Source organism: Mytilus edulis, chromosome 2 (assembly GCF_963676685.1).
Source record: "Mytilus edulis chromosome 2, xbMytEdul2.2, whole genome shotgun sequence".
NCBI classification, from domain to species: Eukaryota; Metazoa; Mollusca; class Bivalvia; order Mytilida; family Mytilidae; genus Mytilus; species Mytilus edulis.
In genome coordinates this window covers 22647573-22719661 of record NC_092345.1, presented here as the reverse complement: position 1 = coordinate 22719661, position 72089 = coordinate 22647573, and the positions used below count along the sequence as shown (strand labels likewise).

The 72089-nt window shown below is 31.9% G+C and overlaps 2 protein-coding genes and 1 long non-coding RNA gene across 3 annotated transcripts; 1 reads left to right on the top strand and 2 right to left on the bottom strand.

The window, feature by feature from the left end:
* Positions 1-2464: 2464 nt before the first annotated feature.
* Positions 2465-5062, bottom strand: LOC139510518 (tigger transposable element-derived protein 6-like). Its single transcript, XM_071297089.1, has one exon. The coding sequence runs from the start codon at positions 4384-4386 to the stop codon at positions 2689-2691; it is 1698 nt and encodes a 565-aa protein (XP_071153190.1). The 5' UTR covers positions 4387-5062; the 3' UTR covers positions 2465-2688.
* A 7142-nt stretch (positions 5063-12204) lies between these two features.
* On the top strand, positions 12205-56164 carry LOC139511745 (uncharacterized). The gene is made up of 6 exons (XM_071298790.1): positions 12205-12316; positions 12587-12688; positions 15268-15416; positions 21865-21974; positions 34979-35378; positions 50765-56164. The coding sequence occupies exons 5-6, from the start codon at positions 35024-35026 to the stop codon at positions 51568-51570; spliced, it is 1161 nt and encodes a 386-aa protein (XP_071154891.1). The 5' UTR covers positions 12205-12316; positions 12587-12688; positions 15268-15416; positions 21865-21974; positions 34979-35023; the 3' UTR covers positions 51571-56164.
* LOC139510517 (uncharacterized) lies at positions 44493-46038 on the bottom strand. Its single transcript, XR_011661900.1, has 2 exons — positions 45866-46038; positions 44493-44644 (listed from the first exon to the last, which is right to left on the bottom strand). It is a non-coding gene; the product is annotated as an uncharacterized lncRNA (long non-coding RNA).
* Positions 56165-72089: the final 15925 nt, after the last annotated feature.

The following is a 72089-nucleotide window of genomic DNA, read 5'->3' as shown; positions in this document are numbered from 1 at the left end:
TGCAACCGTACATAATCATAATACGAGAAACTCGTCCCTAATCCCCCCCCCCCCCCTGTTCAAACAAGAACAGCCCTGACAGTGTGTTCAAATTATGATTTACCGGCAACTGTACGTTCATGGAATCTCCTCCCTGAGAATGCTTAGACCAGTACTTCGGTGGGGGCATTCAGGAATTTTGTCCAGTCTCGAGCGATTTAACCTCCAAATTATTTTTACATTGGTAAGCGATTAGTTCGCCACTTTGTTTATTTGATGCTATAGAAACTACAGCGCACTACTTGTTGCACTGCCCCCGTTTTCACATTATGCGTGAACAGCATTTTTATAATATCAATATAATACATTTTTTTGTCGGAAGAAATCTTGCTACATGGTTCAACGGATTTCAGCTACGAACAAAACATTGAAATATTCTTGGCAGTTCAAACATTTATACTCAGTAGCAAAAGATGTGTCATATGATAGCACACATCTTGTTCAACAAGTAATACTTATATCTTAAATAATTGTGTCCGTACAGAAACATACACTTTATTATTGAATTTCCGATGTATATTTTTTCTTCTTTCTTGCCGTGTGTCACAAACTTATATGGTTTTTTTTTCTTCTTTCCATCTAGCGTAACATTGCTATTTTTTTTTAACATTTTACTCCTTGAGTGTTACAATATGAAATGTTCTTATTAGGAAACGGATTAATATAAGCCAACAGCTTGTTTCTGGATCCTATTAGTTATTTCACTTGTATTATTATGTAAATGCCTATTTGTGTACATTACTTTACCTGAATTTAATTAATAAATTTTGTTTACACTAAGACCATCATAAAATCTAATGACTCTGTTACATATTGTTAAAAACTAAAGATAAACTCATCATAGATATCAGGACTGAAATTTTACATTTGCGCCAGACGCGCGTTTCGTCTATAAAAGACTCATCAGTGACGCTCGAATAAGAAAATGTTAAAGGCCAAATAAAGAACGATGTTGAAGAGCTTTTAGGGCCACACATTCCTAAAGATTTTGCCAAATAAGGTTAAGGTAATCTTTCCTGAGAAAGAAAAGCTTTAGTATTTAAAACAAAATACCATGTCACTACATATATACAGCGGCGGACTCTATAAAGTGCCTCAAATGATTTTATATAATCGCTGTGAATGACAAGAACGGTTATGATACTTTTGCATGATACATGAGTTGTCTGTAAACAAATAATGTGCATGGTATTGTCCGCCTCATTTTTTATTAGACAACTGTTATGAAACGATTTTTTATAAAGCGCTTACCTGTCCGCACTGATTCTCTTATTGTATCTCAAATCCTCATATTAATTTGACGCCTTTATTTCTATTCGGTCAATTAGCCATACATGAATATTTTAATCATATTATTAACCATCGATATCAGTACTCAATTCTACTATGACGTAATTCATGAAGATTTGAACTTTGAATACATACTTCCTACGAGTAAGTTTATACTTCCAATTATCTTGTACACCTACAAGTAAAACGAGCACTCCTTTTACACTACTTAGAAATTGTTTGCTTACAACCTTTGACAGCAGTTAGTTAAACCTATCTTACTAAACATTCAATTTAATATTCATTCAATAGAATATGGTATTTCAATTGTTTTATTTGTTTAATCAAATACCAATTTTTAATTAATTTTATGTATGTGTGGGCATAAATAATATACAAATATGTACATTGTTTTTTGGAAAATATTTTCTAGCCTTGATTCCGCTGCACTAACTTATACCTTCATTAACATTCATTATTCAGATACATGCAATTTCCATTATCCCCCTGCTCTAATAGCTTACAGCAAATAAATTAGTAGATTTTTAATTGCTTAATAGTTTTAAAGACATTTTTTTCTGTTTTGAGTGTACGTCTAAATTAAGCTTTGCCACGATGCATACAAAGATATCGCTCTGTATTGTTCCATGAAAAGAAACACAAGCAACAGTCACGTCCTCTGCTAAACTGGTAGAAGAATTTAAACTGAGAACTTTAAAAAAGCGTGTATCTAAGTAACTCGGCTAAGAGTTAATGTTTAAACATGAAGAAATTTTCAAAACGAAATTCTCCAGAGGTACTACACAGTGTCTTATCTAGCCTCGCCGGACACAATTACGAACGATTTTTGAACTCTGATTAATTTTTTTGTTTGTAGAATACTTCACTTGAATTATATGAACCATATAATTAAAGATGTATGAAGGCTTTTCATTTTTAATCATAACCTACATAATTTTATTTACACGTTAGGATACTTTAGTAAGATTTATGTGACCTAATTATACGGGTCAATCAACCCAAATATGGACGCAATTTCGAACAGCACTATATTTGTATATCTGGCGGAAGAAATCAATGACAACAATCTAGATTGATGAAAAATACATTAATCTAATCACAAACAAATATTCAGATGACAACAAGAAGTGTAAGTTGGTATTTTACTGTAAATACATCAGCTGTGTTTGCAGACGAAATAACTGTCAATATCCTGTATGTGTAAAGGAAAGATTTCGAAATTGTTTTGTATTATATGAAAATTCCTCCTTCTTAGGAGCAATGCATTATGGTTAGTGAACATATAATTTTTTTTATCAATATTTCAACATCAACAAATTGTAACTTTGATATAGATATAATGTTATTAAATGTAATATTCTATTCCTCATCACATCTGGTACAGTGCCAGTAAGATCCTGTGACAATACTGAAATCAACCTCTGTTTGTACAGAATGTGGGAGACACTCATAATGGTACCATCTGGTACACATGTCACAACCAACCCATTCTAATCGATCATTTAGCATGCAAACCTCACAAATTCCATCATCTAAATGAACTTCAACATACTGATCCTTATTTTGAACCTTTTTGACTGACTTTGTTCTTGAATTTTCGTTCGATTTACTCTTTTTTGCAGGTTTTGATCTACTACTTGACCTAGTTCTTTTAAGAGGTTGAACAGAAGAAGACGATGGAATTGGCTCTTCAGGTTCTCTGGGATTTGAGGTTGAGGGTTGTAAGGATTCTTCTTGGTCAGTTTGTTTATCTGCAGTAATCAATCGTGCACCTTTACATGTTGATCTTTTGGTCTTCGATTTTTCTGGAATTGCAGGGAAAATGTCTATTAAAGCTTCTGGAATAATTCCAATGTCGACTAATGTCCCAGGATTTTCAATTTCCTGTCGACTCCTTAGTGCCTGCTTACCACTCTCTAAGACTATGGACCTATTTACTGGTCTTATGCCTGCACGACGGAATGCAGTAATATAGTCCTGAGGACACATAGCATTTAGTGCAAATTTAACAACATGTGGTACCTTTTCCCTTGGAATGCTTGTGAATGAGTATCCGAGCTGGTTCATGAGTTTGCTGTATTCCCCTTTAAATTTGTGGAACACTGCCACATCTAATGGCTGGAGTAGATGAGTTGAGTTTGGGGGTAGGCAGAGCAGCTCTATTCTATTTCTTTTTGCAACATCTATAATGTCAGGTGAAAGATGTGAGGCTAAGTTATCCATGATCAAAATAACTGGCCTTTGCCTTCCACAGTGTGGTATAAACAAATCCTTAAACCATGTTAGGAATAGATCTCCGTTCATATAGCCTTTCTTTGAGAGTTCTAGCATCCAGTCTCCAGGTAAACCATCAAGATTACGGGGCATGTGTTTGGCAAATATAAGCATCAATGGCAAACAATTACCTGCTGCAGAAATAGCCATATTAATAGATAGATGACCTCCGCCCCCATTCATAATCTCTTGGTATGGATGCTGTGAACTTTTTACTAGAACCTTTCCTCTTATTACCTCCTTACCACTAATACCTGTCTCATCACAATTAAAAATACATTCTGGTTTGTCTTTAAGTCCAAGGCTGTCTATTGTACTTTCTAATAGGTCATAATACTCCTCAATATCTTCTCTTGTCACTTCCATTCTTGGATTGGATGCTTTGTCTGGTTTTCTAAGTTTTATCTCTGGATGTCTCTTTCTAAATCTCTGGCACCACTTGTCACTGGGTCCTTTGTTCTTGTCTATTTGGGTATCATGTTCTTTCCTCCTCAAAATTGCAGTGGCAAATTTTTTAAGCATTCTGTTCGTGAGAGGTCTCCCTCTATCTGCCATATACTTGATGTAATTAATGAGGGATTGTTCTTCTTCCATAGTGAGGGACAGTTTCCTTCCTGGTCCTGTTGTACACCCTCTTAGGCGGCCTTTACTATGGTCATATAGTGTTGTTTTGGGGACACCGTAGAGTCTTGCTGTGGCTGATAAACTTTTCCCTCTACTCACAGCCCTAACTGCAGCTAATAATTTAGTTTGGTCTTGTTTTGGTCTTTTTTTCTTTGACATCTACAAAAGAACAGAAAATAAGTTTTGCATTTCATACCTTTTCAAGACTCAAATGTTGTTTTTATTTAGTTGTAGGGTACTTAATTTTTCATGGTTGTATATCTAGACACTCAGATAGACTTGACATTTACCACATATATTTTCTAATTTCTCTGTTATCAAAATTGCAAAATCATGTTTTTTTGTTATTTTTAGTTGGTACAGCTTTTTGTAAAGGTACACATTCAAATCTTTCCTTTATTAATCCCCGCAAAGTGACGTATATTATTTTCGGAGTTCTTGGGACTTTTCTATGAAGTTATTTTTTTCTCTTTTGACAATGTTTAGGGTAACCGGAGTCGGGAAAACGTTAATTTTGGGGTTGTTTTGGCAAACTACAGGTCATACAGCATATGAATAGAATCAGGAGATATTTTTCTTTCTAAATATAGACAAAAGAAGGCAAAATACACTTACCTTTATATTCTTTTAATGTAATTTCTAGGAAGTTGTGATTTTCTTTCGATGTTTACAAAATGACTTTGTCGTCGTCTGCAACATTTACCAAGTGCGCATGCATTATATTTCATGATAACACGAGCATTTTAGTGGGGTTTATGGTTAAAGAAATATTTATTTATTATTATGCATACAAATTATTTCAGAGGCCAAACATTCGAAATCGTTCGTAATTGTGTCCAGTCGTAATTGCGTCCGGTGGGGCTAAGAAATGAAAAACAAGGGCAATATTTGTAGCTGCCACATAAACTTGATTGTATTTGTGCAGAAGCTAAACTGTTCCCCTATGCACAAAATAAAAATATTGGTTCAAGCAGTTTTTTAATATCATTAACTTTATACGTTATTTGATGTACTTAGTAATCGCTTAATTTGAAAAAATGTAAAAACACGTAGAATGTAGACGGCCAGTCTATCAGTATAAACGTCTGTCAGGCATATTTTTGTTTTATTCTCAAGGTCACCCTTAAAGATCTCAATGAAGAATTTTTTATATATAACTATGAGACATATAACAACTCGCATGACGTTTAAATGTTAGTAGTTAAACAGTTCTTTTGTTTTAGGCAATTTTTGTTTTGTCCAAATCTGTTATTTGTTTTTCAAGAAATAAATTTCAAAATGGACTCAATTAACCTAACTATAGTATCTTTAATAAAAGAAATTTGTGATAAAAATCAGGATAATTTATGCTTACATAACAATTTTATAGTTAGCAAGTGGTGACGTATTTCTTTGACATATTTGATTAGCTTAATACTTTTAGAACTGGTAATATCAAATCAGACCATGTTTTCTACTTGTTTCAATTGAGAAGTTTATTTATTGAGTAAGTTATTTTAACCATAAATAATTTAAGAATTCGTTTTGCACAAGTTGCTACTTCCTGCTAATCACTTGAAATTATTCCGTTTGGTGATTTTACTTGTTTCTTTTGAGTACCATAAAAAAATCATGTTTTACAATTGGATGAACTCTGACGTAATTTGACGTTGTTTTACGTAACAAGTATGTTGAATCATTTTACTGCAAATACTTAAATGTAGTATAATTTGATTTTGATGTGATTTAGTTTGTCATACGATGTCATCAAACCCACACTTTGTTTAATTAAGAGGTTGATCATTTCACTTTTCACCCTGTATTTATATAACACAAACTTCAGAACTCCCCACATACATGTACTTTTTCGAGACACTAGCTAGACCAGCAGGTAATTTACTTAGTATATATTTTATATGATTGAAAAAATAGGATAATTAAGAAATTATTAGCCTTTAAAATTCTTTAACTGAATGGGTTTTTTTCAAAATAAATACGGTATAGCCGGAATCGGGTATCTTAGCTGATTTGCAATCTTGACGGAATGCTGGAAAATATCATTGAAACATGCATTATCAGGGAATGTTATGTTAATGCAATATTCTATTCTTAATGTACCTAGTTGTATGAAATATGTCGTTGTAGCAAAGAAAAGTGCAATAAAGATATCTTAAGATGAAATAAAAACCATAACAATAGATACCCTTTTCTCGATGGAGACATTTAATTTTTCAAAGGGAAACTCCATACTAAATTTATGACAAAAGAACGATATTTTATTTCCTATTGTTAATTTTCCTTTTTTAACGGCGGTGATGTTCCATTTGATCCATCAAACGGTGTTTATTTATCCCAACTCGTTAATTAACCCTGTGTGTGGGTGTAGTGATGCCATAGATTTTATCGCACGTAATCACTGCATCTCTGGTAATTTATTTTAGAAGTCAAGGATTTTTTTACCATAAATTACTATAAACATTTACTAAATTCTTTTATAGATTTGATAAGTTAATTTAGCTGAACCTGTAGAAAACTTATCAAAGCGGTATTTCACTACCTAAGTTTTACCGTAATATTACATACTACAGGCGCGGAAATCACTATGTGATCCGTGTAAACTCATCGAACCTTTAAAGAGTCTTATCTTGATTGTCAAATTTATGTTTAAAAATTTGAATCAAATACTCATATTTAATTGATAGCATACTAAAACGTATATCCAAATCATTAAGACTTTAAAATAAACAAATTACAAGGCATGGGCTCGATACTTAGTATCATCGTTCCGTATGTATTTTAGTCTAGACGCCATCTAGTTAACTATCGAGTTGACCTCCGAGGAATGACGGTCATATTAAAAAAAATCAAATATGTATTGACGTATTAACTTTAAACATTAAAGTCATATGAAACTTCCAATTAAAATAAAGGGATGCATATGTTTTTATAACTAAATGGCTAGTTTTTATCATAAAATTTATATACATATACTTTTTTCTGAAGAAAATTCTATAATTTGTCAAAATTTAAAAGTAATTTACTTATCTTTTAATTGTTGCTTACAGTAGACAATTCGCCGATATGTTTCCGTATGCAGTTACCTCAGCGTGACTTTTCTCGTAAAATTTCGTTGATCGCAATACGCATAAATCGGTTATTGAAATAAGTGTGTATGCCCCTGTCCTAAGTCATGAGACTTGTTTAATGATTTTCGTTTGTTGGTGTGGATCATAGGTGTTTCTCGTTTTTTTATATATATAGATTAGACCTTTGGTTTTCTTGTTAGAACTGTTTTACACTATTCATAATTTATTTTGGGGTCCGTTATGATAGCTTGCTTGTTCGGAGTAAGCCAAGGCTCCGTATTGAAGGCCTTACTTTGACTTTTTATTGTGACTTGAATAAAGAGCTGTCTCATTGTGACTCAAAACACTGACATCTTTTTATCTATATGAAAGACAGCAACTCGGTTTTTTTTTACTATTCAGCGTAATGTTTATCCACCTATTGCGTAAAATTTAGCGTTAAAAAATGGGAAAAACAAATCAGAATTAATGCGAAATGCAATGATTTATGCTGGTCCTTTAAAATAAACTTATTTTGCTTGTATGTGTTTGTGTATAAATACTTGAGTGATCGTATATTTAACCTCTATCAGGGGCGTAGCTAGGTATCAGATCAACTGTAGGCACAAATCGGCAGGGGGTTATCAGGTCCAGGGCAGAGCCCTGGTAGGGGATTCAGGGTGGCGAAGCCCCCCGACGGAAAACGGTTTGCAGCATTTTAGTTGCATAATTTTGTGTACAAAAATATCATATTTACTGGTTTTTATCATGATATATTCATGAAGAAAAAAATCGAAGAATTATTATGAACACCTGAATTAACGTAGTAGTGTACAATCAAAAATCTGGAAAAAAACATTATTACAATATACCCAGTGTAGATCAAACTAGTTTTAGATTAAGGCCCACAGAGGGTCAAAGGAAAAGATTTTCAACTTTTTTAAACGAATATTTTAACTCAAATTTGGGCAAAAATTGGTTAAACAAATCTAATATTTCTGAACTTTTATGACTGATAACTTTCAGACACAAAGACAATGATACATTTACTCAAAGTCAAGTCGACGTTTTTTTTTGTGTCGATAAAATCAGTTATACTCGCACCAACATCAACATTGAGGTGTCGGTGTATATGAAGAAGGGATAGATTTGAAAGTCGCTCGTCTCCCATTGTCGATCTCAGGTAGGATTTGACGCGTCTCATCGCGCTGAAGGATCTTTCACTTGTTGCCGATGAATTACAATTTTAGCCTCTGTCAAAGATTCAATCAAATCAATATCGGTTTTCTGTAAGTAATTTGTCAAGGCGACTGTTGAGCTTAATATGTGTTCTGCAACAACAAGACTTGTGATAAATTCAAATCGAAGTATCGCATTCATACTCTGTGCTACTTTGTCATCGTTGTCGTCGTTAAGTGAATTGAGGGCAGAGACAACAACTTCAAATGCTGTTCGAAATGTATACAGCGAATCTGCCCGGCTTGACCAACGAGTTTCTCACAGTGTTCTCAACTTTGTTTGACGTTCTAGTTGTTTTTGAACGTTTTCATTTTCTGACAGTTCTTCAGTGAAAGCAGTCAAGCTTTTAGTCGAATAATCAAATTTGAATGCAATTTACTGTACATGTTTCTAATACAAAGTTCCTTACTACTATGAACGAGTGCAAGATTTAGTTGGTGTGCCTTGCAGTGGATGTAGGAAGCTTCTGGTGATTGCTCTAGTATTTTTGCCTGCACACCATTATACTTGCCGGACATATTCGCGGTGCCGTCATAACACTGGGCACGGAGATTCCTTATATCAAGGTTTACATGATAAAAAAACTCAACGATCGTATTAGAAATGGCAACACCTTTTACACTTTTGGCATGTTTAAAACCGATAACCCTAACACTAACCCTAACACTAACCCTTAACCAGGATACTAGTATCGGGATTCGAATACGGGTGGGTCATGTATAAATAATAATACGCATTATAATTAACATTTTTTTTCCAAAGAGAGTATAATCGGCAAAGGAGTAGGTTCAGTAAGACCCATTTTTGGCCCCAAAATATAGCAGTTTTAGAAAATTGTGAATATGTAATCGTTAAGATATTTATTGAAAAGTAGAATGCTTCTGCTACATAAATATGGGCTGTTTTTGACAATACAATGCACATATATCGAGTACTAGCATCATTAAGTCGTGCTAAGTTACTGAAATCTTCACAATTTGATCATTTTAGTTAAATTTTAGACGGTTTCCGTCTGAAATGAAAGTGGCCACATTCGTGTTCATCCATAATATTGAAATGTAAGTTGTATTTTATGATAATACATAATATATATAAAGGTTTTGGATGAACACGGATGCGGCCACATTCATATTTGACAAAAACCATCTGAAAAGTGACGATTTTTGGCATATTTGATAGATTTTTCATATTTAAGCTAGAATCGGAGCTTTTTTAATGACGTAATCAGTTAAAATCTTTCCCATAAACTAATTGAATCAATTGAAATAGACACTTAAGTGTTTAAAAAGCGTCTAAAATTTTTCGTTAGATGAACTTGAAAATTGAGGCCGAAATCAGGCCTTACCGGACTTACTCCTTTATGTATAGGCACGTGCCTAGTCGAGCCTTAGGTATCTAGAGTTCATTTAATTCATATCTCCCAATGAGTCTCCTAATAAAATCGATTAAAAATGTGACCCTTATTTATGATAGTTTTGTATGTGTTATAAAAATCATTTTAGTAATGAAAAAATATATGTTATATAATCTTATCTGTCATCATAACCATGTTTATATTGAACCAACTGAGAGTAGTCAAAGCATGCCTAGCAATGAGTGCCTATCCCGTCAATACGATTGACCTCCCTAGGGTCTTTATTCAATTGAGACTGGGTGTTTTCTTTGATCTTTGTATGTTTGCATTTATCTGAAGTTACCAAATATCCTGTTTGAAATTATTTTGGTACCTTCGCATTTCTTAGAATTGAGTTATAAAACAAATATTCAGAAGAGCTTTGAATAACAGAGACATTGACAGTGGGTTAATTAGTTGATCTTTGTCATCTCAAATTAAAGTTGAGGTAGTTTTGTGTAACATGAGATAACTAGTAGTGACATGCGTTCCATAAAATAAACTAGCCAATTTTTGTTGCATAATGCAAAAATGCATGTAGGACGGAAATTACCTTTTTGATAACAATACCGAATATGTTCATGTAGAAATTGAAAATGAAAATGGTGAATGTGACTAAGAGATAACAACCCGAACAAAGGTCAGGAAAAAATCAAGGCTACAATACAAATTGGTCTTCCAAGCAGTGAGTAATCCCGAAAACAGAGGCGGTTTCTGCTGCCCTATTATGTATACAAGTTCAGCGAAATAAACCACACTTAACTGCGAAAGGCTAAATTATATAATAAAGGTGCCTACTGAAAATCAGAAACTTCGTTAATGATTGTTTACCAAAAATGTAAGTCATACTGCAATGATGTTGGGGTTTGTTTTTTTTTTTTGGTGTTATTTGGGGAGTTTCATCTGTGACAGATTCTGCTTTAATTTATTGACAGTTTTTAAAGATGATTAAAAGCATGACATCTCACTGTGTGGACACTTATCTAATTTTTACGACTGTATGTTTCTTTGAAAAAGCCTTAATCTTTTTTTTGTCGTCTGATTGTTTTCATATTGACAAATTCCATTCCAGCCCTTAAACTTATTACTTTAAAGTATTAATCAGTTTTCGCAAACGTTGTTTTTCAGGAATAAACTTTTACAATTGTTTCAAAAGTTAGTGTTTTATTATGGTATTTTTTGTTATGCATTTGATGTTATTGTATGTAACAACAACTTTATTATAGCTATAGATAAACGAATTTGAATGTGTTAAATCGGTGAATGGTTGATTATTATATTACTTTTGTGAAACTTTAAATGGTTTTCCCAGAATAAAATGTTGACTGGTAGACCTCCACTGGATTTGGTAAAAAGCCCTCATAAGCAAATACGAGTTAAAGCAAATATATAACTGTGTCATGTGAAAAAATAAAATTTGTGTTTATTACTGGATACGAATAAATGTTTAATTACGTATTTAAACTGTAAAAAGTACCTCTATATATAAATAAAATATCTAAAAAGCTTACTGCAATAGTTAATCGGTAATCTTTAAAAAAAAATACTTTTTATTCCAAGGATCAATACGTTAATGTGGATAGTTTCTTAATGCATTACATGTAACTGTAGAAGTCATATTTTAAAATTAGGACAACATACAGCCAAACGTTCAAGTTAAATTCATTTCCACAAATTAACTTCTGATACAAGTGAGAGAGAGAAAATGCACGTTCTTAATGAAATATCTTGCTTTATTATTGATGCGTTTCCTTTTCCTTTTTCTTTCCCTTTTTAAATTCCAATTGTTCTCTATTCCAACGCATGCTGGATTAACATCGTAACGCTTGCGTTTGACTTTTCGGCAAATTTCCACATTTTAGTATATAAGAGTTCCAGTTGACAAAGCAAATCCTTTTTGAAGTCGTAGGACAACATATATATGTTTTTGTTATTCAGAATACAGTTACTCAAGTATAAAATTCCATATATCATTTCATTCATATTCTGTGTACTCCAACATGTTCTACCTCCATTCAAACTTTCATAAAAATTCTCGACATCACCCATTTACGTACTTATTACCTTTAAGTATTTGCAATATATCTAAATTGCGTGCATATTATATATAAACTACTAAATGAGAATCTTAAATTGCATTAAATCTTGATTCAGCATATTTTCAATGAATTATATAAGATAACATATCATTAGCTGCAAAATGCAAATACCATTTAAGTATGAAGAGTGCTATAATGTAATATGAGTGGTAAAATAAATATTTGATAACTGTCAGCAGGAAGATTCTCACCTGTGTTATAATGACAGTGTCGTAAAGGTGTTCAGATATTTGTACTTAAATGTCATAATGTCTTGCAGGCAATATCGAGGTGACATACGGATCAAAGATCATCCGGCCTTTCCATTTCATTAGGTAAGGAATTATTTTTTAGCAGTAGTTTGATTGAAATATTATATCATTTTGTTGTGATTATCTTTTTAACAATCTTTACTTTGAAACTGCGCATGTTTTTTTTGTATATAAAATTTCATGTATGTCATGCCCATGCTGTATATATTTATGTCACCAATGAAATTAAATATATATTTGAAAGTTAACAAACTGTCACTTTAATTGGTATAAGCTTTTGAACGACACCTGTTATAGTCAACCGTTTGATAATGGTTCTGTTTTTTGTTTTAGTGGATTGCACAAGAACATACGTCTAATGTACCAGTTTTTGAGTGTGACCTATCGTAATAAATGGAATGACATTATAACTTCCGTTGTCTAGGCCGTGTCAAGGTAAGTCTATTATCATGCAAATATATGTAAAGAAGACCATTAATACTAGTATTAAAAATATAACTTATATTAATCATTTACATACTGTTTCCTTATCTTTTCCTCGGTCTGTTTTAAAAGATTTGACCACGCTTTTACATAGCGTTTGTGAATGGATATTAAATCATTTATAATGTCGACTCTATGTGTGTCTGTATCTGCCGAAGCTTGTAATTCAGTGGTTGCCTTTTGTTGCTGTATATATCGTATTTGTTTATCGTTCATTATTTGGATATAAATCAGGCCGATATATTTTTCGTTTTAGTTGTTTTACTATCAGTGTCTTTTGTTGTTGGGATGTACAAGTACCCGTCCACGTCCACTCTGTTTTCTTCCTATGTGTATTTCTTTTTGTATCCATCTGATAAGTTTTAAGCCTTTTTCTACTGATTTTAAAGTTTGTTCTTATGTTGTGTCGTAACACTACTGTCCCCTTTAGAGGGTGTATTGGGTGCCAACTAATATGTTTAACCCCGTAATATTCTGTATGTGTCTGTCCCATTTGGTATTTCATTATTATATTTGAACTCTTTATTTGATCCATGTACTATCGATATAGCCGGTTCAGTTATATTTAAAGAATGGTTTTCTTAAAATCATATCTTAGTTTGCCTATAAGGCGTATCCTTTGTCATTGCTAATGATAATCAAGGACTATCGTAATATTTGATTCTTTAAACGTATATGTGTGTTAAGACCGAAGTGCTACAGTATGAAATATAAGAATGAGTTGACTATGATGCTTACACTTTTAACAGTCTTATCGTAAATTTTTCGTGGAGTCATATGCATGCAATTGATGACAGTCACTTATTTGGCAACACTTTTAGGAATATTGGATCTCAATGCTCTTCAACTTTGTACTTTATTTGGCTTTTTTAAAACTTTTTTTGATTCGAGCGTCACTGATGAGTCTTTTGTAGACGAAACGCGCGTCTGGCGTATATACATAATTTAGTCCTGGTATCTATGATGAGTTTATTTATTATACAAGATGACATAAAAACTGCTATAGAAAGTTAACTGAAATCCTACTAGATTACTTTCTTTGTGTATGTTTTGAATATCAAATAAAGATTTATTTGTATAATAATTGACAAAAATCGGTTACTTCAACCTAAAATGGATGCGTTTCAACAGTGCTATTGTTCTTTAAGAATCACAACATCAACAAACATAATGGATTATAAAGAAACCCAAAATAATGTCTAAGAAATTATTACCCCGCCTATGTATAGGGAACATTTTCAAAAGCACCATTCAGGGTAAAAAAAATTGTTCCCTTATTGCCTTTTGAGCTATGTTTATCGATGACGTTAACTTATTTTGTAGTTTATCGTTCAAAATGTCCCGTATTTACAACCCTTGAACAAGTCCGGTATTTAATTCAAGGTTGTATAAAATATTTCCCTTTAGGTGGAAAATTAAAGTAGTTGTTTTTTTCTCTTCACGTGTTCATTTTTATGTTAAACAGATGTCAGAAAAATAACTGTCGCAATATTCAAACACAAACATACGAATTAATTAGCATCATGATAATATATAAATAACTTCAGTCAAATTATAATACACGCCATAAACAATTTTATCTTTCCGTTTTAGTATATGTACCCAATGTCATTTTATGTCCGTTGTTATATTTGTATTATAACTGAATACCTCTGCAGGTTGAGATTCTTATTTTAGAAGATCACGCGATTACATTGCAATTTTTCATATAAAAATCATTGTAAAGTGATTGATTACTCAATACAATTAATGGTCTTTATCTTAAGGAACATGACGCCCTTTTACAGTATGGGTCGCTTTGTATTAATTAAAATTTAATTTATTTAAAAACATTGTAAAAAGGACCAAAGATTTTTAATTTGACTATCAAAATGTAACATTTATATGAAAGTGATTTTCAATACAGTGAATTGATATGTTGACATTATCAACAAAATACTAAATCGGTAGTAATAAATTAAACCCTTTGCTCTGATCAAACCAATCGGGTGTCTTGAGTGCATTTGTGGTGGGGTTTCAACCTAGTTAAATGAAAGATGAGATATAAAGCATCCAGAGGTAGGTAAACTAGATCAAATAATTACTAGAACGGTTATCTATTCTAACTCGAATTAGAGTCAATCGACGTAATAAATTATATTTTTCTTTGAAAAGATGAAAGAGCTTACAGTTTAAAAATTCAAAGACGCTTTAAAAAAAATATCAGCAATCATAAAAAGAAATGGTCTTCGAACAATCGAATTTAATGTTTAACGTGTGTCTTATAGAGATTTACTTAAAATATCTCAAAATTTGAGTAATAAACGGAAAATAACTTGAGTGTATCAGTTCCCGACATTCAGGAAATATGTTTGGAAATATATCCTGTCATTTTCATTTCCCGGATTTTTTAACGTCACGTTTTTCAAGTATTCAGAGAATTCACCTACAAAATGTTTCGTGTTGTCTTGTGTGAAGCTTTATTATAAGTGTAATGTTTTTCAAACTATTCAATGATAGTTATTTGTTCTGAAGATTTGAAGTATTTTCAGAGACTCGCTACTAACGCAATAGACTAGAAGAGTTGTCATGCGACCAAGTTAAGGAAAAATATCAAGACGTCGAACCACACTGAGACAATTAGTTTTGGAATGAAGACTGGTACTCGTACACAATCCGATATTGATTCCAGTAGAACCAGGTAATGTGTATAATCTGGCATATCATGTTCTCTATATATATCCCACATGTTAAAGTCAGGTCTGTTAAAATAACATAAACAGTACCAGTTTTTCTGCACCAGATGCGCATTTCGACAATCAGTGTCTCTTCAGTGATGCTCGAGGCCAAAATATTTCAAAATCTTATTTCAAAACTGAAGAGCTCTAAACCAAATAGGACAAAAGAATAGCAAAAGCTAGGCAAGGAATCAGAGCTATAGATAGATATAGGAAGATGCGGTGTGAGTGCCAATGAAACAACTCTACATCCAAATGACAATTTAAAAAAAATAAAAACATTATAGGTCAATGTACGGCCTTCAACACGGAGCCTTGGCTCACACCGAACAACAAGCTATAAAAGGCCCCAAAATTACTGGTGTAAAACCATTCGAACGGGAAAACCAACGGTCTAATCTATATAAAATTAAAAGAACGAGAAACGAGAAACACGTATAAATTACATAAACAAACGACAACTACTGTACATCAGGTTCCTATGCATGAGGGAGATACATTCCTTGATTTTAATTAATTACCAAAATTTTGTAACAGCAAACTTAAATAACACAAAATCCGTATTTGATGCCATTACTGTAGTATTGACTACTGGGCTGATGAAACCCTTAGGAACTATCAGTCCACCAGCAGAAGCATCGACCCAGTGGTAGTAATAACATAAACGATACCAATTTGTCTGCACCAGATTCGCTTTTCGACAATCGTTGTCCCTTCGGTGATACTCGAATCCAAAATATTTTCAAATCCAAAGCTATTAAAATAGAGGGTTGGTTGTGTAATTCCAGACACCAAACAGGACTAAACGTTCTTTCAGTCATATTAGTAAAATCATAAATGAAGTCATGCTATGTTTTCTCATCCACAATTTCCTACAACGATATCATTTATAGAAAAACAAAAGTTACTAGCCCTTAAGAACCAAGCTTAGATAATTACACTATAAAGTACTTTCGTAAACAGGCTAAAAATCAAAACATTTTTTCAAAAATTATGATTTATTTTCCAAAAATTAAAACATTTATGGATGCACGTGCTCTCCATGACAGCGTAACGAAAAAAAAATAAAACATAATACTAGCTTCTTAATCTTCAGTATATTTATTGTCGAACTGCAACGAATAGAGAAGTATAATTGTTCAAGACATTGTGCATTTTTCCTCTCGTTTCCAAATTTAATTTTTTTGCCATTTACATTTATTTTAAAAAAAAAGTCTGGTTACTTTTTCATGCACATATTATCAAACAATGTGTAGGTGTATGAGATGTCATAATTGTAACTTCGAGCGACGTTTTTATTAATGGTCATATTATCCTGACATTTCCATACACAAGGCTTTAATTATATTCAAATAAAAGGTCAAAAGGATTTTGATGAGGATGTACATTTGACTTAATGAATAACGTAGGACATGGATTTTGTATGTTTGATTAAAGGGTATGTATGTTGTGGTATATGTATATTTATCTTTAAATTTATTTTCGTTTTTTATGCGGTCAATCTCTGTACTTTAAAACTATTTACAAAATGTCAGAACCATTAGCAACACTTAAGTTTTCCGCTCCCAGCTATGAATGACCTAAGCCTTATTTGACATAACTTGTTAGTTTTTAATGCTTTAACTTCTTTATTGATTTGACCATCGAACTATCACAATTCAAAAACACTAATGAGTCTTCTATGGACTCAAAGCACAAATGCCTACGGAATATTTATCCCATGGATACTTTCAGCAGTCAAGTAGTCAGCTACCTTGTTGCTGTCATAAAATATATTGGATTCCATCATTTTCTGGAAATGTAATAATTGAAAAGTGTTAAAATTATTCCAAGCTAGGAAGTTTCTCTCCAACTGGCGTAGTTGACATTAGCCGGCGTTCCAAAATGTAGGGACTTTCTGGTTTTGAATACTCTTCAATTTCTAAAATTGATAAGGACTGCAAACTGTTTTGAATTAATAGCCTTTTTGTAGTAATTTTTCAACGAAAAACACGTCTTGTGCTCCTAATCAAACAAAATCATAAGCCTTGCATAGCTTGTGATTTTTGTAAACTAGATATTAACTTATTAGTAGTACTAGAAAACAACCGCGAAATCAAAAGCATTCTAGAAAGTAAAATCACCAAAAATACCGAACGCCAGGAAAATTCAAAACGTCCCTTAATCTAATGGCAACATCAAAAAGCTCAAACACGTCAAACGAATGGATAACAACTGTCATAATCCTGATTTGTTGAAGGCAATATCATTTATTATTGAGACTAATTGAAACCAATAAAATTGAGAATGGAAATGGGGAATGTGCCAAAGAGACAACAACCCGACCATAGAGCAGACAACAGCAGCAGGTCACAAACAGGTCTTCAATGCAACGAGAAATTCTCGCACCCGGAGGCATCTTTCAACTGGCCCCTAAACAAATATATACTGGTTCAGTGATAATGAACACCATACTAAACTCCAAATTGTACACAAGAAACTAAAATTTAAAAATGCGGCGGGGTTAAACATGTTTGTGGGATCTCAACCCCCCCCTCTATACCTCTAGCCAATGCAGAAAAAAGTAAACGCATAACAATACGCACATTAAAATTCAGTTCAAGAGAAGTCCGAGTCTCATGTCAGAAGATGTAACCAAAGAAAATAAACAAAATGACAATGATACATAAATAACATCAGACTACTAGCAGTTAACTAACATGCCAGCTCCGGACTTCAATTAAACTGATTGAAAAATTATGTCTTCATCATATGAATATCAGGCTGTGAGGGGTATAGTATCATAACATATATGAGAAGAACATAACCCGTATCATGCCAACAACTGGTTCATTAATAATAAATGTGTTTAGTTCAGATGCAACGACCCTATAGGTGAATCAATATTAACGCCAAAATATGCAATCTTTAATGACCTGACAACAGTATCGTAACTATATCCATTCTTAATAAGTCTATTTAAAGGTTTTGTTAGCTTCTGAGGTGAATACTGACATTTTTGTGCTTTATAAAGAATATTTCCATAAAATATTGGATGCGAAATACCTGAACGTATAAGAAGTCTGCATGTTGAGCTATATTTACCAATGATGTCCTTATACCGATGATAAAATTTAGTAAATGTTTTGACTAGTTTGTGATATCGCAAATCCTTGTGTAATAATTTTTCAGTAATACATAAATTTCTCTCGTTAAAATAAAAAACATTGTTACATACACGAGCGAATCGTACAAGTTGAGATATATAAACACCGTAGGATGGTGACAAGGGAACGTCACCATCTAAAAATGAATAATTAACGATAGGAAATGAGAAATCATCTCTTTTATCATAAATTTTAGTATTAAGCTTTCCGTTAATGGTATATATATCAAGATCGAGGAAAGGGCAGTGGTCATTGTTAGTATTAGCTTTATTTAAAGTAAGTTCAACAGGATACATTTCTTTAGTATGCATACTGAAGTCGATATTATTGAGAGCTAAAATATCATCCAAATATCTAAAAGTATTATTGAAATTGTATATCAGATGTTGTATCGATGGGTCTTTGCTGATTTTTGTCATAAATTGTAACTCATAGCAATACAAAAACAGGTCCGCAATAAGTGGTGCACAGTTAGTCCCCATTAGAATTCCGATAACCTAACGCTATACGGAATCTCCAAAGCGAACAAAAATGTTACCTAGTAAAAATTCAAGAGCAGATATAGTATCAAAGCATGTCCAATTAACATAGTTTTTTTGTTTATTGCTACTAAAAAATGACCTAAAAGAGTTTGAACATATATATTCACATTCTGACTTATTAAATGCCCATTTAATTAGGTGTGTGATTTTTTCCTTAATGAGAATGTGAGGCAATGTGGTATATAGGGTAGAAAAATCAAAACTTTGAACAGATTCAAAATCACCAATATAAGGATGCAATTTATCAAGTACTTCCAATGAGTTTTTGATACTCCAAAAGTAATTAAATTTCACTATTTCCGAAGGCCTTATTTGAACAAGCCTTTTACACAAAGATATTTCGATGAAGGTGTGTTATACAAAGATTTGTATATATGTAAAACATGTTAAGGATAAGGACTTTGCTCCTATATAATGTTGTCGTCCAAATCTTTGTGAAAAATGTCACATTCCAGCGTGTTTGATGACGTCAAAATGACATCACAACTTCCATACCTGTACTAAAGGGTCCTGATGAAATGATCCTATTCATTTTATATCACACTTGCTTAACTGTGTATCATATCAAATAATAGTGGTTTTTTTTTGCAAATGCTGGGGTCAGCTGCTGACTCCAATCGTACCTCCTCTTTCCTCTAATTATCTTACCAATAATGAAATGTACAGAGAATAACGCATATATATATATAACAAAAACTTACCATATCAGGACCTCATCATGAAGGACGTGAATGCTTTTTTAATGTTATCTTGGAAATGATATAAATAACAAGTATATCTACTTTGTAAACCTTAATACACATCGAATATTTAACCCAACCTTGATTTAAAAGAACTGATTATGAATGAATTATTACAGGGAGTTATCTATTTGCATGCTATTCAATCAGTGGTAACAAAATAACTTAATGGGGAAGGCAAGAAATTATATTCCATTGTCTATTTAAAACGTTGTCATTCACAGTTTTAATCCCATTGAGTAAAATCCTGAGACGACAAGAAAGACTTCGTGACGAAATGACCTTATCACGAGAAAGAAAATCGTTACAATACACCCCCGTACCCTAGATAAATGTCTCATGCACTTTACAAGAGGCAGTTAACGAAGATAAATCATCATTTCGTGCAGGCATACTGTATTATATTGTCAGCTTTCTGAACGGTCAAATCCCTAGAGAAATGTTGTTATGAAGTTATAAGATTTCAAAATTGTTTATTCGAAATTTAAGATGACTATCCGAAATAGAGTCTTATACAAATAGATATTGATAGGAGACTAAAGTAATCAATTTGCTGTAAGTACAGATGTCTAATATGCCACAATTCAGGTATCTAACCACCTGTAGTTGAAAAAAAATGTATAATATTGAGATATGTGGTGCACCACATCAGTCAGATTGAATGTAATGGTACAAATTTCCCTCCGTTGAAACCACACTCCCCAATGCAAGCTTGTGACAACAGACACATTTCTTTTACTGATATTGTTCAATAGTAATGTAATAAATAAAATTTAAATGAACCTTGGATGCTTTTCTGTAAAATAATAACTGGTAGATATTACAGATGACAAAAAGAATCCTTTATTATTGTTCTAACTCAAATAAAGAATCTTACCCGAGACCCCAGTATTTTGATGGGATTCGTATTGGTGATCAGTCTTTAGAATTATATGTTGTGAACTGTTGTTTGTATTTTAGTCTTTTGTTTTTGCCATGGCACAGTTATCTTTGACCTACGAGTTTGAATGTCCATTTGGTATCTTTTGCCTCTCTTGTACCAGAAATTTTGGCTGGTCAAAATACTCGTTTCAATGTTTTTACCATAAATTTCAACATATTGCTTTTATCAACTATCTTTTAAAAAAAAAGGAGAGGGGCAAAAAATACTACAGGAACATTTAAACTCAAAGTAAATCGAAAATAAACTGACAACGACACGGCTAAAAAAAATGACAAACAGACAAACAATTTTAAACAAAACAAAACATAGAAATAAAAAAAAACATGCAACACTGACCCCACCAAAAACTTGGGGGTTATCTCAGGTGCTCCGGAATGATTAGCAGATCCTGTTTCAATAAATCGCTCATATTTGTCAAAGATTTGCAGATATTCTACGAATAAATACCAATAAACTTTATTTGTTTATGAGAAATCTTGAAAGTCTTTATTCCACTTTCATTACTTAAGACTGTTAGGATAACTTTTAAAGTGCCTTTTTCGCGCTAGTAAGATGCAAAGGTTTTGAACACAATAAAATGAAACTTTGTACATGTGTGATTAAAAGGTGTATGTTTATGACTCGAGCCACTGACAAACACGCATCACACTATTAATCATCTCATTACCACTGTGTATGTCAATTGATGAAACCAATAATTTAGACAAAACCTTGTTTGTTCAAAATTTTGATTTAAATGACAAGACTCGAGTTTTACTACTAGTACAGATCTGTACTAGTACATACCAATAAGGTAAATGTTAAACTTAACTCCATATATTTAACCGCGTTTTTAATCTTTTAATTTTAGTCAGTGAAAATAGTAACAAAGATATTCATACCACTTACACCACTTATGTATATAAATGTTGTGTTTGTTATTGTTATAAGTGATCATGTAAACATGGAAAGTGAAATAAAAAGGTATGTCAGTGCTTTGTTTTTGCATATGTATGCTTTAAATAGTTTGACAGTCATAATATCAAAATTAAATTTTACAGGATTAAATGTTAACCTTCAACCACAAAACATGATACTTCTTGACATGTATTAATTGATGTAAAGAACAATATTTCCAAAACAATAGAAGTCCAAGAGATGTTAAAAAAAGGTAAGCATTCCCTAAATTGTAATGTTTTTTATCATCATAACGTAGAAATATACCTCTGTAAAAATAATGAAATGTGGAGCTAGTGCATTTACCTATATGCATTGACAATAAACAGACATGACTTTCAATTTGCAGAATCAGTTCTTATTTCAGAAAATAAATTACAACCACACATTTTGTTTATTTAATATACGTAGATGCCTTTTTTATATTGTTAAATAAAAGCATCCGTTTGCTCACCCAATGCATACAATATACAATTAGTTCACCTACAGACATATAAAAGTATTATATTTTTTTCTCCAGGACCTGTATTTAATCTATTAAAGTACTTGAAAATGATCCGTTTAGCATTTGTAAATTGGTACTTGCTTGTTTACATTACAAGAGTGTTAACCTTAGTGATTAAAATAGAAAACTTATATCTTTAAAAATGGATTTCTAGAGAAGCTAATCGATCGTGACGTCACTTGTTACAAAAGGGCGTCTTTTATTTAAAAAAAATATATCCGTTGAATGGTTGTTGTTAATTAAAAGCTTCCGCTGTCAAGAGTGCATAAAAGCGAGGAGTTTTTTATTTGGTCAGTTACGTTTGTGCAAACCCTAATCTTACTTTATCAATAAATATATAAACATTTTAACAACGTTTTGAAAATACATTTCAATAGTGTTGGTGGGAAGTTTAACAAGTTCTGTTACTGATACGAATTATCAACTTAAAATATAAAATGTTATCTTAAAATAGTTTTTTTACGCATCTTTATAAGAAAAATACTACAACTTGTCTTTTAAGATGGGAAACAAACACCTTATGTTTTTAGTCTATTTTTATCTTTAAAAAATATTCAATCTCTTTTCCATAATCTAAATAATGTGACGCATAACTGATACATTATATGCACGTTTTATAATAATGTAATCCCAAAGATATAAACTTAAATGACACATATAACTTGTGGAAAGTGTTTACCTCATGTATTTAACTATTTCCGGAAGTGATTTTCGGAAATGAACATATATCATGTATAGGTAAAATACGATCTGCAAGTCCAACCTTATTTGATAAGTAGTTAACATTAAATGCTTCTTTTTGTAACTTCATTGGGGTGTAAAAGCCTTGACCGAAGTACATTTTGTATGAAGCGCTTCATTCTAAAAATGTGCGCATGGTCATCGCTTTTTCATTCCTATGAAGTTACAAAAAGAAGCATTCAATACTTATAATTACATTTTTTATCTAGGATCATGAAAACTCGATTTTATCAAGTATTTGTTTACTCTGTGCACTCTATTGTACGACTATACCCCCCGCAGAGCTATAGAAAAACAGTACATTAACGGGTGTTACACGGACTCTCTTTAGACGATACACGGACTCTTTTTAGTTTTTACACGGACACTTTTTATGAATAGAATCACTCGTGCATGAACAATGAGTTCATGGGGACTTTAACTTTCAATTAGATTTGAACGTTTTGGTTCACCGACATATTTCCTGTCTTTTTTTTTCAATAAAATATTTACGTTATCATCAATATTTTGTTTTAAACATTTTCAGTAAAATACCATTCATAACAGTATACTTAAAGATTGGTACATTTAACTTCAAAAAGGGGGGGTATGTTTTTCTCCTAATAAAAAAAGATATTTTGATCCCAAATTTTATGAGAAAAAAATTACTATGGTCAACCAGATAACAAATTAATGATCTGCATGATTCCTGATTTTCGATATATATATATATATATATATATATATAGATTGAGTGATGGTGTTGAAAAGGTAAATAGTTTATATATTCAGAAAAGTACATACCCCTCCCCCTTTTTATGGAGCATGGACATGAATAGTAATTTTGGATAATGCTGAAAGTGAAGAAATGATGATACCGACGTTTATATTTCAAATAAAAAGGACAGGAAATATGTAAATAAAAATAAAATCTCATCAAAAGATAAAATCCCTATCAACTCACCAATGCACGATTGATCCTATAAATAAAAAGTGTTCGTGTAATACATGTCAAAATGAGCAGCAACTCTTAAAGAAAAACATTCAACTTATGTGAGGCCTCAATTTTTGAGGGTTGGCTGCGATTGGTCATATAGTAACACGTGTTTAATTAATCGCGATCAACACTTGCAGAGACCGAGCATGATTTTATTTTTTTTTAAAGTATTTGTCTTAATATATACAATAACAAACAAAATCCTTTTTTTTCATAACCTTTCACTCACTAATGAAGTAAAAAATTCATTTTTTAATACATTTATATTGTTCTTGAATTTAATTATAATTTGAATTCAAATCTATCAGGGGCGGATCCAGTCATTTTAAGAAAGGGGTTCCCAACCCAGGAAATAAGGGGGTTTCAACTATTTGTCCACATTCAAATGCATTGATCGTCCAAAAAATGGGATTCCAACCCCCGGCACCCCCTCCCCCCACTGAATATTGAATTCATGTATTTGACAGCAAACGTGCAATTTTCACGAAATGTTTAAAGGGGGAATGGGGAAATGAAATGGCACATCCGGCAATTTTTTCATCAAAGTAAAGATCACAGCCTGTTTGTTTCAAATCAATTAAGGCCCCCTATCGCTTTCTGTTTCACCCATAAGATTAAACGTTAGCTTACTTACCACTAAAATATTTCTTTAATATATTACATTTCAACGAAGTTGCATTTTAAAAAAGTCTCAAACTTGATAACATTAATCTTATACTTGAAATGGTTCTTTTGTTTTTATCAAATTATTAGATTCCTAATTTTTTTTCTAGAAAAAAAACTCCCGTTGAAGGAAAATGAAATACAAATGTGTTTATTCTATAACTTACATTTACTGATTTGAGGCCATTTAAGTTTCTCAAATGTTCAGTCTTGCAAAATGTAATACTTCTTCCTTGAAATGTCGTACAAGTCAGATACAAAACAAAAGTAACAAAAAACAGGCCGGAAACAACCTGCCGTATAGTTTTTCTGCACTTGTAGTCAGGTCAAGGTCCTCGGCTAGAGCCTCGAACCTTGACCTGACTACTCGTGCAGAAAAACTATCCGGCAACGGTTGTTACCGGCCTGTTTCTTTGTTACCTTTGTATTGTATCTAATACTTGTGGGACCTTGTGTCATCATGAACGATAAATTTTATTGTGTAATGAAGTTGATTAAGGAATAATGAGAGTGCAGTTAGCCAATCAGAATATTGCATTATAATGAAACATACATCTAATGTAATTATTACAAAATAACATCTCAAAAATCATGAAGATTTTTTGCTGAGTGGTCTTCACCGGTTTTGATTAATATGATTTGATACCCTTCTGATAACAAACCAAAGTATTCTGAATCCAGATTTTGCCAATACTTTAAATTTTTTTTTTTAAATAATTTGATGATAAAATTGAGAATGGAAATGGGGAATGTGTCAAAGAGACCAAAAACTAAAGAATTCGTTGAAGTTAAATGGTACAATATTTAAAAAAAATATGCAGTTGCATGATCTTTACATAAAATTTTCCTGCCAATTTAACTCGGAAATATACGGAAATGGTAATTAATAAAAATGTTTCTGTCACCATCACGAATTAGTTGACCGATGCAATGTGTCTGTTGCAAAATCAGGAATATAGCAGTCAGATAGCGGTTGTTTTTCACTTTTCCGTTGATTGATGGAGTTTGATGGTCAGTTTTTATGGACTTTCCCTTTATTGAATTTGCTTTGAAGTTCGGTATTTTTGTTATACTTATTTGCTTACCTTTAACTCAGAAGCGACATTTTTAACCAGAACGTCATCTGCTCTATTATATTATCGAGTCTGTCCTACTCCAGATTGAGTCATTTTGACATGACGTGTGAGGCATGAATAGCAGGAGGCGCTCACCCTGTTGATGTACCTATTAACTCTCCTTGCTGAGTTCATGCAATTCTCCAACTAGTGTTTATTACTTTTATTACCTTATATTGTCTTATCGGTTTATACAGATTTCCACATCTGTAAACAAATGTTGCAAAGTATGCTTTTGATTCGAGCGTCACTGGTGAGTCTTTTGTAGACAAAACGCGCTTCAAGCGCAAATATAAAATTTCAATCCTGGTATCTATGATGAGCTTATTACCCCTTTTTCAAAAAAAAAACGTTTGCACTTGACTGTCATTTGCTGGGAGACAAAGTTTATGTTGGGTTCATGTTTCTCAATTTTTGTTTATTCCGTTTATTTTTTTATTAGAATTGTTTTTCTTTTTGTCGACAATTTATTATTAATAAGGTTGTTGTCTTTCCTTATCGGACTAATGAAAGATCTACCACATTTTCTTATTAAATCGTTCTTTTTCTACAAAAATGGTAATCGTAGAAAGTATTTAAAAATCATACATGGTACAGAAACCACATATCTTAACAGAAAGAAAACCAAAACCGAAACAATTAGAATGCTTGTATGATCGACAATACTTTTTAGTGTAGTGGATCGTTATTTGGTATTAGTTGTGCATCCATATAGCTACTGGTCGACGTCTGAAAGAGAATTAAGGCCAAACGTTTTCAAAGACAAAAAGAAAGGCCTTTTGCAAAGTTCTACGATATAACTTGCAGATATATTGATAATTTCCTGTCATTCAATAACATGCATATATACATGTGCCTGTTTCTCATATATCCTAGTGAACTTGAAACTAACGACACTACTAAAAAAATTAAGGTCTGTTCTATATCTGGATCCAGGTTTAATCTACCATTTTCTACATAAGAAAATGCCGGTATATAGTCAGTAATATGACAGTTGTTAACAATTTGTTGATGTGTTTGAGCTTTTGATTTGAGACTTTCCGTTTTGAATTTTCCTCGGAGTTTAATACTTTTTGTGATTTTACTTTTTTCTTCATAATTATTTACATAGATGGAAGACTACAAACAAGAATTATTATAAACGTAACAATGTCAGCTTGTCATCTTACAACTTTCCCGTTCCCAGTAGTAACATATCCTCTGCCCTATCGTTAGGCATTAACATTTCTCAATTGATACTTATTTTTGTTTTGTGTGAACGTTCTTGATGGATGTAAACCTAGAAAAGCGTTTCTGACGCACACAATCCTATAAATAGATTTGTTTTCATAGCAGGAGACTCTTGCCTTATCGACACAACCAGTCTCTCTCCGTTTACAATTCATCCAATTCATAAGTTTTGGCTTTGTATCCTTATTTATAAATACTTAAGGATTTCCGATATTTTAACATCGGAGACTACTGCTGCCTATGATTTTTAATTGACATAATTGCATAATTTGACACATATTTGTTATTCGCAAATGTTGAGCACTTGCAAGTAGCAAATTAATATTCACATGAGAGGTGCTGTTCAGATATGCAAACATTCTAGTAATTTTATTAGATGGTTCTTGTATATGCTCAATTTTAAAGGATCTATAAACATGTTGAAATTGATCTAAATCTATGAAATTTTAAATCTATAATTTTTTAAAACAATACGCAGAAGATTCTTTTCAATTACGTCAACACAGTTTTTATTACGAGATGGTTCGTAAACAAACTCTTTTAGATTTCGTATTAAATGATCTTCAAATTGGAATGAATAAAAATCTGAATAAAAAATAAAAATTTCACTGAAAAAAGTAGGCCAAATAAAGCCTTTACAAAACCCATCTTTCGCAGAAATTAAACAAATCTATGATATTCCATGTCTACAAAAATTTCTCACGGAACACGAATGCGTCAATATTTCATATCAACACAGCCTTCTTTAACACAAGACCAGAAATTTTAATAGCAAAATCCTTTACGCCTATTTCATAAATTACTGATGGCCTTTCACTGAACTGTCCGTTTCCATTGCGTACCTTAACCCAATCTCATGTCCATGTAAACTTGAAATAAAGTATATTGACTAATATATAGATTGATCTCTGGGTTGAAAACTCATCAAGCAATGGTTAATGACAACTGATGTTAGAATCGGTAAACTGTTTTAAACCTAGACTTTAGAGGTATATGTTTTTGACCATCGTTATATTGACTTTAAATAAGAATATATCTTCTGGTATTCTTGTCTTTTTTGTTGTTTATAGTGCGAGGGGCTTTCGTGTACTAAATTTTATGAACACATGCTTGTTTTTCTTTTCTATATACTATGAATAAGAGATAATTTTGATTTTTTTTTGTCTGTAACCATGTTTACTCATATGCATGTACGAATGCTTGTAGAAGTGTCACAACAATGCTTGTAGAAGTGTCACAACAACATCGATTACTTGTTGGTTGCCAGATCATGATTACTCTTAAGTATGCATTTTGAGTTTGATCCTTATATCTTTACAGCGTGAAATGAAATACAGGAAAATAAAGTTAATAAAATTGATTAGGAAAAGTTTGATTTAAATTTGCAAAATATTTCGTTGGATGTAATGTCCTTAAGGGCATCCGATACAGTTTCAAGGGAGTTAACTCTTGGCGCGACGTTAAGCGTTTGATTTCCCGCAAAACGTAACTATTTGCGGGACGTAATGCGTGTCATTTTCCGTAACACGAAACGTAATGTGGAATTTCCATGCTCCAATTTCTGTTTCTCCCGAATGCTAATTTCTACGCCATTAATATTAGTCAGTGCATTTGATTATACCAGGATAACAGTCTAATAACATAATAAGAAATAAAACATATTACTGTTTCTTTGAGATCTTCAACAAATATCGTATAGTGAGCAATCTCAAGACGACTGACCCTTTAGGTGTTACTAATATCATGCATGTCAATTAAAATTTTATTATCATGCATCATCCACGATTTGGTCCGGATCCGATTTTTTATTACAGCACAGAAAACCAATGATATTTAAAAACTAATACCGAAAATGTATGTACACGAAGAAGTCAATTTCCTTTCTGAAAAATTTATTTAATTTATTTATGTAAACAAAAAATAATGGTATGCCGCTAATACAAACAATGATACAACTTTTATAAAAGAACAAAAAAAGTTTCTATTTCCTCCACGTTGCACGTAGTTTATCTAACAAAAGGCAATAGCAAACGATATGTTTATGCACCCGTAAAAATTAGAAACATGGTATAGAAATGCCCGCGTCCGGCTGTCCGTCGTAAATATGGTACAGTATATTATCATTAAACTGAACATGGTTGTTTTTTCAGTCATGATGGTCAAACGGTCTGTATAATTTTTGTTGAACTTTATAAGTTACAGGACTTTGTAACTAGAACAGGTTTTTTTACAGTTCGCGCTGCATCTAGAAAACGTTTTATGACTATTGCTCTACCAAAAAAGCCCATACCGCATAGTCAGCTATAAAAGGTCCCGAAATGACAAGGAAAAACAACTCAAACGAGAAAAGTAACGGCAAATTTGATTACTGTCCAAACGACGCTAACTTTTTTAAAATTCGTATCAACAAAAACGGATTTTCTCAGTGATAAAAATGTGAATTAAAGGATATTAAGGAGTATGTGTAATGAAACAGCAGCCAACCAAACAAAACAAAGAACAACATCTAGAGGTCATCATACAGTATGAAATAATAAACGAGTGAGTACAGTAAACGTACCTGTATGTCATGTTCTAAATTGCCGAGTCTTAAATTTTTGAAAGCCGTAAAAATTATCAACAGTGGACCGTAATAACTTTTCTTGAGAAGTTTCTCACTTAGACCACAAACACAGAGAGGTATTTGTTATTCACATGATTTTACTTCCGAAAACAATGTTACCAATTTATAGATAGTACTTTACAAGTAATATTTATACAACTGAAAAATGTCGCCGATAATTTGAAGCGATAACGTCGAAATTGTCTGCCAGCGACGTCGTGCACTTTAGCGCTAACGTTGAGGTTACAAAGGGGTGACGCAATTTTTTAGGATAAATCGTGATTATCATGGAATCCAGCACGGTGACCTATATTTTTTATTTGAGATTTGGAGAAAGCATGACAAAATGCCGTTTATGCAGAAAAATGATAAAAATGACATTTTCAGAAACAGTTTTTTTTCCATTTTTTTAGGTTTAGAAAATACCACTTTGAGCATCTGGTCCGCAATGTCAAGCAAGACTTGAATAATTTTATAGTTATTCGTATAGTGATTTATTTTTTTCCTTATTGCCACTTATCACAGCTTCAGATTGAACCCGATCTTAATAATTTACGACGAAGAATATCTGCTCCAAAAATTTTATAACATTGCCTAATTTTTTTACATAATTGCACAAATCCCCAATTTTCAGCCTCAATTTTCTCGAAAACAAGCACGGTGACCTATGTTTTATTTTGTGTTTTATTTTATAACTCGCCAAGGCCTACAACATATTTCATAATTATAAAAATGACATTATATCGAGAAACTGTATCGGATGCCCTTAAACTGTCTCATAATCGAACATTTAATAGGTTTGATTTGAAACGCTTAGTTCACTTTGGAGTGGAACCTTTTGTATTTATAAAAATCATGATGTATAGGGATCTACCATGTACCATATTAGAGTTGTCCACTTTGAATTGCAGAATTAAACAAGGTCGGATTATTTTATATGGATATTAAATGTATTGTTGCTTCTGTCGATTAAAGCGATTTTCCATTTATTTTAGAACTGTTTAATGAACACATTTGATTGCAACGTCTTAACAGATCTCTTATTATATCCAAATGAATAGGAAAAAGGACATGGTTGACCTATTATAGGTTTTAAATCGAACAAAGTGAATAAGCATTTTTATGGATTGGGACAGTCTCCTTTTGTAGAATGTAAGATTGTATTTCAATCAGAATATTTGTAATATAATAAAATATAGTTTGCAATATCATCATAGTTTACATAGTACACTGTTTAGTAAAATCGTCATATCAAAGGTCAAGCAGACGTCTTTTTATTAGGTGATGATCAGAGTTGTTAAGTGTGTTCTTAAGGACTTCGATAAACGTTGGTCCACTTTAACTTACATATATTAATGTAATTCTATCAAACGAGAAAGTAAATACCATATGGGGATATTGTAAAGTTTACCGAATCCCTTCAGATTCCACAATATATTTGACTTTAAGTGCAGATTATCAGAACTGGACCACCTCGTTGATAGAATTGTGATGCGTCCTCTTAAGGTCAAATATATGAATGCATAGACGGATTTTTGTGCACTTGTTGACCATTCACACTTGTCATTTTTAATTAATGTTTGTGTTATTTTAACCGAACAGGTGCAAGTTACTGTCGAGGGACACCAGGAAAGTTTATTTTACATAAGCAAATTGTACTTATCATGTCATTTTTCATATAATTTATAAATGAATTCAATGTATAGAGTTCAACTACTAGTATATCATTGTTTCAACAATGTGAGTATTTTACTTACGAAACCTTAAAAGTGCCGGAACACATTATTAATTACTATTGTACTATTGTACGAAACCACATTATTTAAATTGTAAACATGGAGGACAGGCAGTAAATAAAATGCGTATTAAAAAATACATAACCCTACCTTAAAAGCATTCATTTCAATTCAACCAACTTACAATATTGGTTAGGTTATAGATGAGTTAATTGGATGCTTTTGCAAGTGAAAATTCATTTCCGTAGAGGTATTGTTTTTGTCATTTTTAAACAGGATACATGGAACGAAATTTAAATTAATTTAAAACTAATTGTCGGTGCTATGCTTATTTAATTAACCATATTTTTTAAAATATGAAGCAATGTTCAAATAAAGTCATGGTCAGAAACTCAAATTTCAACTCCGCCACCCATGTGCATATGTTCAAAAAATGTTCCGTTCTCCATCTTATAAACGCCCTGTAGTTCAGGTATGGCATTTGTCATAATTATTCAAAATAGAAGGTACGTTACATATATGTAGATAAGTGTGGTGGAAAGTTGTTTATAATCAAAAAGATTGTCGAACTTAAACACCCCCTTGCATATACGTTGAAAACCCCAGTTTGCATCTTAATTTACTTATATACATGCAGCTTTGGCCTCTGTAATGACTCTCGTCAGGTTTGTCAATATCGTCTTGTTCAAGACTTGTATGTCTTGTCCTGTACCAAGTCAGGAATATTGCAGTTGTTATCTCATAGTTCGTTTCTATGTATGTTGCATTTCGTTTGTGTTTTGTTGCACTTCAGTGTTTCTGTTGTTTTATTGTTTGCCTCTTATAGTTTCTGAGTTTCCCTCGGTTTAAGCATATAACCCGTTTTTTTTTTCTCTCAATTGATTTATGAAATTTGAACAGCGGTATACTATTGTTGTCTTTATTTGTCAATTAATACGACAGAAAGCGACAATTACGCAATCCATGAAAAAATAAGTATATGATATTTGCAATAAAGATTAGATCAGCAAAAAGTAAAGGTATTTGAAAAAAATCCAGTACAAAACATACACAGACAGACAGACAGACAGGGGTAAGGCTGCATACTCATCCTTTACAACGTGGATATAAACATCTACGAACTGTTCATCTTTCTAAAAGTTTCGAAAGATCTCAACTCAGAACAGCAAGCAAAGCACCAAGCAATGCACACGATAAATAAAATGTAATGCGTTTATTTTGTATATAACTTTTACTCGCTAAGCTTATAAATTAGTATCAACATCGAAGTTGAATTCCATTGTTGCAATACGAAACAATACGATAAAATTTGATAAGGATTGGTTGAACGATTCTTAAGTTATCGCATGGAAACGGCTAATGTCCGCCAGGACAACCCGGAAATCCCCGTTACAAACCGATGTGTTAATTACGTCAGTATCAACAAAAGAAGTCAGAAACGATAAGTCGGTCATGAAGCTTAACTCGAGATCGCCTTAAGTTTATTTTTAAGTATTATGAAATTCAAATATACAACGGCTTGTACGCAACAAAGGGCTCTAGTTTTCATAAAAGGTAGGGTCGACTTCCCCTTTAGCTATTTCATACTGTTGCCATTTTCAAAAAGCCAATCAATGTCTGTACCAAGTCGGGAATATGACAGTTGTTGTCCATTCGTTTGAGGTGTTTGAGCTTTTGCCATTAGATTATGGACTTTCCGTTTTGAATATTCCTCAGAGTTCAGTAATTTTGTGTTTATACTTTTTTTCGATCTGTACGTACGCTCATAGTATCAAAGATTTATTTATGATGTTTTTACAGTATTATGGCTTATATTTAAACAAATGAAGTAGTAATGATAGCCTCAAATAAGCCCAATACTTTGGTTTCAATAGATTCAACCAATTTTAAGTACTTATATTAAAATATATAAGAACGATATTATTGACCAAAAGTGAAATATTTTATTAAAAGTACAGCTTTATGATATCGTTTTAATACAACTTATTTAATTTTTGTTTCTTTGACATCTTTTATGAAAATTTATACGAAAAAAATATGCAATGCTGTATCAAAATTGCCTCTAACAGCAACATACATAAAAACATGTACATTTACATTTTTACGAGTTTCGAAAATCGAAATAAGCATTTATGTTGACAATCTTTTGTTTATCTGGTTTATATTCAAAATCAAAACATGCTGATCACATGCAGTATCGAAACTGAAGTCACATCATAGGTTGCACACAGTAGGGTCCAAATTCAATACAGTAAGACAATAACAATCAAAACCAAGGAGTAAACAAAGACTCACAAAACCAAAGGACATTTACATCAACAGTTATATATAATAATTAAGAAACAACACGAACTCCACTAAAAACCGGGAGTGAAATCAGGTGTTCCGGAAGGGTAAGCATTTCCTGCACCGTATACGGTACCCGTCGTATTATTTATTTGTTCAGTTCGGTAATATACAATGTGATGTATTATCGGAGATTTATTGCTAATTTTGACTGATTAGAATCAAACTGACTGCTTAAAGCGTATTACTCGTTCTTCTGAAAGTATGAAACAATAACATTCTTTAATCTTATTCACAAACTGCATTGAAAAGTATCAGTAATTATTTTAAGTGAGGAGATTTTACAGTACACCTGTACTGTAATGCAGACAATTGTAATTTTGGTAGATTGTAGACTATTTGAATTACATGTAATAGGGTCGTAATTGGTAAATTAAATATTTTTTACAAAAATATTATAACTGCATTTGATTGATAAGTCTGTCGTATATAATTTGTTTCTTTTATGTAATTTAATCATATTGCAAGGTTATATAGTGGAATTTTGGTCCTTGAGCAAAATTGTTTTAATACAAAAATGTTGATCAAAGCTAATTTATCTTGTTCTCGTCTTCAAAGTTAGAAATTTGCTGTTGGCGATTTGAGCCTATCAGTTGAAGTTGCATTGTAATTTTTAAAGTACATCTCGTTGCATATTATTTATAATTTAGTATTACCTTTGAAGTTACTACCGGTATCTACTGCCTTTACTTATGTTACATTTCAATTGATTAATAAGTAATGTGCATATACGTGTCTAGTTCAAGTAAGAAAAGCCTACCTGGAAAATAAAAAAAAACATTTTTATCATTTTCATTCATACTACAACAGATGTAAGGTAAATGACTTAGAATAAAAATTAATATTTAAATAAAACACCGCATGTTAGTTTCCTGTGTTTTGTAGTTTTACATAGTATTGATTCGCAACTTTATCAATGAAACAAACAGCGTGGGAGATTCAGTTGAAACATCCAATGTATAAGCGTCTTGTCAGCGATCGGAAAACGCATTGGCTACCGTCTGTTCAATGTATCTGAGAATAACCAGCACGGGCTGGAGTTAATGAATTGGAGGTGTGTTAACCTTTATCAAAGTTTTATGTCACAATGACATTCAAAATAAAAAAAAATCATGAATGGAATAGTAAATGAATCATATAAAATTTAGCATCAGTGTCTGAGAGAATAGTTGTCCTGATATTGATGAGAGGAATCGAGTTGTTCTTGTATTTATGTAAGAGGGAAAACTCAATACACAGTTATCAGTTGTTAAATTGATCTGATTGCATATACTAGAAACTAATACCGTTATTGTATTTTACAGTCGATGGATATAGCTATCTGCTAACGCTGTGGTAGTAATAACATTATGAAACAACTATGGTTCAGTTTATTTATATACTTTACCTGTATCCGTGGAGGTACTTTAACACGAACATGGTTTAGAGCCATGAACAAAAACTCTAAAAATTCCAATTCAACAACCGATGAACTATCTAGTCCATTTAAAGCATTCGGAAGACAATTAGACGAGGAAATAGCTAAAACAAAGATCAAAATGAGAATGTGTGGTTACTTGAAGCAGTTATGCAAAACAACTATAGACAGAAAACCTCTCATCACAACTGTCAACCCGAGGGAGACAACAACAAATGCTGCAACAGAACCAACATCATCTACTGCATCTAACATTAACATATCATTAGTTTTCTCAGAACCATCAGGTAAGCCGTTTTGTTATTTTTTATAGTGCAGGAAACATGCGTCCTTTTTACTTTGCTTGATTGTTGTCTTATTGGCAATTTTACGCCGCAAGATAACCTTTTTGCTGTATTGCGGCGGAAAGCAAACTTTAATTTACCATCTTTAAGCCTGATTTACTGTCCTTATTTATTGTATTTTTACTTAAACTGTTGTATCTTTTTCTTTTTATTTCATATAAGTGCAACGTCAGCCCTTTTAGAAAGTTGTGGCGTCTATTGATTATTACACAAGTCCAATGTTAGCACTTTTAGAAAGTTGTGGCCTTTATTTTTTATTCAAATAAGTGCACTTTTAGCACTTTTAGAAAGTTGTGGCCTTTGTTGATCAGTGCACTAGTACAATGTTCTATAACTTGATCATAGCTTAAGTGCAATTTCAGCACTTTTAGAAAGTTGTGGCCTTTGTTGATCATTACACAAATACAATGTTCTATAACTTGATCATGCCATCATCACGGAACTCTATTAGTGTCATTTATATCGTGTAGCTCTCTCTTAACCAATTCGATTATACAACCTTACTTTATATTGACAATGTTCTTATTCTGAATATTACTATATTGAACGCTTTCTTGGATAAATATTCCAATAGTATTATAGAGGATATTATGCTGAAGCTGTTTGGTTTTTTTTCAATGTAATACAGATTGTATCGAGTAAGCATTTTTAAAAAGTCGTTAATATGCATATTTTTATTTCACTTGTTTTTGTAAAAGTCGTTACAATGTAAATAACAAGTCGTTTTATGGTTTGAAATATGCTTTTATTTATTTCGCTTGTTTTTTGTAGAATTATTTATATGGTAGTAGTTAGATCACATAGCATTGTTTATCTCATGTATCCTGTTCGGCATTGCTAGAAAACATGCTTTAACTGAGTTCTCAATCTTGCATTGTTTTTTTTCTTTCAAAAGAGACGGTATAGGGCGTATTTTTGGCCCCTTTAATTTATCTTTCAAACAAGATCTTTTAAATGACAGTTCTGTATGGTAAAAATACCAATAGCTTTATAAGCCAAATACGTCAATTACAACATGATCATGACGTCATAGTGACATCGCAACGAATTGTATTATCCTTTTTGTATTATGGATAAAATTAACATTTGAAGAGGTTTATTATTTCTCAACGTTCAGGTGCCATATAGGCTCTAATAATAATTCACCCTCATTACGTAAACATACACTGTTCTTTTTATACAATCAGTCGTATGGCCTAAGCTTAAAACATATCCTCGAACTTTAAGATCTTATCTCGGTTATAACTTCCTGTGGCGTTAAACAAAAAATTATAGGTCAATATACGTTTGTTATGTTTCGCTTTTATGAAGGCGCAATACCAAAACAAGTACAATAGATATAGAATTTATATAACAAAAATAATCGATAAACAAGTTCTTTCAAATACTTCTTTTGTTAAAGAGACAATCTGAAATTGTCTTATATACACCTATTTCTATATTCGTATCCGCCTATCATTGATGATGGTACTTATAGTATGACATTCAAATTTCTTTTGCAGGTAAGTATGTATTGACCTTGAAAAATGTATGCCAAATTCTTTCTGTAGCACAGTGTTACGATAAAATAATTACACCCTTTATAAGAACACCCTGATTATATCATATAACTTTTAGCTTTAAATGTTATTGATCTATTTGTTTAAGCCATCGTGACGTCCGTTGAGTGTGGTTTGTGTGTAAACTGGGTCACATATCGACGCATTAAAAAAACGAACTGGTTGGCATTGGCATTGACATACTAATATTAAGATTATTCTTTAGCTTAAATTAAACATGACAATAATACAACACTTTAAGAACGAGTTATCGAATAAAAATGAGAAAACGTGACCAAACATCAAGTTCTATTTATCCGCTTTTGGACTCGGACTTCAGAGGCTTGATCTGTTTCAATTGTTTACCAACCTATAAATCATATTAATTTAAAATACAAAATTTACAAAGGTATCGCTTTAATTGTTGTCATTTCAGTTCCTTATCTGTATTTCCTAGGTGTATCTACATTCACTGTTCATAAATAAGTTTAGAAAGGGGTTAAAGGTCAATGAAAACGAAAACTAAACTTCAAGAGCCTGCAATTCAGTGGTTGTTTGTTGATATGTTACATATATAAGTTTATCGTTCATTTTTTGTACATATGTTACGCCGTTAGTTTTCTCGTTTGAATTGTTTTACATTTGTCATTTCGGGGCCTTTTATAGCTGACGCTGCATTATGAGTTTTTTTCATTGTTGAAGGCTGTACGATAACCCATATTTCTGTGTCATTTCGTCTCTCGTGGAGAGTTGTCTCATTTGGCAATCATACTATATCTTCTTTTTTTATATTCACAAAATAAAAGAAAAGGCATCAAGAGGTATCCGTATGACCTTTTGTAGTTTCGGCGTGAAGACATCGTATCTTAAAATATAATTGGTTTTAATGTGAAGGTGGAACTTGTTACTCATGTACTAATCTGAGAGTTTTGATTTTAGTATATGTCTGTTTTACTTTATTGGGCTTTACAATTACTGAACCGGTAATCAGTGTAATACTTTTATTTATTAAATAGTATCGCATAGTCAGCTGCCATACATGTACAGCTTCAGCAGTCGTAGCCAATAGAGCCATGATACAGATCTACATATTTGTATCTGAAAGGCTATTTTAACATATAAAATTTTATGCTAGAGTATTTTTGTAAAATATCGTGTTATTTCTTGTATTTTCATTATATACTATTCGAGTTCAACGAGACACGGTCGTTTAAAACTTTGATACGGTGCGATTGAAATAAGATATAAAAAGGTTGACGAACTTTTGTATCTTCATCTTCTTTTGGCATGCTAATTATAGCTACTATTGACTCAAATGTAAACGATACAGGGAAACAAAAGAAAGATTTAGTAATTGTCACATTATGACTCGCAATTATTCAACTTGTCTGCAGATTTTTACATGTATAAGCTACCAGACAGGTTAACCAATAGAATTACAATTAATTGGCTACGTTTATTTCTGGGTATGGATATAGAGTTATCAAATTAGGATATTGATGAATATCTGCATTATTCTCTATTGGGATTATGCAGTCATGTAATAACGGGTCGCCAGTTTAAGTAAAGTGAAATCTATGCTATTATTGGCATTAGCAAATAGTGTCTCGGTTTCAATCGGTCACATTTCCTGGTATGATAATCATTAATGGTGACAGTAAAAACAAAACAGCACTATATATATAGTAGCTTGTATTTTGTTTTAAGAGTAACTTGGGATCGTTTTCTGTTTGTGATATGCGTATTTGATTAATTGATTGTTTTTTATATAATGTCCAGTGGCAAATATCTCAGGAATTGAACAAAACAGTAATGTATAAAGTAGCTTGTATTTTGTTGTATCAGTAACTGTAGATCGTTCTTTATTTGTGATATGTTTAATATGATTGTTTGGTTGTTTCTTTTACATGTTCAGTTACAAATATTTCATGCATTTTTTGCCGGAATACTGTATAAGTTAATTAATTTGTTCTCAGGCAAAAAAACGCATGAAATATTTGCCACTGGACGTTTACAAGATCTACACGGTAAGTTGGTCTGGTCTTTGGATAAAGGGTGAGTTGGATATGGGTCTGACATTAAGCATTGGATCTACCCATCTATGTACCCCTGTACGAGTCGTTGCTAGTTCTCATTATCGTAAACTGTTTAGCAAGGGTTTAGCTGTCGGACAGGACAGTCTATTGATAACCGTATTGCTATTATAATATCCAATTCAATTCGTGGGTTCTTTAAATTAGTATTCATCGATGTTGATGTTCCATCATTTTGCTTTGGTCATTTATATTATTGATCATTGGGGTTTTTAGCATTGACAAATAGTAAATGCATATGAAAGAAAAAGGACATAAGCACAAGTTAACTTTCTCTATAGGCATAAATGAGAATTTTAGAAGTAATATAAGAATAAGTGGTCTAATTTGGTTTTATTTTTCTTTTATTGTTTGACGTGTAATTTATGTTGGCTAATGTATCTTAGGTAAAACAGGACACTAGGTCACTAGGTTAAACGTATTAAACTTATTAAAAGTCGGTAGATTAGAAACAGACGGGTATCTCTGCCATTATTGAACACGGGTATATTGGCTGTGGTCAGATATTAAACTAAACAAATGACCAATTATTGTCCGGATTCGACGTAACATTTGCTGCTCGGGTTACTCTTAAAAAACGATAGGTTTCCCTACCAAGTGACGCTGATCAGATCAAATAAGGCTGCATAGTCATACATGTACATGTCATACAGACACAAATAGACAATCAATTTTATTCGACTGTTTAAACATATTGTTAGTTTAATCAATATTTGATTGGTTGAGACAATCCCACGTATCATTGAACGAATCTTCATATTCCATTCTGAGGATCATATTCCCCTCTGAAATGTCGGGATTACATCGTGCCACGTTTCTCGCGGTTAATGTACATATAACGTGTTGAACTTCTCATTTTTCTTAAAATAGCGATAGCAAAAATCCTTTTCATGTTCAAATCTATTTCAGACGATAAAGAAAAAGACTAATAATTAAATTTTAATATGTACTGTTTATCAATGGGTATGTCGTGTTTAGTTTAACTTATAAAAACAAGCAGATAATGTATGCACATTAATATTTAATGTATTGATAGTAAACAAAGGATAATCAGTGGAATAATTTGTCTCGGGAGATATGAAGATTGTCTCACCCTCGAAAATCATATTTCCCTCTGGCAAAGCTCTCGTGAAATTTTAATATTCTTTGGTGAACAATTCTTCAAATCTCCCTCTGACACGGGAAATAAATGTAGTGACAATCGGCGTTACATTTCACAGTTAGTATAGTCATACATGTACATGCCATACAGACATAGTATTGACAATCAACGTTACAATTCACAGTCTGTATAGTCATACATGTGCATGCCATACAGACACAAACATACTAGACAATCAATTGTATTGACAATCGGCGCGTTACAATTCACAAATCTTTATCAACCAAAAATGCAATTTGATTTCTAACTGTCCAAATACTGACGCCGTGAGAATTATATCCATATTTATGACACTTTTAAACTGCCGAGTACACATGTTAACCCTATTAAAGAATTAAGGTCAGCCACGAATTTCTACTTCTGGTTTTTGTCAGTATTAATTTATTTGTATTTCGTGTTGTATTGTATACACTGAGGTACACTTGACTTGCTCAAGGATACGTTTTTATATAACATGCCTATGTGAGAGATAATTTAATGATACATGCAACTGATATTCATCCTTCAAACATTGATGTACTGCATTTAATAAAAACAAAAAGAAAAGGATGATTATAAATAAGAATAGCATATGAGTGCACTGAAATGCAAAAGGCATTTTTTTCACAAATAAAAATGTAAAAATATTTGCATAGTCATTAGAAATTATTAAAATTTTATTTAATATACATGGGCATTGCTCACTGTTGAAGGCCGTACGGTGACCTAAAGTTGTTAATTTCTGTGCCATTTGGTCTCTTGTTGGGAGTTGTCTCATTGGCAGTCATATCACATCTTTCTTTTTGTATATTGATATGCTTTATCCGGTGGTCAGTGATATTAGACACTTGAAACACGTCCTTTTTAAAAAAAAGTTTTCTCTCCCAAAAGAAGAAAAAAAAAGTACTTCACATTCTTAGCATTGTTTTAAATACAGAAATTAGCAAAATTTAAAGTTTATTTAAATGACGCGACTTCAAGTCAACATCTGTTGTGTACTCCACTAGCTTGTAACACAGCACATATCCCTCTCGGCAAAGACTTGATCAATCGACGAATACGGTCTTGTAAAATGCTCACCAATCTTGCACAAGAGTCTGCTACCTGGAGTTCTTGCCTAGGTAGCGGCGCTTGATAACGAGGCATGCGATTATCTAACTAAGGTATCACACAATTGTTCTATTGTACCAGTCTGATAATTGGACTGCCAGGGGACCTTTGTAACGTGGTTAGAAAGTCAACAGTATCACGAGCTGTGTGCGGCTGATTATTTTCGTGTTATTATAATTGCCTACGGTGATCATTATGGACAGCATGTGTGGTGTCAAAACCTCATAGCTGTATAGAGTGGTGTTAATGTTGCAGAGGATGTACACCAGCTGAGTTTAAGGCGAAGGATAGGGCATCCCATGTCGTCGCACGTCATACACAAATTGTCAAACTCGAGTACATTGTTCTTTGCGTACCTCTTATACCTGTGTCTGTACACACGTGTAAGGCCACCTTTTCTCTTCAACACGAAACTTTATTAATTGATGATCTGGTCTCCATTTTTGCTGGTACTGGCTCCTTGTTCTGTTGCACAATCAGAACCTTGCAAGTTTTCATGTACCTGTTTTAATGTCTTTATCACGCAAATTAAAAAAAAAGTCATATTTTGAAGATAAAATATTATATTGTTTTTACTCTTACACAGATTTGGTTGTTCATTGAACATGGAAATGTGATAGTGCGATTGAGTATATATTAAAATGAAAACATGCTTTTTCATTTTTATTTTTATTTGTGCATGTCATGCACTTTTTTATTGATTGTCAGATACATGTCAATATCTTAGTGAATGTGACAGGTTGTCTTGCATCTTGGAAATACTTTAAAACCGTTTGATGAATAATTCGTTATATATTGATATTTAACACATACTTTAATGTAAAGAGGAAAGTTTACCCTTGGGTTACAGACAATATGCATACCAAACATTTTATTTTATATTTAGAGCACAATATAGGTTGGAGAAATCAATTCTGATGATAAGGGAGCGTGTAAATTTTATAAAGCTTCTATAAGTATATGTAATATTATACAACATGTCAGTGCATTCAATGTATTCGTGCAGTATACAATTATCACCTAAAGGTGGAAGAAAGGTTGCTGCAGGTAGTCTAGAGTTAATCACAAATATAAATCAGGTCGTTACCTTTGTTCATGCAACTATAAAGAATGGCATGATAACACGAATTAAACCGTCTTTACATAGATTTCTCTTTTACTTCTTTTTTCATTGTTTCGAGACGTGCAGTCACTTTTACAAAAATAAAACTGATTTATCACCCTTAACTATTTCATATTGATGGCATACAGATTTTTATCAGGAAAATTAAAGTAGCAATTTCTTTTTGCATTGTTTCGATAAGTGCAGTCATTGTTTACAAAAATAAAACTTATTAATCAACCCTATCAGATTTTTCTCGTGTATAATGTACAAATAATAACAAAAATGAGATTTGAGCGCAATTGGATTATTGTGTAGACGAAACGCGTGTCTGGTGAACCAAATTATAAACTTTTTATACTTTTCGAGTTATCCGATATGGCATATATTTGGAATATAGGTGTTTGCCTTAATGTAGGTCAAAGTAAAATGTGGTAGGTCTGTACAAATAATTTAGTTGCTATTTGTCCGTCTAGCTGGACAAATAATCAAAATGTCTATTCATCCGGCAAGCCGGACAAATAGCATTTTACGGTAATTTGCTATTTGTCCGGCCAAAAATATTATGGTGAATATATAACATTGTGATTTATGGAGATAAATAAACGCTGGGTAGCTATGAGGAAATTTGTATAAAATCGTATATCAGCATATATGCAGCAAATACACTTTGAATTAGTAACTTAACTAAAAAAATTGTGCATATTTCCTTTCATTCACCAAAACAAATCAAAATGCAAATGCATATATATATATTACAAAGTATACATTTTATTCCTATTTTTGTTTATACTAAAGGAGTTTTGGGCAGGGGCAAAAAATACTCTCATCTTTTTATTTGTTCTAGGTTGCATTTCTGTAAATATTGACAAATCAATTTCCCATAGGAACTCCTTTTAGGGCTAAAACTGTACCACTTTTACTATGAAGTTTTGAAAAAAATCTTATCCTAGAATTGAAAGTTCATATGCACTACAATTTTTTCAAAGGTTAAAATATACCCAGCAGGCACACAACGTTGATTTAACATTGAATCAATGTTTATTTTCTATGTTGAATCAATGTTGAATTATTATTAGATTTTGCAAATTTGTATCAACGTTGAAATCCTATGTTGAATCAACGTTGATTTTCAACATTGAATCTATATAGAATAATAGTTGCTTCAACATTGTTTCAACCAATAGCTTAATTTGAATTCAGATTAAATTCAGGGTGAATACAATACTAGTATTCAACACGGAATCAAAATTGGTTAGTGATTGTGTTCAACTGTGTTTCCACCTAAACTAATATGTTTCATTCATCCTGTATTTTCTTTGTCTTGCAGTCCATAATTTTCTACTGTAGCAATGTTCAAGCTATTGTCTTGACTTCTCTAGGCGCTCAATATGCAAAACGCCATAGCAACATTCTGCCTCAGGAAACCTGATCCAATAACTGCTCCATTAGACCCAAGTTTGAAAAATAATCTCAAAACAAAATTGATTATCTTTAAATAAAGTCATTGTCTGGTTATATTTGACATGGTGTGTTCTTTAGCTCATTGTTGAAGACTGTATGGTAACGCAAAGATATATAAATAATGTTCTTTGGTTGATGGTTGTCTTGTTAACAATAATAAGGTACAACAATAAAAAAGTGTGTGGGTGCACAAAACTTTTGATACAATGTAGATGCCATTGACTGCCAATTACTTGTAAAATATCAGTAATTTTCAACAATAAAACTGAGTGACCACATTCGTGTGATGAGAGCATGGCTTGACAATGATGATGATAACAACCAATCAACTGAATAACAAATATGGGTGTTGAGGGATATCCTACGAACCATAATTTAACCACCAAGATTTTTTTAACATTTAACAACATGCTTACAACAACACAAATTATCATCCAAGAGAATTATTGATTTTGAAAGTGCACAACCCTTAATACACAAATTTTGCTCAATGTCTATTTGAAATATATCTGAGTGGTCAAAATATAAAACAAAGTTTGCTGTTCGGACACTTCTTATCCTATGTATTCTAATGTCCAACCACTGATTATAGAGAAATATTCAATACGATAAAATTAAAATAAATTTATTTATTAATAGTGAAACTTCAACTTCTTTTTTCTCACACCTTGTCTTTTTGGAGCCCGTTTTAGAAAGTTTATTGTTTTTTCAGACACTTGAATTGCTGTTCCGTGATTCCATCTAGGTCTTCATGATAACATCTACAAAATCAAAAGTTATAACATTGTAAAGTTGTATTCTGTTCAACACATTTAACTATTTTAACTTCATAATGATATTACTAAAGTATAAATAAAAAGCATAAGAACTGGTGAAAACTAAAGTAAATAACAGTTGTCCTTTGAAGTCTCAACTACATTTCCTTTTAGATAGACTAGAAGGACTTAGGTATAATCTGCAAGAAAATCCTAACTACTACATTTTAATTTGAACAAATTGAAGGTTTATCCACTTATGTCTTTTTCTGTATTACTTGTGCTGCGGCATGGATATCTGACTAATTGACATATTCGAGGATGGTAAAGGGGGTTCTTAACACGGAAACACGTGAAATAAAAATTTAAAAAAAACACTGCACTGAAAATAAAAATTTGGATAAAGGAAGCACGAAAAATTAAATCATGAATATTATTAAGGAAAAAAGTACTAGAAGTTAATACTCAGTCGTTATTAGAGATCACACAGTCATGATAATGGACACGAATACCCTGCAGTCACCTTTTCGCTTCCGCTTGTTGCATAGGAATCGTGGAAAAGATAACTTGACCGCAATTAATATCCTGGGAACACATAATTTAAAACAATCTCCCGACTGGACTTCGAATCTAGTCCTGGTTTACTTTTTTTTTATCTTGAATGTTGGACTAGCACGAGAAATTAAAGAGTAACCAGACGAAACACGGAAAATACATAATAGGAAACAAAAATAATGCATGTCGAAACCAATTACGAGAAATAAACCCTAAAACATGTGAAATAAAAAGGCCATAAATGCAAATAACGTTTTACCACCCTCATATAACCTTTATGTTTAATTACCTTGTCCAAACTCTACCTCAATTTTGACAGTAAAATGAAAGGTTCAACTTGGTGAGTCATATATAGCTTCTGACCTTTCCATCCCAAAGTTGTAAACAAGCCCCCCTTTTTATGCGATTAAAATTTCTTTTCACTTTTGATTCAATCATATGATTTCAAATAGTCAATGATAATAATTCATGAGACGTTGCAAGATATCTTGGGAATGGTAACATGCTATCCTGATCCTGATCCTAAGGTCAATCCATAGATTGTCCTAAACATCCCCCTTTTTCACGTGTAAAATTTCAACTTTTCAGTACTGTACAGTTTCATAACAACATGATATGTTCACATTTCTAAAATACGATAACGTAATCACAACAATTAATATAAATACTTACGATAAAAATGTAAAAGCTGTATAGAGGAAAGATATTGATAAAAACTCTGCACAAATCACTTGTGGTTTCGTTGGCGGATATTCAAACTTTGGCAACAAAAACAACTGCGCATGCGCATACCTGAAGTCTTAAAATAGAAATGTTACAATGCCGCGAAAATTTAAATCGTTATTTAAATAGATCTATCCGTCGTTTATATTTCAAGTTGTTAACCATTGTTTATGTACTGATGTATACGTCTTTCTCTTGGAATTAATAAAAAGAATAGAAAAAAAAGAAATGAAAACAAGATATTTGACATCAGAAGTCAAGGAAAAAGGTGGAGGGATCTTTTAAGAGGAAGGAGATATTCACAAATATTTAATTTTATATTTACTGTATGATCCTTTATACCAATGGTTCTTTTATTATGTTTTGGGGTGGGGGGGATTTTTGAATTTTCTATTATATCAATATTTGGGGTGCGAAGTTCATGATTAATTAGTAATGCTTATATATACACTGCGATTGTTTTATGTGTTATTCTATAATCATCACAACAATTACTGATAAATCTACTAAATATTTTATTTAATGTGAATATCGTTTTCAGTTTGAAAATAATTGTGATGTGTCAAATACTTCTTTTTTGACAATTCTGGTATCCACAACTACTGGGTTTTATATATTGTTTAGCCAACGTTGATTCAGTGTTGGTATTTCAACACAATGTCAATTCAACGTTGAAACAATGTACTAATTTCAACGTTGCATTGTCAACGTTGAATCAATGTTGAATATTTGTTGATCAATGTATAACCTAAAATCAACAAAGATTCAACGTTGATTCAACAAAGTGTGCCTGCAGGGTAGGGCTGTGCGGCATATTTTCAACGTTTATATGCCCTGAACTTTTCAGAGTTTAAACTAACACTAATTTTCTTAACTACCCCTATCTCGAATGAAGGGTTACCACAGATTTCAATGTAAACAATATGCACATGTCTATTTACTGGTAACATTCCCAAGTTATGTCTCTATGAGATGGAACACATCTAGGGCATAACTGGGAACCAGTATGTAAACAAAAATATTTTTCTATGAATATTCTAAATCTCCCCAAAAGAGGCATGTCTTGAGAAACAGCTGTATTTACAAAGTGCAACCTCTACTTATGAATTTCATGTAAGGTAAAGAGTCTGACGATTGAACATTGGCTTCAATAGACATCTAACTAACTAACTAACAAACTAATTTTATTCAGTATAAAATCCAGTACAAAAGGATCATCGCTGAAACACATGAACACATATAAAACATATACAAAACAAAACAGCAATAAAACATAACAACCAACCGTGAATTTTTACATTTATAACAAGCAAGAGACAAAACTCACACTTTGAACATCTATGAAGTTCAAAAAGAAGATTCTGAATTTATTGTTTCCTTGAAGTTTGGTTCGAATGATTTTCAGACACGATTTTTTAAATAAAAATGTTTGGGAATTTTTAACTCATAGGAAATAAGAGAAAACAGTAGGCACGTATAACCTTTTTCAAAAGTAAGATAATTGTCTTTACGATAGACAAATATAGAAAACGATATTCATTAAGTTAAACAGAATAAAAAATGGGGGTTATCCAACCATGGTATCCTATTCTGAGTCAAGGTTTATCAGTGCATGTTCATAGATCTCCGTTGTAGTAGGACTTAAAAATAATGCATACAAACATATTTGATGTAGTCATTATTCAAATGCGTTTTGCCTCCATGGTGTAAATCAGCAATTTCAGTTTGATGTCAGGCTTTATTCCTCTCAGTTTACATGTAAACTATATACGCTGTTGTTCTGGAGTCACTTATATATAAAAATTTGGTTTAAAGGAAATCACATTCTCTCTTGTTTTCTTTATGACATCTTTAAATCACTATCTTCAATCATGTCTCCTCACAACGTCCATTTCATACGCGCATTTGTTATCCGACACCTCATCCGGGACACTTTCAGCGCCGCATGACACTTTTATTGACATTAAAGATTTGCCGCATCCGCAAACGGAAGGCCGGACAAATAGAGATTATTAACTGTTCGTCTGGCTAGCCGGACGAATAGACACTCCGCCGTAATTTTCTTTTCTGATAAAAGTTATAATGCAGAAGAGAAGATTCAAGTTCAAGTTCAAATATTTTATTGTATGAAGACGCCCATTACAGAAAGAATAATATCGGTCAGAATAATTAATTTAAATTTAGTACAAATGATTACAAAGATGTAAATACAATTCAAGATTGCACAATTGTTTAGCCATATTAGATAACTTTCAACATCTTTATTGTTTCAATGTGTTTTAAATTCATCTGTTAAATCGTTTCGGACATTTTAGTCGTATAGTATTAAGAAGTATATGTTTATAAGGGGTGGGGTGTAGAATATTTACTATGGACAGGAACTAAGGCCAAAATTAATGAAACATCGCGATTAAAGAGGTTAAGTACTGACGAACGGTTATTTTCGTATATACAAGTACATTGTTGAATGAATAAAATGGACTATTGGAAACGACATTAAATTAAAAGTCACTAAAATGGCCCTGTAGAACGATATTCGTAGATAAATATAAAATCCCTTACTGTGTCAGTTAACAGCATATTTCTCTGCTCAATCGGAAAGTTTTGAAAATGGAATAGGAGCATACTTTTGCCATTCTAAATACTATACAGTTTGAAGTAAATTGATGTAACATAGTCAAATACATGTACGACACGAGATGACTTGCCTTAGATTAACATGATGGTTAAAGTCCAATAACTCTGGAACGATTAATCGGATTTAGCGTTAGGTCCTAGCTCTATATAATAGTATAAGTTTAAGGCATGTACATTGTATATATATACATGTGCTACAGTTAATGTGTGACATGCGAAAAGTTGCCTTAAATCTACCGCATAAAGTCCAATAACGTAGATCGATAAACTAGAATATTTTCAAATAGATAGTAATGTTACTTTTCCCAATCTTAACAAAAGCATCATAGCATTTCAAGTAAACCGACTTGGGTAGTACTCACGGAATCAATCCTAGCATACAAAAGTTATTTTTTGATGCGAGAAAAAACTTAATAAATCGTCCTTTTGAGTCCCGTAACTAAAGAATCAATTGAAAGGTAACTTTGTTCCTAATTAAATTATTCAATACTTGTAAAAGTTGCAAGATATTTGACCTAAGTATTTTCTAGCCTCAGTACCACGTGTAAAATCCAAACAGACGGACAATGCTATACATGTTTGTACCATAATACGCCCAATCTATGATATACCTGCTAAAATATTATGTATAATTATGTTGAAAATGGTAACTTATTGTAACAATTCCAGTAGATTTGCAAATTGCGGAAGTACTACATAGAAAAGCCCATTTTTAACAAGATAATTATGAAAATATAATATATGACAAAAGGATGCTTCTAAATGATAACGTTTACAATATTAATGCCAACTACGCCTACGCCCATCGAAGTACATTTTGTGTCGAGAAGATTATCAATTGAGTATCATGTTTTTTTCACATATTGCATATCTTTTGAATAAAGCAAGTTGTGATTATTTTATAAATGTATATGATCTGTTCTGTACAGGTATTTTTCACCTCCGTTATATATCGGAGCACTCCCACTTGGGATATACGATCATGTTCAGAGTATGTGTATGTTACTAAATTAACAATTGACATTCATGACGATCGGTTTTCGCTGTGAGTTGTTATGTTGGCAAAGCTGTTTGATATATAAAGTTTATAAATGTATGTTATTGGTACTGACAAACTACGTTAGTTTTTGTATGTTGGTGACTCTGACTGATAAACAGGCATTCAATGAAGTTCTTATTATCTTAATGCCACAACTTTATCTTTTTTAACTTTAAAATGGCAACTTGAAAGCATACTTAACTTTAAGACTTTTACTATCGATTTATCTTGTATACAATTTCGATGAATTTTCGATTTACTTTTGGGAATTCCCAAACTTTAGAAGAGGACTGAAAATAAAACTATGCATTATTAGATTTTACAAAATGTTACAGTAAATTAAAACATTATTAATGCTTGCTCAACTTCACTTTTTTTTAACTTAGAGTTTATGAATTTTAATATTTTATAATTACAGAATATAGCAATGATACCAACTGTATGAATTTTAATATTTTTTATACTGCACTCGTTCTATGATTCTTCTATTTGAGCAGTCAAAATGCGTTGACTGTATATTTCTATGCCATATACAGTCACTGACCTGATATCACTTTTCCTCATGAATATTTAAATAGAAATCGTCGAAATTATATTTAATTATTCATACGACCTTTTCAACCTGTTCTTGTTTCCAATGTAAACAACGATGCGTTTAACGACTCAAACTTGTTTCTTTTGCAATTTTTGGGAAAACATATTTCACTAATTAATATTATTTTGTTTGCAACCTATAAATCATTATGTTTTATGTTTATTGTTGATATTTTAGTCTGCAACGAATTCGTTCACCATTGATTGCGGTAATGATGTACATTTCATCGTGTTTTATATTTCTCCGTCTGTGTGATATGAGGCCTTTTTAAAGGGGGATTTTCACCAATATTTAAATCAAATAAATAACATTATCACAATAAACAACAATTGAAAATGGTTTTTTTTTTTTAAGATTGCAGTATAAAGACAATAATAGTGCATTGGCTTGACATATCAACGATATAAAGATTCGGCCCGAAACGGGGAAAATGCTCGGCACAGCCTAGCATTTCCCCGTTTCTAAGCCTCATCCTTATATCGTTGATATGTCAAGTCAATGCACTATTATTGTCTATATAATTACAGAATATAGCAATGATACAAACTTTATGAATTTTAATATTTTATAATTACAGAATATAGCAATGATACCAACTGTATGAAGTTCAAACTGCCAGAAGAATCTACCCCCGGGAAATCTTTACCGGGTGCAGATGTGTTCGTTTATATAACAAATAGGAGGAAAAGACCAGACGGCAAACGAGGTAGGCGAAGACGTCGACGAAAGCGCCAAAGAAAAATTACCATTAAAGTTTCTTTATTAAACGAACATACCCGCCACAAAAAGTTCATATCTCGTTTACGCTTTCGTCCTAATCCTGATAAAAAATGGAATAAATTAGTTTTACCGTTTTCGGTAATTAAGAAAGCTAATCAATTAAAGGAAAGAGTTTTAAATCTTTGCATTGATTGCAAAAGATGTAACAGAAACACTCAAATAGTTTTACCACTCAAGACATTAAAGAAAAGACATAAATTTATGAAAACAAAACACTTAGATAAATCAAGAAAACCATTAAAACTTAGAAAGAAAAGGCCATTTCTAATGTTTCATGAAAAAGAATCTAAACAGAGGCAAAGGCGAGATACAAAATCATGTTCTAAAGATAATCCTGTTAATCAATGTTGTCGTTATCAAGAATATATACGTTTCTCCGATATAGGCTTAGGCGACCGGGTTGCATATCCAGATGGTTTTTATAAAACCGAGTGCATTGGATCATGCTCATATAATTCCACTAATGTAGAGACAAACTCAACACGTTCTAGAAAGTGTTACCCAAGTAAATATAAACCGTTACAAACGTATTTAGTCTTCGACAGTAGTGTTACCTTTTTAGACATTCCAAAGGGACATATTGAAGAATGTACCTGCCACTGAATAAGAAAAACATATTTTCGGCTTGGATCTCTTCACGAGAGTATTGGTTTGATGTAGCACGTTTGATCTCCAGAAAGAACAGATACTCTACAACTGCTTCACAGGAACAAGTAATCGAGCATTCGAGCTGATACAGCTTACAGAAATATACGATCTATGCGGTTATTGTGTTTCATAGAGCAATATTTGCTTTGTAGCGATACACGTTTATGTTCTAAGGTGATAAATGATACTTTCGTCAGTCTTTGCTTTATATAATTTTGAATATGGCTTCAAAAAAAAAACTATTCATATCAATAAGCAGTTTATGTCATCTCCAGATGTTTAGAGAAATTACATTTTTGTATTCTTATGGAAGAAATATCAACATTCCGAATAAAATATTAAACAGCATCGACTGATGAAGAAAGTTGCGCGAAGATTTGCTTAGAGTTGTCGTATTTTACAGGCAACTTTACGCTTAGTAAAAGACGAGTCATTTGTTTTTGTTCTGTAAATTGCAGTATTATTGTATATGTACATGTGAATGTTTTGTTTTAAAATCATTGACCCGGTGAATGTATTACTGTGTCTGTTTTTGTATCTTGAACGTTTTAAAAGTGTTAACTGCTTTATTTACATACATTGTATTACATGATTATTATGCGGAATCTCATATATTCCATAACGTTAATGTATCCTTCTCACAAGCAGCTCTCATCAAAGCAGAAACAAATCCAGCTTTTGCTTTTTACATGAGTTATTTCCCTTGAGAGGACAATCCGTTCCTTGTATTTACAGTAGGAACTTATATAAAAGGTGTTGCATGGATGTTGTTGTGCTATAACAGTCATATGAAGGCGGGTTTCAAAAGGTCCAACAACATGTCTTGAGTCATAAAATGTCAAAGAACTTCCCTTATGACACAAAATCATGTCAATGACATACCACGAAATATAAATGTCTTTTTTTCATAGTTATAATTCTATTCTCAAGCATATGTGGCAATGTTATGAATTGTAACATTTATGTTTCCTTGGAAAAAACATTTTAGCATTCATGATTAAGCATGCGCATATATCCAGTTTAAGCTTGTTGAACAAGTTTAGAAACTAACTTTTGTTTTTATTATATGTAATTATCTACTAAATGAATGGTAAACATTTTATCCTATTTCATTTGAGGTGTGGTAATTATAATTTTAGAGTCAAATTTATTCCCTTATAACTTTTATTGCAAACGGAAGTGAGAGAAATATGCAGCGTCATTGCAACATGTGTATATGTATGATTTAGTACTAAGGTTGTCAACTTGTTATGTTTAATTAATTAAATTATATAATTTAATAGGATCTTTTTCAAACGATTAAAATCAGTCTATTTGGCAATATTGCTTAAGGAGACAGTTTCATCAATATAAATTGTTAAAACTTTTGAAGTAATACTATTATACTTAACTTTACTGCATTTAGAAGTTTATTGATCGACTTTCATAAACTATATATTCGTTTTCATTTTCCCAAACCTAACACTGATACTTTATCTTGTTAAATATTTTATTTAACACGATCAGAATATACGGAGATGCTGTTGTTCCTGTCGTTTCTAATTAACAGTTGCTAAACAACGGGGTGCCTTGAAAGCCAAGTAGTCATAAGTTGTCGAACTACTGTTCCCTAGTCTGTCAACATTAAGGTTGTGAGATCCAATCCCGTACGTGCCAGGTGCGCTTAATTTTTTATCATTATTTAATTGGAATGGTTTGTTTTCCAACCGAAGGTCGATGGTTCTCTCCGAGCTCCCAGCTTTCTCTCTCAATAATAACTAGCCGTAACGAAATGGCACACTGGTGCTGATAGTTGCGTTAAACACCAATCAATCAACTAATCAATGCAAAACGACATATGAAAACATCTATGCTAATAAAAGCTAATACAAGAATTCTCCCAAAAATAAATGCAAAGGCAGCATAGAAACAAACAAACAGAACAGAACCACTTGCATGCATATCCTTCGCTTATTTACCACTATTTTGTGAAATTTATCTTGATAATAATTTGAAATTTAAACGATCATACAAATTGTCCATATAGCTATAATTTGATTTAATATTCAAATGTGTGATATTATTTTGGATAATGGTTAAAGAAGTATCGAGGATGTCACATATTAAACTATCAAGGTTACAATAATTACCCATGTGTCGATTCGTAGTACAAGGATACTAGAAATTATGACATTTCAATTTTATACCTTATCAAGAACTGTGTTTGACCTTACCCCAAATTACAATACAGATTTCTCATGAAGATACTGATATCCATATATTTATAATTGAATTTAAAACAAAATTTAATACCATGTACATGTAGAGATATACGGGTTTTCTTTGAATATCTGGGTTGAAGACTTAGGTTGCTTCTTTACCTCTTCATGACATTCTATCTTTTTCACTACGGCTTTTTATCGGACTGCTTTTTGTATGGTATTTGATTTATGTATTTGTTTAAAACTACTTGTGTGAATTTTCTTTAAGATCAAGAACTTATATCCTGGTAAATCTGTTGTAGAGGTATTCTGTTATCTGTCTCCTATCAAATGTAAACGTAGGGGATCTTACCTTTTTTTTTTTAACTTTCCCAGTTTATATTTTAAGAAATTACTAAGAAACTGAGGTTTTTCTGCCAAGTTTACCTGGTTGGATTAATTTCGATATGATTTCAAGTTAACTGTTGGTTATAACGTTCCATCAGTTTTTTGCGTATTTTTGCTTTCCAGAATTTTAAATATTTGGGATTCAGCGTTCCTGTTGAAGATTAATCATGAAAACTCTTGGATGAATTTCGTGCGTCCATAACCCTTTTATGGTTTAACCTCCATTTAGAACACTAAACCCAAATCATTTGAAAGACAATAATATATAAATAACTACAAAACGTCCGGAGCTTATAACCAAACGGGACATGAAAAGTAGAACCAATTTCATCTAATTAAAACTAAAATTTTCAATGAAAAGGCTGCTATCTTTGTTTCATTATTTTTTTTAAAGTTTATCGGAAGTCTTATAATTTACTGAATCACTATGGTATGCTTTTTGGTATCCCTCCTTTTAGTGCAAAGTTGTCAGTTTTCAATGCCGAATTATTTAACGAATTCGAGTTCAGAAGGCATAACATATTTTCAGCATATTTCGGAAAAGCCTTCATGTAAAAATTTCACTAGTTTGTAGTTTGATTTGTTACTGATACTTCATGGACATATTTCAGTATGTGTTATTGAAAAAAACAAGGATGAGAAACTATATATTATATATATGATAATGTTATATTTTTATTTTTCATAAGATGACTTTATTTTTCTTATTTATGTTGAAAGATTAGATTATTTATTGTCTATGCCTAAATAATTAATTTATTATTATAAATACTTGTAGCATGAAGATAGAGTTATTTAATTGTCTTGCCAACAATCATACTTAAAAGAAGTTGTTGTCCCTCGAATGTATGTTTTCATTTGCTAAAATATAACTCAGTTAGTTCTATCTAGCACTAACTTTACCACAGAAATTGTTTATAGAGGTAGGAATGACTGTGATCTGATGAAATTTCATATAGTGATATTTTTGTTATTGATGTATCAGAGTATAAAGAAATGCTGGCTGGGTATTGTATGTATGTGTTATAATTTTTTTTTAATTTAAAGGAAATGAATGTTTCGGGAAAGATTTTCTTGTTTTGTATGCTGATTATTGTAAGTTAGTTTACCCTTATTATTATGAAATAGTAAAATCTGCCCTTGCCAGATTTTCTCTCACACTTTATTTTACTTCAAGATGATTTGATGTAAATGTTTAATATCCCTATAACTTACCTACAAGGTTAATGTTACAGAAATACTCCCCGGTTAATTACGCTTTGTGTTCTTTTGAATCGGTACGTGTGTGTAGGAGTATGAATTATTAAAATGATATTAGTATTCCCGTGATGAGTAAACGAACCTTTTTGGGTTCAGCGGATCATATCAAAATAGGGACGGAGTCTTCTTAATTCCCAATCAATGAAATGAACTACATAAAGAAAAGAAAGTACATAATAAACAATACGCAAACATTTGATAATTTATTCAGTAATATTATATACTAAGTAAGGAAGGGATACATCAAGTGATCAATACAAAACAAACATAGATATACAACATTTAAACCACAACGGTGTTAATATATTACGTTAATGTTGTCAATTAACACGAACAAATGTATGTTTTTTACAAAAAAAATCAAAAATACTCATAGACAGAACATGAACATTTCAAAAATAAGTAAATTTACATGCTTTGTCAAACATAACCCAAGACTTTATTTTTTTTTATACAAAAGATGTACACACAAGTTCTTTCAAACACAATGATTGATATTTTCCATAAAGCAACAACTTCTAACGAGTTCACAATCATACAGTGAGAGCCCGTCCGGTATTTTGATATGATTTGATTCATATTCGATTGTATTATCATTTGATGATGTCAGTATAGAAATGTTGATTTATTTATATTTTGATGTTATTGTATGATCACTGTTTAAGAATTGTTCAAAAAATAAAATATATTTATAATTTAAAGTTCCTTTTACTCCAAATTGAATACAAATTTTGCAGCACGATTGTTTCAATGGACTATGGACTGCTGCACATATCTTTATCAGGTTGGTTGTATCAAACCACACTTATTTTATCGTTAAAGAATGAACCATCTACCAACGAGATATTCAGACTCATAAGTCGAAAAAACAAACTGACAAAGTCATGACAAAAAATGAAAACGTCATTAAGACAAACAGAACAAATAGCACAACAAAGGAATAGTTCCGATCATATTTACTAGGAGTATTATTGATTTATCTTTTCATTATTTAAAACATTAACAATATGATTTTCGTACTTAAGAAGATATACAAAGCAGTTGAATAAAACGAGACCAGGACTACAAAATTAAGATAGCAACCCGAAGACACACACTATCAATGGAGTGAATAGACATTTAGTATCAATAAATATTATATGACTGTAGAGAAAGATAATACATGTCCGATGGGGGCAAATAGAATAAAAAAAAATCTTTGATGAGTTGATTTACACACAATGTCTCGTAAGCAGAACTGCAAAAACATAAACAGCAGTCCACATAACAATACATAGAAATCTAAAATTTAACAACGCAAAATGCAACAAAAACTGAGAATAAAGTAAGGTGTTCTGGAAGAGGTGAATTTCCTACTCAAGAAATGGCATCAGCATAAATAAAGACAACAGTAGTATACAGCTGTTCGAAAGTCAAAAATCGATTGAGAGAAAACAAATCCGGGTTACAAACTTATACCGAGGGAAACACGTCAACTATAAGAGGAAAGCAACAGAAACGCTAAAGTGCACCAAAACCAAATGACACGACAATGTAACACACACAGAGACAACCATAAACAGTCGCGAAATTCGGAAAATAAATTGATTTCAGTGATGTCACAAACAATGACAAAATTTAGACTATTAGTATAGCTTCAAATGGAACATATCATATGTGACTTGAATAATTCATAATGGTCTACCAACTCATGATGGTGCCGGAAAACCTTCACAAAGTTCAAAAAACGAAAGATACCAAAGGAACATCCAAACTGACAACGCCATGGTTACAAAAGACAGAAACAAACAGACAAATAATAATACACAAAACACAACATAGAAAACTAAACGACTAAGCAACACAAACACCACCAAAAAGTGGGAGTGATCTCATGTGCTTCGGAAGGGTAAGCAGAACCTGCTCTACATGTTACAAGGCATTACTTAAACTGTATTGACATATGAAATAATTGGTTTTGTAGCTTTCTTGTTAGCAGAAATCCTCCGTTAGGACAGTCATGTAGTAAATGCCACCTTCGGAATATCAAAAAAGAGGTAAATTGTCAACATGCTGTAGCTGTTGGGATGATGCCGCCACATAATAATATAAAGTTCAATATAATAGAAATGACTGACCTTCATTGTCAATTTTCTGCACGTAAAGATAGGAAGCAGTCTTATGTGTACCTATTTAGTTTTAACTTATTGTGTTTGCAAAAGTAGCAAAAGAGATTGGACACACGTTTCTGCATTAGTGACATCACCTCCCTGCATCTGTATAGTATCTGTTGGTGCTTCTATTTTGAATTCAATGGGATTTATGTGACCAACAAGGTCACAAATATTTGACATTTTTATGCCCCACCTACGATAGTAGAGGGGCATTATGTTTTCTGGTCTGTGTCTCCGTTCGTTCGTCCGGTTAAAGTTTTTGGTCGAGGTAGTTTTTGATGAAGCTGAAGTCCAATCAACTTGAAACTTAATACACATGTTCCCCATGATATGATCTTTCTAATTTTAATGCCAAATTATAGTTTTGACCCCAATTTCATAGTCCACTGAACATAGAAAATGATAGTGCAAAGTTCAGGTTAAAGTTTTTGGTCAAGGTAGTTTTTGATGAAGTTAAAGTTACATCAACTTGAAACTTAGTACACATGTTTTCTATGATATGATCTTTCTAATTTTAATTCCAAATTAAAGTTTTGACCCCAATTTCACGGTCCACTGAACATAGAAAATGATAGTGGGAGTGGGGCATCCGTGTACTATGGACACATTCTTGTTTCAGTAAGACTTAACCTGGGTTTCATAGTTACATTTTTCACTTAACTTTAGACAGCTTCAAAATTTATCTGCAGTAACTGTTGTTAAAAAAAAGATACAAATATCTCTACTTAAGTTTACTCTTCCAAACACCACGATCAAAAATACAAAGTTAGAATATTTTTTAATCGGTTTGGTTTCACGTTTCTTAATTCATATCATTGTTTGATTCTAAGACAATTTATTGAAATTAGTCCAAATTGATTTCATATAAAAGAATGTTCAACGTAGATTGACATATTTTTATTGAATGTTTATGATTTGGTGAGCAATAAGTTTTGTAGATGCATAAGTGACTGTCTTATCATAAAAAGTTGGATAGCCAAATGAAGTAAAAACTAGACAAGCATTTTAGAAGCATACAATATCAAAATGTTTTGCCAAATTTAGATCAGGGGATTGATATACTTAGTTTTACGAAATGGTCAACTTTTTGTAAACAATTAATTAATAAAATGAATAAAAGACCGTATCAACGATATCTAATGTCAGCACAAAAAATGCTAACTTCTGGGATGGCGGTTCGCTTGTGGAAGAAACGTTCCCTAGCAATGGTTTATACACAGCAAAGGTCATAGACTTATGAATACAATTATGCTTTAAACAAATAATTGCTTCAAATAAATAAACTGACTTGATCAAGATGCTTGATATTTTTATTCATAACATATTTGTTATGTTTGGATGACGTGCTTTCATTCATAAACCACAATCCTATTGGAAGCAACTGTGCTCCACATTTCGACATATTCATATGAGAAAAACTTCACACAGACGTTTCTTAGAAAGAATATGAAGACACCAGTATTGTCCCTTAACTTCACATCGTTATATGAATGATAACATCTTACTTAATGATTCAAAGTTTGGTGACAGTTTGTTGAACGCATCCATCTCATCAAAATTATAATAAAGGATACCACAGAAGAGTTAAATCTGTTTCTGATTTTGATTTACATCCAGACATTGAATATTTATGAGCACTAATCTTTACGTCAAAAGAAATGATTTAAACTTCTATTTGTGAAATTTTCTTTTCTTTTTATTCTGTGAGCATCTGCTTTTAGAGTATATAATATGTTTTGTTAAAATATATTTTTCACTCTTTTTGATCTTTTGGAAATTGTTGTTTGTGCTGTATTTAGACCCTTCTACAACGAAATTTGTTACATGTACACGTATAAAAGTTGCGTTTTTTATCCAACGCAAACGCGGGTTTGAACGTTGTTTTCATCAAGAGCATGTGTTTAATATAACTATTTCTTTAAAGAAGGTGACTACTTTTTATAATCTTTAACTTTATTTTACATGTATATTATGAAATTTTCATGTCGATCGTGTTTCATTTGACGCCCCCAATAAATTTAGAGACATCGACAGTGTTAGCATCTCCTGCTAAATTGACATAAACATTGTCAAAATATACAAACAAATAGTTGTTTTTGTTTAAAACCAGTTCGTCACTCTTAGCGAATGCATGACACAAATTGTTTATCTTGCTAGAGATGATTTCCCTGTCAAAGCACAAATATTAACTCATGTTTAAGTGTTTGTGAAACACACTATTATCACTCAAATATTTATTACATAGAAAATAGAATTTTTTATTGTTTAAGGAATGACTGTAATATTTTTTCTGTCTATGAAGAAATAACATAAAAAATGTGGTGCACACTAAATAACGCGCGTAGCGGGTTATTTAACAGTGTGCACCACATTTTTTATGTTATTTCGAATAGACAGAAAAAATATTACAGTCATTTCTTATAATTTAATTCTAAATTCCATTTTAAACCGTAGAAAACCATGAAAAAACGTTGATGACGTCACGGTCACATGACTAAATTATATCTATGGGCTCATAACAAAATAACGTCAGCCAATCAGAAGACGCGTTGACATCCAAAATCAAATTATACGAAAATGTATTTTATTTTGAATATTGGTTGCTACAGTAGTATAACTTGTAACTTATGATTTCAAAAGAAACTAATAGTTTCTGTATCATTTTGGTCTCTTGTGGAGAGTTGTTTCATTGGCAATCATACCACATCTTCTTTTTTATAATTATTATTTAAAAATTGCTATAATCGGAATTATCAATATCATTTTGCTACTATTAGAGCATTTGCTATTATCATGTGTTTCCTGGCGTATCTGTATCGATGTCTCAGTAAAATTAACTCAAGTTGGACCCGATGAAAAATATTGTATAATGCATTTAATTTTAATGGAGATTGGGGTTGAATCATTATTTTAAACAAATCTGTCCGATACGTATATGCCAATCCGTGTATGTATCCAGATACGTGAATAATGCAATTGCTCGATTTGAGACGTTTTCATAACAGAGCTTTGTTACGTCTAAGAGATCTATCCACCTACTAACTATAATCCAGAATTATTAACCAAGTTATTTGACCTGATATTTCAAATTTTATTAGACTTAAATATTGTAATCACAAATATTCTTTGATAAAGAAACCGCATGATGTTAATACGACAATTACATGACATTTCTTTTTTCAATATATATCAGGTTTGTTTTATATAAAATACTTTAAATTGCCGACAATTACACTTGGGATGGCAAAGGCTACTCGGGTACCTCGGAAGACTGAGTACTAGAGTACAATTTGATACAAATAGAATAGAAATTTTGAACCAATTTTGATTCAAGTTACAGATTTTAGAATCCGTTTATCCCACAGGAACACTACACACAAAAAAAAAAATTAACAATGACAATGACATGACAGAAAAATGAAAAAAATCATAACAAAGAACACACACAAAATCAATAGACAAAAAACTCATAACTCGCGAAATTCGGAAAATAAATTGAATTCAGTGATGTCACAAACAAGGAAATAATAAAACTATAAGTATAGCTGCCAATGGAAAACATCCCTGGTCATATGTGAACATGCCGGTGCTGTTAGGATGTTGCCACATAATAAAAGAAAGTTTGCTATAATAAAATTGACTGACCGTGAGATAGTAAGCAGTCTAATTAGTATCTGTGAAGTTTCCTGTGGAGCAGGATCTGCTTACCCTTCCGGAGCACCTGATATCACCCCTATTTTTTGGTTTGGTTCGTTTTGCTGATTTTTTAGTGTTCTATGTTGTGTCATGTGTACTATTGTTTGTCTTTTTCATTTTCAGCCATGGTGTTGTCAGTTTATTTTCGATTTATGAGTTTGACTGTCCCTCTGGTATCTTTCGTCTCTCTTTTAAATATATGTTATTTGCAAAAGTTGCTAAAGAGATTAAACATAAGCTATACATTAGTAACATCATCTCCCGCATTTATATTGTATCTGTTGTGAATGCTTTTATCTTTTTTGAGTGCAATGGGATCGATGTGACCAACAGGTCACTTAATTTTGGAATTGTCCAGTAGGACTAAAGCTTGGTTCCATAGTAACATTTTTTGTCACTTAAATTTTGACGTCTTCTAATTTATCTGCAGTTTGTAAAATCAAGTAAGAAATAAACAAAAATTTTAGAAGCAAATAATTTCAAAATGATTTGCCAAATTCGGATCAGGTAATCTATGTCAGGGTCGGGAGGGAAGGGAAATAAATCCCTAGGGTATCGAACTGTTCAATTTTTTTAAACAGTAAAAATTCTTTAAAAAATTAAAAATCTCATGTCAGCACAAAAATGCTGACTACTACGTTGTTTGTGGAGGAAAAGTTCACTAGCAGTGGTAAAAGCGCACTTAGATTGACTTAAAAAATAATTACTACAAATAAATAAACTGACTTGATCAAGATGCTTGCTATTTATATTCATAACATATTTATTATGTTTGGGTGACGTGCTTTAACTCACAGTCCGCATTCCTATTGGAAGCAACTGTGCTCCACATTTTTACATATTAATAGGAAAATATTTCATACAAAGCTTCTTAGAAAGAATTAAAGGAAACCAGTAATGTCCTTCAATTTCACATCGTTATATGAATGATGACATTTTACTAAATAATCCAAAGTTTGGTGACCAGTTTGTTGAACGCATCTTTATCATCGAAACTATAATAAATGATATCATAGATGAAATTAAATCTGCCTCTTATTTTGACTTACAGTCAGATATTGAATAATGATGAGAACTGAACTTTACAGCAAAAGAATTGATTTAAGGTGGTATGGGTGTCTTCCTCCATCTTGGATTGTAAAAAACAGAGAATCAAAGGTCCAGATTTTCCATCAAGTTAGCAAAATTTGATGCAGGAATGCAGATGTTAAATGTACATTTTCATTTAAAAGTACCAATTTATAAGAATATAACTTCTAAATATTGATATTTTTGCAAATGTTAATTATTTTTGGTTGTTTTTATTTTTTTTTTAAATTGGCATTTTAAGGGGAGGTAACTCTAAAAAAGTGCATTTTCTGAAGGATTCTGTATGGAATTTTCCTATTTTGTATTTTAGCCGGAAAAAACGTACGGTGACCCTATCTTTTCTTTTGATATTCTCAAATCAGTGTCTGAAAGCTATCTTTTCCTGAAGTATTTAACAATTCTATCATTTTGTTTAGTTTCTAATCACAAAATGGTGTTTTTTCCTGTATAATCCATACAAAATGTGTCATTTTGTTCCGTCCTGTAGCTTGAGAAAATGCGCGGTGACCTATCATTTTTATTATATTTTTCAACCTGTATCAATAGATACAACGTTTTGGCAAAGTATGAAAAAATTCTATCATTTTTATTTTAGACTCCCATACCACCTTAAACTACCATTTGTGTTTTTTTTTTTTAATTATTATTTTGTGAGTATCTGCTTAAAGAGTAAATATAAATATCCAATCAAGAACTTGTGTTTTTTATCACGATTTCTTTAAAGAAGATGACTACTTACAAAGAAGCTGTTGAACAAAGGGTTCTAAGAGGGAAAGTTGATGTCTCTAATAATGATCTTCTTATTCCAAGAACAAATACAAATTTTTATGAAAACTATTTTCATAATTCTGCAAAAGTACGGAATAATTTACCACTCGAAATAAAAATAATGTCGTAATGTGGAATTAATCAAGAAAAATTGTTATAATCATTTTCTTGAAAACTATATGCTAGTCAAATATTTTTTTTTTCATGTAACAAAACTTTATAAAATATTGCCATTTGTTACCATTTGTATATTTGAATAATTGAATTGTGTATATACTAGTGATATTTATTGTATTTTAATGTATGAATGTTAACTGTATGCATGTATTTTGTTTGATGGCCTGAATGAAAATTAAACTTGTTCAATTGAGTTACCCTCTTTAAATAAAGAAATTTATTGTTATTATTATTATGTCTTTATATTAAGTTTTTTTTACGCATTCTCGATTTCGTGGACCGTAATGGAATATCTGTGTCACGGATGATCATGGATATGTATTTATTGTCGTAATCACAATCCTATCATGTCTCGAAGTAACATCACCGACATAGACATATCACCGATTTTGTTCTTATTATTAGCAACACGACGAGTGCCACATGTAGAGCAGGATCTGTCAATCAATTCTAAGCAATGAGGTCACCCATAGCTTTGTTTAAATGAGATTTGAGTTGCTCTTACTTTAATTAGTTTTCGATGTTTTCAATATCAGTGTTGTTTTTCCGATAGCAGTGTTGTCTATCCTTTGTCCAGAAAAGCATGTTTACCTTTCAATTTTTATTTAACATGACTGATGGTCTACGAATTCGGTGATATATTAGGTTTATATACATGTAAGAGTCAATTTACATTCACCTTTTGCGTGATGCGTAATAACTTTATATAAATTATCAACATACTTTATATGAGTACACGGTGGCACGTGCAGGCCCTATTTGAGCACCTGAGATCACGGGTGGATTTAAATTGGGTTCGCGTTCCTCTTTCTTTCGTTTTCTGGTTATCGTTTTAGATTCTGATTCGTCTCTTCTTTCATTTTTGTTTGTTTTGCCATGGCTTTTTAAATTTATTTTCTACAACAGGATTGTCTTTTTGGTATCCTCTACCTCCTATAATTGGCATTTAAGGTGAAGTTTAAGTCATTTATAATCTTTAAGATTACTTAACATGTAAATTATGAAATGATGATGTCGATTTTGTTTCACCTGACGCCCCAAAAACGTTTAGAGCCATCGACAGTTGAAGCATCTTGACATAAACATTGTCAATATAGACAAATTAATTTACAACTGGTTTTGTTCAAAGCCAGCTCGTCACTCTTAGCGAATTTACGACGCAAATTGTATATCTTGCTGGTGATGATTTGCCTGTCGAAACACAACGGTTCACTCATGTTTAAGAGTTTGTGAAACACAGTTATAACTCCAATATTTATTACATATAATTTTCTACTGTACGAAATTGTATTAACAATTGTTATGATTATAATCAAAATTGCCAATATCATTTTGCTACTATTTGAGAGATTTTTATATCGGGGCTTTGTTACTTCTGAAAAAGATCTGAATTATCCGCCTTCTAACTATGATCCAGAGTTACTTACCAAGTTTTTTACACGATATTTCAAATTTCATTAGACTTAAACATCGTTATTACAAATTATCTTTGATAACGAAACCACATGATATTAATACGACAATTATATGACTTTTCTTTTCTCAATATATCAGGTTTGTTACATATGGTATATGAGTTGTCGACAATTATACTGGGGATGACAAAGGCTATTCGACAACCTCAGAAGACTGATTACTCGAGTACAATTTGATACAAATAGAATATAAATTTTGAAGATTACTTGATTTAAGTTACAGATTTCAGAATCCGTTTATCCCACAGGAACGCTACACAAACAAACAAACAAACAAACAAACAAACTGACAATTTTATGAACAAAAAAAATGAAACTGCACAAATCACAACTCAGAAATTGTCAAAACTAGCATTTTGTACATTTATTGTATGTATGTTTTATCTTTTGTTTTAGTTCAAACATTATGAACTTCGAGACGCTATACAAAGCAATAGAACAAAACGAGATAGCTACTGCATTGAGATACTACCCCGAAGACACACACAATCAATAGAAATATAACATTAATATGAATATGACTGTTCAAAAGAGGATAGTAACCCGAAGACACATACAATTAATTGACATGTAACATTAATATGAATATGACTTTTCAAAAGAGGATAGTAACCCGAAGATACATACAATCAATATACATGTAACATTAATATGAATATGACTGTTCAAAAGAGGATAGTAACCCGAAGACACATACAATAAATAGATATGTAACATTAATATGAATATAACTGTTCAAAAAGGGGAAGAAACATGTCCAATGGGGATGAATACAAACAAAAATACTCCGACGAAAAACTAACAATTTCAGAGAAATTTGAAGACAATTGGCGTCTGGCATACACAATATAATGCCTTGTATCTTTTTACAGACAATGCCATTAAAAAGATGATAAGCAGTCAACATAACAATTCAAACTGCAAGAACAACTTAGAATGAAGTTAAGTGTTCTTGAAGAGGAGTAGTTCCCACTCAACAAGTGGCACAATCCTAAATGTCATGGCAAGCGAAATCCAGAAAATAAACTGAATTCATTGATGTCATGCATAATCAAGGAATATATGACAGGATAGTTGCAACTACAAACGGAACATTTCATGGGCATACTTGACAATGATAATTCAAAATTGTCTACCAATTCATGATGGAACCTGCAAATCCTAAAAACAGGGTGACTTCAAATGTATTCATCTTTGTAATCATTGATTTGATTGCCTCCTTGTAAGCCCTGGAATATCAACTTGGAGATATATAATCCAAATGTTGGTGTTTTTGAAGTGTTTCCACAAAAAAAGAAAGTTCAATGGATAATATTAACTGGCCTTAATTATTAGTTAAGATAAGAAGTAGTCTGCTGTAGACCATAATGCCCAAATAGTTAAACAATTTTCTCTAATTCTTACACGATTTATCCCTTTCCTGACATGTTGATTATTTCTATTTAATTAATGTGTGAATTGTTTTATCTCAGTTCTTCATTGGTCATAATTCGAATTTTCTTGCTTTCCTCTGAAGTTCCTATTGTGACGGCACGAAAAAAGGCGACCATGTCTGATGACGTCACATAGAAAGAACACATCTTTTTGCAGATCATTCCACAAAAAGGATTGAATTTGTCTGCATATTGTTTAAAAATCATTAGAATATATTTCATACTATATTCAAGAGTTTGTGTTTCTTACCATGACGTCTTTAATAGAAGGTTACGTCTTACACGGAAGCTTTTGAACCCAGGGTTCTATAAAAATGTAATGTTAAAAACATTGTTTCCGAAGTTTTCTAAACACATCGGCTAGTTCGTTGACCGTAATGGAATAACTGTGTCGTAGATGACCTCTGAAAATTTTCAATTGTCTTAACCAAAATCTACTTCGATGAAACATCGCCGACTCAGACTTTTCACTGATGTTGTTCCAATAATATGAAAAAAGATGGATGCTACATTTGGAGCAGGATCTACTACTCATATTAAGTTACCTGAGATCATCCATAAATTTGTTTAAAAGAGGTTTTTGTGGATTTTGCTTTGATTTCATTGTTTTTCTACGTGTTTTTTTTTTTTTTTTTTTTTCATTTTCAATATCAGTGTTATTTCTAACTGTAGAGTGTTATTTGTCCATTGTCAAATAATAAGCGTTTTGTTTTAAAACTTTGTCATCAGTTCATGGACAAGATAATTTAAATGTGCAATGGTGTACGAATTTGGAGATATTTTAGGTTTAAATAAATGTAAGAGTCAGTTTACAATCACCTATTGCATGATTGGTATTAACTTCATATATAATATCAATATTCTGTATAGGAGTAACATTGTTAGCCCATTTAGAGCACGATCTTCACACCATGTTGCTACATGAGATCACGCCGGTGTTTTACTTCAGTAAGTGGTGCTCGATTCTGAATCCACAGCATTATAACATGTTAATGCCGACCGTGTTGCACTTGAAGTACAAAAAAAGGAGAGAACAATCGACAAGGTAAGCATTTCCTGCTTGCTAGACGTAAACAGGTCAAAATAGACGAAAGAGTTTATATCTCATTTTGTTCAAAGCTTGTGAATCACATTGTTGCCACTCTCATATTTATTACATAGATATGAAAAGATATGGTATGAGCATGCTGAGTGCCAATAATACAACTCTCCATCCTATTCAAAATTTATAAAATTAAACCATTAAAGGTCAAAGTTAGGTCTTCAACACAGAGGCTTGGTTCGCACCGAACAGCAAGATATAAAAGGCCCCAAAATATATGTGTAAATAAACTCATCATAGATACCAGGACTAAATTTTGTAAATACGCCAGACGCGCGTTTCGTCTACAAAAGACTCATCAGTGACGCTCGAATCCAAAAAAGTTAAAAAGGCCACATGAAGTACTAAAAGTTTTGCCAAATACACAGCTAAGGTAATCTATGCCTGAGGTAGAAAAGCGTTTGTATTTCAAAAAATTCATAATTTTGTGAACAGTAAATTTAAAATATAACCATATCAATGATAATTCATGTCAGCACAAAAGTGCTGACTACTGGGCTGGTGATACCCTCGGGGAAATAAATCTCCACCATTCAAACGGGAAAACTAACGGTTCAGTCTATATAAAAAACAAGAAACGAGAAACACTCATGAACCACATCAACAAACGAAAACTACTGAACATCAGATTCCTGACTCAGAACAGGTGCAAACAATTGCAACGGGTTTACACGTTTTAATAGGTACCAACCTTCACCCTTATCTGCAACAAGAGCGTAACATCACAATATAGAAAGACACAATTAAAATGCCTATTATTTTGAATATTAAATGACACTGACTGTGAAAGCTATATAATTTGTAAAAGAAACTAATAATTATTCAAAAATTGCTGTAATCAAAATTTCTATTCTTTTATGTATCGCGGCTTTGTTGCCGTGAACTGATCTAAGCTATCCGCCTACTTTCTGTGATTTGGGAGTTATTAATCAAGTTATTTTACCCGTTAATTCAAATTTCACCATACTTAAACATCGTAATTACAAACATTCTTTGATAAGGAAACCCATCATATTAATACGATAATTATATGACATTCCTTTTATCAATATATCAAGTTTGTTTTATATGTAATATTGTCAATTGTTGACATTTTTTTACTAGGGATGGTAACGAGTACTCAAGTACTGGCTCGGAAGGCCAAATACTCGAGTACAATGTTAGAATTCATATACATTTTTACATTTAAAAATCGTGAGACATTTTCTTTTTGAAATATCCCTTTTGTTATACTTATCAATATATCGGTTAGAGTTCGACCTTATACAAGGGCATTTTTAAATGTTGTTTTTTTTCTGAAAATGTCCTGTTTCAAGTCAGCAATATGGCAGTTGTTATCAAATAGACCGTTTCTATGTTTGTTATAGTTGCTGTGTTTTCCTAGGCTTTGGTTTGTGATCTGGATTTGTTTTTGTTTAGTAAATGTATGACTATTGAACAGCGGTATACCACTATAATAGCCATTATCTATGTTTAAGACTTAGAATTTAAAACGGAATGCATAAATATAATTTTAATCGCTATATAAACAGACAATTATGCCAGTAAAAACAAAATGACATGTAGACAAAGCACAACATAAGACTACAAAGAAGACCATAGCACAATATCATAATGGCTGGATGAACACATACCGAACCAATTAAGCCAAAAGTGTATTACTTAAAATGGACTTAACAGTAAAGTTTTTTTTTAAATACATAATCAAATAAAAAGAACACAATAACATGGAATTAAGACAATAAACAACGTCAGAACCTAGAATATATACTCTGAGACCTTCAAGTTTTATTTACGACGTAAACTATTAATCAATAGGGTTTTGGTATCTCTTGATAAAAATTTTGGAAAAAAGGGCATAGCTCTGATTAATCGACTTTCTACTTAGACACTGGTTACGATTTGATCAGTCTGAGTAGAAACTGTACACTCCAGAACACCAAAGGAATTGGGAAATGTATATTCAATTTACAACTGAAGTTTATATATTGCTGCTTTAAAGCTGGGGGAAGTATAATTTAAAATGAAAGTTTGTCACAGATTCTGGTACTGAGCTGACCGCTAATGTCAGATTCCAGGTAAAAGTCTTAAAATGAAGCGTTTCTATAGTTTCTTTAATTGCTTTTTCCGGGGGATAAACTTATGGAACACAATCAAAAAAGTTTCGATAGTAATGGAAAGAACATCATCAATACATTTAATTGTATAATTAAATAATTTGGCTTTTTTTAATCTTTATGTTTTTAACAAGTGTCTGAAGGAACTCCGATTTATATGAAATTAGGAGAGGTGAATAGGTCGTTCCCATAGGAATGCTGGAGAATAGTTAAGACAGTCTACCTCCAAACTTAACAAATATGTTGTCAATAAATAACTCCAACACACTGGTCACTTGTTCCTCGGTGTTTCATGTTTTACCTGTTTGTTCACATTTACCAAAATATTTCGTATGGAATATCAAAACACTACATTTATAACGTATGTAATCATTTTATTTTGAAAAGCATTGTGGATTATTTCTTTTAAACGATTTTTTTTAAATTCACATAGGGATTGGTGGTATAAAGCAACGATAGTGTTTACGTTGTTTTTTCAAAAGTAACACTTTAAAAAAATATACTTAACTCCAAGGGAGATTCGAAACGAAAGTCTTTTATAAATGGGCAATATAAAAAGCGCAAAAAAACTAACGAATGGACAAGAAATGTCATATTCCTGACTTGGCACAGACATTTCTTGAAAATGGTGTATTATAAATTTAATACCAATAAAATTGTAGGAGCGAAATGAAAAAATTGTTATTATATTCCATAGACTGGAAGCATGTTTAAGTGAGAGAAAAAAAACCAACCTAGTTTACAGATTGTTGCGGGCAATCTCTAATATAGATTAGGACAAAAAATAGAATAATATGTTTATCCTTGAAATTTTAATTCAGCTTTTGTTTAAACACTTATGTTCGAGTTTAAAAAACTAATAAAATTAACTCCTTTGTATGATGACGAAAGCATAGTAAGCTACGATGATATGAATGTTAATAAACTACCTTCCAAAGATGAAATTATAAGAACTTGAATCTACAATTACGATGATTTTATCAAACAGTTCCCCAATAAATTAGTAATTGATACAATAAAAGAAAAAATTATTTCTGATGAAGGTTAAGTCCTTCATAAAGTTTTAACTGGCACAATGTTGACAAGATTTCAGTAAGCACACGTTATACTTTGGAATGTTCAAATAAAATTACCATATATTTCAATGCGAAATTTGTTAGATTTAAGCTATTTAAAGAGAAGACTGACTTATATTTCAGAAGTTTTACTCGTAGTTCTTGGTAGTAAATTGTCGATGAACAAAATTTATATAAAAAACAAAAAATACCGAACTCAAAGGAAAATTAAAACCGAAAATACCTTAGCAAATGTCAAATATAAAATTTAAAAAAAAAGATCAAATCACCAAACGGACATGACCAAACATAAACGCACCAAAATCCGCATCAGAAGGTAAAAACAATAACGATTTTAAAAAATCATCAAAGATACTAGGCTTTACATTTTTACAATATTGCCTGTCAATAGTACATAGTGGCTGTCGCTGATATATTTGTTTTGTACACATATGCTTTCACTGATACATTTTATACACATTGGTTATCACTGTTACATATTTGCTGTCACTGATATATTTATTTTGTACACATTTGCTGTCACTGGTACATATTTTTGTCAATGTTATATTATTGCATTCATTTGCTGTCGCTGGTACATATTGTTTGTCAATGTCATATTTGTCGTGTACAAATTTTGTATTGTTTATTTGTGTATTTCTCTGTCCGGAATGTTCTTGCATTTATTTGTACTGTAGTCCTGTCATCTAATGTTGTCATTTTAGCATTATATAGTTATCGATTTATGATTTCGATCAGCGGTATACTACTGTTGCCTTTATTTACTGGTAAATATTGGCTGTCACTGGTACATTTGTTTTGTACACATTGGCTGCCACTGATATATTCAATTGTATTTCTTAATTGTTATAAGTTTATCTATTGTTGGTAAATATATTTTTTTCTTTTACAGACACTCATCTACTCTATGTATTGTCTAAGTGCTCACTCATCCTTTAAAAACAAGAATAAGTTTAATAACATTTACGCTACCTATTTTTCTGCACCAGATGCGCATTTCGACAAATAATGTCTCTTCAGTGATGCTCGTGGCCAAAATATGTAAAATCCAAAGCTTATATAAAAGATGTAGAGATATAATTTAAAAGTTCCAAAAAGTATAGCCAAATCCGTGAAAGGAATCAGAGCTTTGCATGAGGGAGATACAATCCTTAATTTATAATATTTTTTAACATTTTGTAACAGCAAATTTAATAACACAAAAAATCCGTATTTTCATGCCAGTACCGGAGTACTGGCTACTGGGCTGGTGATACCCTCGCTGACTAACAGTCCACCAGCAGAGGCATCGACCCAGTGGTAGTAATAACATTTACGGAACCAATTTTTCTGCACCAGATGCGCATTTCGACAAATAATGTCTCTTCAGTGATGCTCGTGGCCAAAATATGTAAAATCCAAAGCTTATATAAAAGATGTAGAGCTATAATTCAAACGTTCCAAAAAGTATAGCCAAATCCGTGAAAGGAATCAGAGCTTTGCATGAGGGAGATACAATCCTTAATTTATAATATGTTTTAACATTTTGTAACAGCAAATT

Bases quoted from the DNA above. Each gene is read 5' to 3' on its own strand.
- LOC139511745 (XM_071298790.1), top strand. From the start codon at position 35,024: ATGAAACAACTATGGTTCAGTTTATTTATATACTTTACCTGTATCCGT. The intron at 35,379-50,764 runs GTAAGCCGTTTT...TTATAATTACAG, and splicing joins AGTTTTCTCAGAACCATCAG to AATATAGCAATGATACCAAC.
- LOC139510518 (XM_071297089.1), bottom strand. From the start codon at position 4,386: ATGTCAAAGAAAAAAAGACCAAAACAAGACCAAACTAAATTATTAGCT.